The sequence below is a fragment of the Trachypithecus francoisi genome, unplaced genomic scaffold, assembly GCF_009764315.1.
Source record: "Trachypithecus francoisi isolate TF-2019V2 unplaced genomic scaffold, Tfra_2.0 Lachesis_group12, whole genome shotgun sequence".
Lineage (NCBI taxonomy): Eukaryota > Metazoa > Chordata > Mammalia > Primates > Cercopithecidae > Trachypithecus > Trachypithecus francoisi.
Genome location: NW_022681457.1, coordinates 29,058,471 through 29,130,343, shown reverse-complemented (window position 1 = coordinate 29,130,343; position 71,873 = coordinate 29,058,471). Strand labels below are relative to the sequence as shown.

The following is a 71,873-nucleotide window of genomic DNA, read 5'->3' as shown; positions in this document are numbered from 1 at the left end:
GATCACTTGAGCCTAGGAGATTGAGGCTGCAGTGAGCCATGATTGTGTCACTGTACTCCAGACTGGGCAAGAGAGTGAGACCCTTTTCTCAAAGAAAAGAAAAGAAAAGAAAGGAAAAGAGAAGAGAAGAAAAGAGAAGAAAAAAGGAAAAGAAAAGAAAAAAGAAAAGAAAAGATAGATGATGGGCTCTGGCCAAAAGCATTGTTTTGGGAGGGATCATTCTCCACAGTTCTGCTTGGAACCCAGCAACACATGGGCATCCTGAGTCCTAGGAACCAAGGGCACATTGTGAGGAAGTCCCCTTAGCACAGAGGTTGGGGTCTTCACAATGAGCATAATTGGCAGAGGCGGCAGTGAGGCTGCTTGAACAGTGCTGACAGTAGACATATCACTAAGAAGAAAGCCATGGTGCAAGAAAGGAATCTGTACTATACACTGCGTTACAGGCATTGAAAAGCACTCCATGAGGAATCCTGGAAATGACTGCAGCATATCCAGATCACAGCATAAAGCCCTATAATTTGACATGGAGGGGCCTACGATCATATCTTGGTGTATTAATATAAATGTGACCTCACTACAGTAGTTAAAAAGCATAGATTTTGGAGCCAGACTACCTTGGTTTGAGTCACAGTGTGGCCCTGGACCACTTACTGAACCTCTTTGAGCCTTTTGTTTGTGTTTTTTTTTAGAGATGGAGTCCTGCTATGTTGCCTAGGCTGGCCTCAAACTCCTAAGCTCAAGTGATCCTCCCACCTCAGCTTCCCAAGTAGGTGGGATTACAGGCATATGCCAGCAGGCCCAACTGGGCCTTATATTTCCTCATCTGTAAACTGGAGATAATAATATATTTGTTTCAGAAGCTTGTTGATAGTATTCCAGGAATTGGTAGTATATAAAAAGTACTTAGTACAATGCCTGGCACATAATAAGAACCACATAATTGTTGAAAAATATTTTGTACTCTCAAGTTACTAATGCCTGCCATAAACTTCTTACATGGCCTTCCTGGGATGGAACTCACCTCCTCAACTATGGAGACTGTTGCATGCTAGAAAATTCTAGCTATTAAAATTTCTTCCTGGCCAAGCTCACACCAGCACTTTGAGAAGCTGAGGCGGGAGGATCCCTTGAGTCCAGGAGTTCAAGACCAGCCTTGGCAACAAGGCAAAACCATCTCTACAAAAAATTAGCCAGGTGTGGTGGTGAGTGCCTGTAGTCCCAGCTACTCAGGAGGCTGAGGTGAGAGGATCGCTTGAGCCCAGGAGGCAGAGGTTACAGCGAGCTGAGATCAAGCCACCACTCTCTAGCCTAGGTGACAGAATGAGACAGTCTTTAAAAAAAAAAAAAAATTCTGATGTTAAGGCAGCTTTCTTTGCTGCAACTTCTCCATAGTGATCCCGGTTTTTCTGTGAGACATTTCAAAATAAACCTTTCCATGTTAACAGCTCATTGAGACAACTCTCAGGAGCTCCCTGCTTTTTTTTTTTTTTCTCCAAGCTAAGCAGCCTCAGATCCTTCACCATTCCCCCAGAGTGCAGGCTCCAAACCCCTCTCCATCCTGGGTGAACCTCTGAATGCACTTCAGATGATCAATGTTAGGGAGGGATGTGGGCTCCAGGAGAGTGGCCTCAGGGCTGTCTCTAGAAGAGCTCCGTCCCCCAGCCCCTCAAATGCACACATGCTCCTCAGAGGGAAAATGTCAGATTAACCCAACCGCTTCAAATTAATTTTGTTTGGAAGAGCAAGGGAAAGAAGATTTCCAAACAGGGCCAAGGACTTTGTCAAAGCTGTTCCTCTAAGATAGAGATGGACAACTGGCTGGCCTGGATAGAGGCCAGTTGGGAGGTGTAACCCCAGCCAGGGGCCTGAGCTCAGCACTGGCTCCTCCTCTTGGGAGGTAAGAAGGAAAAGCTGGTTTTCTCAGTAGAGATAAGTACGTGGTGTGTGGTCAAGGAAAAAAAAAAAAACTTCAAGGAAAAAAAAAAACAAAAAACTTATATCTGGCCCAGGCTATAACTCGTGGCTCCAGTGGGGACATGGGCCTCCCTCACTCCACTCTCACTGTTGGAGTCACGGTGGCAGTGGACTGGCCCTCCCTTCCAGGGTGTGAGGCTGCCAGATGGAAGCACGCGGATTTCCAGGTTTTACTTGCTCAGGACTTTCTGAATCATTTTCTTTTATGGGTCTGAGTGGCAGAGGAACAGGAGGTAAGAGGCAGTGTGGAAAACATCATTTTTTATCTCAATCAGACTTTGTTTTCTGCAGGATGACAGTTGCAACTCTGCAGTTGCTTACTGTTTGACCATATTTAATGAGGATTACACCCAAGAACTGCTTTGGAAATAGGCCTCCTCATTTGTCTCCTTAAAAATCAATTTCCTCCATGATAAAAGTAAGACCCACTCAACAAAGGGAAAAAACATCAACCCTAGTTCACCACCCAAAAGCAACCTTCATTAACACTTTGGTGGGGTTCTTGTCAGAATTTATGTCAGAACTTTTCATCTCTTTTCCAAATAAGTATAATCATAGTTTACAATACATAATTCCAAATCATGCATACACTTTATGAACATTTCTCCCATTAATATATGCTCTACACAAACATATTTGTAAGTTTTATTACGATATAATTCCCATATCATATAATTCATGCATTTAAAGTATATAATGTAATGGTTTTTAGTATAAACACAGAATTGTGTGACCATCACCACTATCAATTTTAGAATATTTTTGTAACCCTACAAAGAAACCTCATACCCATTAGCAGCCACGCTCCACTCCCGCCCTGCCCTACCCCCAGTCCCAGGTTACCACTAATCTATCTTCCATCTCATAGATCTGCCTACTCTAGACATTTCATATCCATGGAATTACAGTCGTGCCACATAATGATGTCTTAGTCAACAAGAAACCACATATATGATGGTAATCCCATAAGATTCTAAGGGAACTGAACAATTCCAGAGCTGAATGGAGCTGAAAAATTCATCTAGTGCCACTGTAGCAGTCATAATGTCATATTGCAACACATTACTCAGGTGTTTGTGGTAATATTGGTGTAAACAAACCTATTGTGCTGCCAGTTCTATAAAAGTACAGCACACACAATTTGTACAGTGCATAATACCTAGTAATAAGCGACTATGTTACTGGTTTATGTATTTACTATGCTTTTTTTTGCAACAGAATCTCACTCTGTCACTTAGGCTGCAGTAAAATGGCTCAATCTCGGCTTACTGCAACCTCTGCCTCCTGGGCTCCAACCATTCCCCCCACCTCAGCCTCCCAAGTAGCTGGGATTACAGGCATGTGCCATCATGCTGGGCTAAATTTTCTTTTCTAAATTTTTGTAGAGACAGGGTTTCACGATGTTGGCCAGGCTGGTCTCAAACTCTCCTGGCTCAAGTGATCTACCCTCTCAGCCTCCTAAAGTGCTGGGATTACAGGTGTGAGCCATGGCACCTGGCCTATACTATACTTTTTATCATTATTTTAGAGTGTACTCTTTCTATTTATAAAATACATATTTTATACATATATGTAAAATCTGGATACAAGTTCCTTATTAGATAAACAATTTGCCAATATTTTTTTCCCATTCTGTAGACTTTTCATTGTTTTGTGGTGTCCTTTGAAGCACAAAAACTTTTAACTTTGATGAAATACAGTTTGTGTACTTTCTTCTCTTGTTGCTTATGCTTTTGGTGTAATACCTAAAAGACTTTGCCTAACCCAAGGTCACAGACATTTACTCCTGTATTTCCTTTTTTTTTTTTTTTGGAGGGTCTCACTCTGTCGCCCAAGCTGGAATGCAGTAGTGTGATCTCAGCTCACTGCAACCTCTGCCTCCCAGGCTTAGGCAATCCTCTCATCTCAGCCTTCCAAGTAGCTGGGACTACAGGCACGTGGCACTATGCCCAGCTAGCTTTTTGCATTTTTCATAATGACAGGGTTTATGCCATGTTGCCCAGACTGGTCTCAAACTCCTGAGCTCCTGCCTTGGCCTCCCAGACTGCTGGGATTACAGGCATGAGCCACTGCCCCCAGTGACTCCTATATTTCTTTTGAGAGGTTTATAGTTTTAGTTCTTACGTTTAGGTCTATAATCCATTTCAAGTTAATCTTTGTGTATGGTGTGAGAAAGGGGTCCAATGTCATTCTTTCGCATGTGAATATGGATGTGTTTTTTAATGACTAAAAAATATGCCGTTGATTTGAAGTTATTGTAATCTTTCTAATTTGGGGCTGCTATAATAAATTCCATGAAGACTTTACATCTATAATTAAACTTTTTCTGTTTTTTAAGAGACAGCATCTCCCTCTGTCACTCAGGCTGGAGTGCAGTGATGTGATCATAGCTCACTGTAACCTTGAACTCCTGGGCTCAGGCGATCCTCCTGGCTCAGCCTCCCAAGTAGCTATGACTCCAAGCACACGCCACCACATCTACCTAAGTTTTAATTTTTTGCAGAGATGGTATCTCACTATGTTGCCCAGGCTGGTCTCAAACTCCTGGTCTCAAGTGATCCTTCTACCTTGACCTCCTAAAGTGCTGAGATTACAGGCATGAGACACCACACCTGGCCAATTTTTTCAAATAAATCAATAAAACCTAGAAAAACCTATAAATGAGTATATAAGAATCTAGAAATGGAACTATCAAGCCAAAGGGAATAAGCACTTTGAAGGTGCTTAATATGTGACAGCAAATTGCTTTCTTAAAGGGTTTTATTGATCTACAATGCCTGTGGCAATATATATAAAAGCTCTTTTTCTCCTTTTTGCCATAATTGCAAGGGATTTAGTATTGTTTTTAAGACCTTGCTAACTTGATTAGCAAACATTTCCCTCACTAATTTGCTTTCCAGTTTCTTACTCTGTGAATTTTCTGATTGTGTTCTCCCCGCATTTATGTTTTGATTGCCCCTTTGTTTGAACTCCTTACCTGGCCCATCTCAGTTTTGGCTCCCTAGCCTTCATCACCCTGCGGCGTACTGATGGAAAGTTCCTCCACTGTGAAAACTTGCAAAGGCTTAAGGCGGGTTTTTTTTCGAGACATGTTTCAGGTTTTTTTTTTTTAAACAATTGTTCCCACTGTTCACCTTGCAGTATTTCATTTAGGCTCAGCTCAAATAACACCTCTTTGGACCATTCATCCTAAAATAGGAGGCCCTTCTTTCCCCAGTTTATTCTGATTACATGGCTCGGCTTTCCGATCTTCTCACCACTTCTCCATATCTAAACTTCTCCTGCTTCTTTATTGGTTGACTTGTTTATTATCTTTCTTTCCCCCTAGAATTGCAGTTCTATAAGAGTAAGAACATTATCTTTCATGCCCACTTCTATGTCCCCAGTGCCTGGCACATAGGAAGAAAGGCTAATAAATATTTTTGCTGAATGAATGATGAAATGACTAAATGACAAATAGAATCACAGATTTGTGTTCCTGATTTTATGTAATATAAATGATCTTAGAAATATGAGTTTAAGTCAAATTTTATAAAAATTAAACTGTAAGAGAAAAACTACACTGTATTATACCTATTTTATACCTATTACACCAAATTAAAACATATTAAGAGACCAGGCGTGGTGGCTCACGCCTGTAATCTCAGCACTTTGGGAGGCTGAGGCGGGTGGATCATTTGAGGTCAGGAGTTCGAGACCAGCCTGGCCAACATGGTGAAACCCCCATCTCTACTAAAAAAATACAAAAATTAGCCAGGCGTGGTGGTACACACCTGTAATCTCAGTTACTCAGGAGACTGAGGCAGGAGAATTGCTTGAACCCGGGAGGCGGAGGTTGCAGTGAGCTGAGATAGCACCACTGCACTCCAGCCTGGGAAACAGAGCAAGACTCCGTCTCAAAAAAAATAATACGAAGTCAGTTAAACCTAGAGCATCTAAATGCTTTAGGGCTGGACTGCCCAGTGCGGTACCCACTAGCCACCTGTTGCTATTGAGCATTTGAAATGCTGCCAGTCCAAATTGCCAAGTTCTGTAAGTGTAAAATATATACCAGATTTTGAAGACTTCACAGCGAAAGAATGTAAAATATCACAATAATCTTTTTATATTGGAATATTTTGGATATACTGAGTTAACATATTAAAATTAATTTTACCTTTTTTTACGTTTTAAAATGTGTCTACTATAAAATTTTAAATTACATATGTGGCTATGTGACTCATTTTTATTTCTTTTCTCTTTTTCTCATTGATATTTCTTTTCTCTTTTTTTTTTTTCTTTGAGGCAGAGTCTCGCTCTATCGTCCAGGTTGGAGTGCAGAGGCACACTCTTGATTCACTGCAACCTCTGCCTCCTGGGTTCAAGTGATTCTCCTGCTTCAGCCTCCTGTGTAGCTGGGACTACAAACATGAACCACCATGCCCAGCTAATTTTTTCATTTTTAGTAGAGATGGGGTTTCACCATGTTGGCCAACCTGGTCTGGAACTCCTGACCTCAAGTGATCCACCCGCCTCGGCTTCCCAAAGTGCTGGGATTATAGGTGTGAGCCACAGTGCCTAATTGTTCACTTGATATTTCTCATGGGCAGCTCTGCTCTAGGACAACTGACCATTGAAAAGAGATTTTAGGTCAGGAGTGGTGGCTTACACCTGTAATCTCAACACTTTGGGAGGCCAAGGTGGAAGGATGACTTGAGGCCAGGAGTTCATAGACCAGCCTGGGCAACAAAGCAAGATGCTGTCTCTACTGAAGATAAAATAATTACCAGGTGTAACGGTGCACACCTATAGTCCCAGCTCCAAGGGAGGCTGAGGCAGAAGGATTGCTTGAGCCCAGGATTTCAAAGCTACAGTGAGCTATGATCACACCACTGCACTCCAGCCTGGGTAACAGAGTGAGACCCTGTCTCTAACCAAATACATAAATAAATAAGTAAAAGAGGGTCAGGCACCGTGGCTCATGCCTGTAATCCCAACCCTTTGGGAGGGTGAGGTGGGTGGATCACTTGAGGCCAGGAGTTCGAGACCAGCCTGGCCAACATTGCGAAACCCTGCCGCTACTGAAAATACAAACATTAGCCAGGCATGGTGGCAGTCACCTGTAATCTTAGCTACTTGGGAGGCTGAGGCAGGAGAATCACTTGAACCTGGGAGGCGGAGGTTGCAGTAAGCCAAGATTGCACCATTGCACTCCAGCCTGGATGACAGAGTGAGACTCTGTCTCTAAATAAACAAATAATAAATAAATAAAAGAGATTTTTATTGCGACTTTTGTTGGACTAGCAAATCTCTACCTATTAATTTATCTTTTAGGCAGAAGCAGAAACGGAGGATGGAACTTACAGTGGTTTAGGAAATAAGGCAGGCTGGGTTTGATCCCTGCTGTGTCATTAACTGTCAGTGTGACCATGAGCAAATCTTTTAATTTCTCTGGGGCAGAGAGGTCCTCATCTCCTCAATGAGAGGGTTGAACTGATGAGTTCTATAGGCCCTCTTAGCATCAGTTATTCTATCCTAGCCTTTCATCAGATTGTCTTAAAGCAAGGTAGAGCTACAGAGCATAGATGGAGTCCATCTTCCTTCAGAGAATCAGAGACCTTATACCATACCCAGGTGCCTAACTATGAATACACTATTTTGACAGAAAGGGTTTCTGGCAAAATGGAGAAGCAGACTGAACATGTCTTTATAACTCTTCCAGCATCCTTTCTGTCTCCGTCCCTTTGCCCTAGACTTAAAGGCTTTTCCGGCCGGGTTGGGTGGCTCACATCTGTAATCCCAGCATTTTGGGAGGCCAAGGCGGGTGGATCACTTGAGGTCAGGAGTTCAAGACCAGCCTGGCTAACATGGTGAAACCCTGTCCGTACTAAAAAAACAAAAATTAGCTGGGAATGGTGGCAGGTGCCTATAATCCCAGCTACTTTGGAGCCTGAGACTGGGGAATTGCTTGAACCTGGGGGATGCAGTTTGCAGTGAACTGAGGTTATACCATTTCACTCCAGCATGGGCAAAAGAGGGAGGGAGAGGGAGAGAGAGAGGGAGAGAGGGAGAGGGGGAGAGGGAGGGGGGAGAGGGGGAGAGGGAGAGGGGGAGAGGGAGGGGGAGAGGGGGAGAGAGGGAGAGAGGGAGAGGGGGAGAGAGGGAGAGAGGGAGGGGGGGAGAGAGAGCGAGAGAGAGCGAGAGAGAGCGAGAGAGAGAGAGAGACTCTGTGCTTGAAGTTTTCCACCTGTACCTTAGGGATGAAAGTGGTAATTATCTCTCAAGGTTTATGTGAGCTAAAGCCAGACAATACATGTAAATTCTTTATCAGGCATAAATGTTATTGGTAAAGTTAATTAATGAGTCAACAATAAGAGCTTCGAAGATCACAGGACTGATAATTTTCTAAGAGAAAGCAAAAGGCCAAAAATATTATGGTGCACAGAACAAGGTGCCAAGTAGAAGCCTCCTGAGTAGCTGGGATTACAAGTGTGCACCACCACACCTAGCTAATTTTTGTATTTTTAGTAGAGATGGTGTTTCACCATGTTGGTCAGGCTGGTCTCCAAATCCTGACTTTGTGATCCACCCACCTCGGCCTCCCAAAGTGCTGGGATTACAGGCGTGAGCCACTGCGCCCGCTTGGCCTTCATTCCTTTTCATACACACTTAACAGGCATGGAATAATCCTTTCTTCTGTGAGATAGGGTATCTGTTACAAATGCCTGGGCTTGGGATTTATCTGAAGGCCATAATCCAGGCATCTTCTCAGAATGCTGATCTATTCTTTTTATTTGGTCCAAGGTAATAAAAGCCTCAGACATCCAATTTGTAGGTCTGCACCATGATTGGGAATTGGGGGCTGGATATTATCCTTTTTCACTCTTTTCAGTTTGTAGTAAACAAAAAGTGAAATGCAATGCTCAAAATACATAAACCAGAGAACAGAAATGCTAGAAAGCCCTTTAGGGAGCAGCTGGTCCGCCCCCTCGTTTTCCAGATGAGGAACATAAGTCCCTGGGAGGCGAATTTCCACATACATAATAATCGTGTTTGACATTTACTTTTAAATTTAGCCTGGAGATATGCCAAATGAATCAAAAAGCTGAGAATATATGGCCAAAAAATTCCATGTGTTTCCTCAGGAACTGCACTGAATCACAACATCAGTTTTCTTCTCAAGTCTCTAAAATCTGAGTCCCACTAAAAATGATCTCACACTTCAGAAGGGAATAAACGTGTGGGACTCTTAACCTCATGTTATACAAACTGGCCAGATATTGACACTCCTTATGTATCCTGGATCCTTTGATTCAGCCACCAATCTTTGTTGAGCTCCGTCTCTGTTCAGGTGTGTTGACCACACACTGCAGATATGAGGGCTTTCTCCTTCAGCCAGATCTGAATTCGAGTCTAGCCCTAGCCTATGCAACTGCAGTGAAATCCTCTGCACAGGAAGCTTATTAGCGTGGATGGCCAGAGACAAATCTAAACAATTTATTTTCCTTTGTTTTCCCCCATCCCATCATTCTCATATTCTCCACTTCTCCTCTTTTACCCTTCCTTTCTTTGTTCCTAATAGAAAAATAAATACATATTTGATGTAAAATAATCTGGAAAGAACAGTTAAGGACTGACAACATTATGTCTCTAATTGCAAACTTTCACACTTTCATGTGTGGCACTTAAAAGTTCATTAATTGGGAAAACCAGGTTGTTTGGGAATAATTCAGAACTTTGGATTTGATGTCATTAAACAGAACCTCCTCCACACATTCCCAGGCCCCACACTGAGAGAAAGAATCTCGGCCGGGCGTGGTGGCTCACGCCTGTAATCCCAGCACTTTGGGAGGCCGAGGCGGGCGGATCACGAGGTCAGGAGATCGAGACCATCCTGGCTAACACGGTGAAACCCCCTCTCTACTAAAAATACAAAAATTTATCCGGGCGTGGTGGCGGGCGCCTGTACTCGGGAGGCTGAGGCAGGAGAATGGCGTGAACCCAAGAGGCAGCACTTGCAGTGAGCTCAGATTGCGCCACTGCGCTCCAGCCTGGGTGAGAGCGAGATTCCATCTCAAAAAAAAAAAAAAAAGAATCTCAGCATGGATAGTTGAGTCTAGGGTGAGACATTGTAATCGTCATACTGAAAATACACTACATCAGGTTACGTTGAGATTGCGTTCATGGTTGGGGAGATAGAAAGGTTTAAGGCCAAGTCACGGTTAAGCCCCTTGAGGCTTTGGGCCTTGACTGCCAGGGTTAGAATCTCATCTCTATTATTTTAGACAGTTGGGTTACTAAACCCCACATAGCTTCCTCTAATGAAGACAACAATGCCTTCTCTGTAGTAAGACTGGAAGCATCCCATAGGATGGGCCTGCAGATCCGAATGCAGAGCCAGGTACATACTCTTCCTCACTCTGCATGAACCATTTTTGTACAAAGGCCTTTGGTGCAGTCTCATGGCAACGAGAACTGAAGGAAGAGTCAGGAAAGACTGGTTCCCTGCTCTGAATCATCCACATTTTTTGCTGGCAACTTCATGGCAGTTTATTTATGGAACCCTGGCTGGAATCAGGCACAGCCTACCAGCTGCCCCAGGCTTGGGAAGCCAGGGCAGCGGCTGCCTGGGGTGCAAAGACATCTCTGTGGGCTGCCCTGGCTCAGTTATCCCTTCCCTCACCCCTACATGCTGTTCAGATGAAATCTGGTGAAAATGAGTCAGGACACCAAAGAGCAGGAGGAATAGAGGCCCCAGAGGGACAGTCAGCAGTCTGGGGAGAGGGTGGTGTGGAGTCAGGAAAGGGACTCTCACCTCCATGGCTCTAGCAATGCAGCAAGAAAGGAAAACGAAGTCAGTCCGCTGGTTCCTATGACAGGAAAGGGGCCTCTCAAGTCAGAGCCCTCAGGAAATCAGCTTAGAAAATTAGTCAGGGCTTAAATTGTTAAATTATTGGAAAGATAAAGATGCCAGGTAAGGGTCTTCAGGTATCTTGGGAGAGGGGGTAGCCAGTGGCACAGCCTCTTCACAGAGAGATTCAAATAAACATGTTTCTTCTTTTGTTGTCTGTGTTTCAGTGGAAAGGAAAACACACACATACCCTGCACTCCATAATAAGAGGTTTCGTCTGTGCCTCTCTGACTTCCTCAAAAACAACCACAGGGAACAGACAGACTCCTTGGATTACTCTTTTTTTTTTTTTTTTTTTTTTTTTGAGGTGGAGTCTCACTCTGTCTCCCAGGCTAGAGTGCAGTGGCGTGATCTCAGCCCGCTGCAACCTCTGCCTCCACGGTGCAAGCAATTCTCCTGCCTCAGCCTCCCGAGTAGCTGGGATTAAAGGCACCCACCAACATGCCCGGCTAATTTTTGTATTTTTAGTAGAGATAGGGTTTCGCCATGCTGGCCAGGCTGGTCTCGATCTCCTGACCTCAGGCGATCTGCTCGCCTCGGCCTCCCAAAGTGCTGGGATTACAGGCGTGAGCCGCTGCACCCAGCCTCTGATTACTCTTGACATTGGGAATTGACCCTTGGAAATGCATTCTACTTCAAGATCTGAGAAAATAAAACCCAACTCAACCCAACAATGGCTTGTGAAAGACAGTTTGTTTCTTCTGGAGATACTATTTCTCTTCTCTAATCCATTGCCACTCCACAGTTAAGATAACTTTTATAAACACACACACACACCCCCCAGATCATCCCTCCTCTAGTGAAAACTCTTCACAGCTCCCCACTGTCCCTAGATTAAAATCCACACGACAAACTGTGGACAATAAGGTCTGTTTTTTTTTTTTTTTTTTTTTTTTGAGACGGAGTCTCGCTCTGTCGCCCAGGCTGGAGTGCAGTGGCTGGATCTTAGCTCACTGCAAGCTCCGCCTCCCGGGTTTACGCCATTCTCCTGGCTCAGCCTCCCGAGTAACTGGGACTACAGGCGCCCACCACCTCGCCCGGCTAGTCTTTTTGCATTTTTTTTTTAGTAGAGACGGGGTTTCACCGTGTTAGCCAGGATGGTCTCGATCTCCTGACCTTGTGATCCACCCGTCTCGGCCTCCCAAAGTGCTGGGATTACAGGCTTGAGCCACCGCGCCCGGCCAGACAATAAGGTCTTAAGTGATCCAGTCCTTGCTTGCCTCTCAGACCTCATCCCATACCACTCCCTGGCTATTCATTACATTCCAACTACCCTGGCCTTGTTCTTCTTACTGCCAGACTTGTTCCCCCTTACGGCCTTTGTACCAGCTGTTTTCTGGGTTTGAAATGCTCTTCTCCCTGATTTTTGCATGGCTAACTTCTTCTTGCCTTTGGTATCCCACTTAAATGTCACCATCTCAAGGAGCCCTTCCTGAACCACCCAATCTGCAGTGCCCACTCTGTCACTTACCGGCACTTAACACTATCTGGCATCTTTCTTGCATACTTGTTTATTAATGATTGTCACTCCTACAAAACATAAGCTCTATGATCACAGGGCCCTATTTGTCCTGTCCACCTCTGTATCCACAGAGTCTAGTGTATTTCCTATCATACAGCAGAGCTCAAAGTGACAAGAAAAATGAAACTTTGCTGGAGTGCAGTGGTGCGGTCTTGGCTCACTGCAACCTCTCTCTCCTGGGTTCAAGCGATTCTCCTGTCTCAGCCTCCTGAGTAGCTAGGATTACAGGTGTGTGCCACCATGCCTGGCTAATTTTTTATGTTTTTGTAGAGACAGAGTTTCGCCATGTTGGCCTGGCCAGTCTTGAACTTCTGGCCTCAAGTGATCCACCTGCCTTGGCTTCCCAAAGTGCTGGAATTACAGGTGTATGCCACCATTCCCGGCCAAGAAGAATGAAATTTTTATCTTCCTATTCTCCCCAACAACCCAACCATCTTTGATGGCTTCATCTTCCACTTCGGTGACATTTGATAACTTCCATTTTCCTTCCACACAGCACAGCGTAGCCATCCAGGTACAGCATAGTCATATTCCAGTCTTCATCATCATAATCTGGGACTCTCATTCAACCATCTCCAGCTTGGAATTTCTCAGTTCTTCAAAACCTCCTTCTTTTCCAAGCCTCCTTTACCCTACCTCTATGAAAGTAGACAATTCAATTGCTCAATTTTCCCCACATCTCCAAGCCATTAGCTTTCTCTTGACTTGATTCCCTGCACAGATTTTGGCATAATGGCTAAGAACACAGGGTGGTATCCACAGCAGTGATCAGAGTTTGAGGTCTTTTTGTAAGGATGTGCTTGGCACATTGTAAGTGCTCACTAACTGTTAACCAGTCCTACTACTACCACTATTATGATTTAGGTTTCTTCTTGCCTCTGCCTCCTACCCTTTCTTCTCCCTCTCCCCTTTCACTCTCATTTGGTTAGTTTTACTCTCTTTGCTTCACTTATATGAGGTGAAGCTGGGATCTCACCAGCTCTTCTTGGTGATGGTACAGAGTTCTGATGCGTAAAACCAGTTCTGTACAGGTTGGAGAAGAGCTGAGGAGTTTCCAGGCTCCCTGGGAATCGTACACACTAACCTACTATAGTTCCAGGGCTCTGGCTGTCTCGTGTCCACAGGTGGGCCTCTAAAGCTGTTGGTGGGGATAGAGGCTCCCTGAGCAGGGTGGGTTGGGATGATGTGCACCTGTGTTTTCTCTTATCGCCTGCTTAAGAAACCAGTGTTTGTCTGTTTTCATCATCAACTCAGGGCTTACTATAATCCCTTCCATTTTTCAGTCATTCTTATTCAAGGTCTCAAGCATCCGGAGAGGCAGTCCTTGGAAATGATTGTCATTTCTGGCCTGGTTCCCTGTAAGGAAGAAGAGTAAGGCGAACACAAACAGGAAGCTGCCTAGGTCTTTGGCTGTGGTTCTGTGACCAAGGCAAACTGAAATTGTGAGATCCTTTCCTTGCCTTGCCTCAGATGTATCTGAGGTCCCAATTGTGAGAATTTTTAACTTGAAAAAGCCCCATTTTATTTTGAAATGATTAGTACCGATCACATACCAGATTCTCAAATTTTGTTAAGAGATATACAGATGAGTGAATAAAGGAACTCAGAAATGGATATGATTAGAGACCTTGCTACTACAAAGGACTGGCAAGTCTGGAGTAACCAGGGTTACTCCAGGTTACTATAAAACTAACTAGTGATTTCCATAAACACTGTGAGCACACACTATGTGCCAGACACTGTGCCAGATGCTAGGGGTTCAGGGGGAAGCAAGGCAGGCCCAGCCCTGCTCTCATAGAGTTTCCAGTCCAGCAGAGCATTCAGGCAAGGATGGTATAGCATCCTGTATCCTATTGCCAGCAGGCAAAGTGCACAACAGTCTCTCTAGAAGCACTTGTGGGAGGCACCTAACCCAGACCTGGAGCACCGGGCTGGTGGAGGGCTTCTTGGAGGACAACGTGATGCCCCAGTTGAGGCTTGACAGATGAATGAGTCAGCCAGGTGGCAGGAGGGGAAGTGAGGTCAAGGGAAAGTATCTCAGTCAAAGCCAAGAGTGTGTGCAAAGGATAAAAGATGAGAGAGTGGGCGTTGCTCTGCTGGAACTCAGAAGCAGCCTGTTAGGGCTCCACAGCCAGAGGTTCTGGTTTCATTGGTCTTGGAGAGAGCCCAGCCTTGGGTATGTTTTAAAAGCTTCCCAGGTGACTTTAATGGGCAGCCAGGGTGACAGCCACTGGACCAGAACATGGATGAAAGGGATGGGGTGATGAGAAGTGAGGCTGGAGAAGTAAGCTTGGCACATCACGCTGGGCCTGGAAGGCCATGTTAAGGAACTTGAGTTTTCTTCCCTAAGCACTGGGAAGCTATTTAAACATGTGAGCAAGAAATCCGTGGCATGATCAGACTTGCAAACTCCAGAACATCCCTGCTGTGGAACATGAATTGGTGAGGGGAGAGCTGGAGTAGGAGTGAGAAAACCAGTTGGAAGGCTCTTGCAATAATTCAGGTAAAAGATAATCACACCCTGAATTTAGCTAATGGCAGTGGGGAGGGAGAGAAGTAGATAAATTCCAGAGATATTTAGGAAGTACAATTGCTAAGGCTTGATGAAAGATGGACTGTAGGAGGGAGATTTCAAGGGCCATCCCTTGTTTAGACAACTGGGTGGATGAAGTGTCATTCATAAGATAGAGATCAATGGAAAGAAAGTACCAGAAGGAGGGCAGAAGCTGGTTTGTGGATATGTGGATGAGGACATCCACCTGGAACCTGTTGAGTTAGAGGTGACAGTGGGACATCCAAGTAAGACGAGCGCTGGACAGATGGTAGCTTAGACCAGAGATGAGACATCTAAATTCGGGGTAGAGATGTAGAAGTCATCAGAAAAGGTTGCGAATAAATGAGATCACTCAGGTGAGAGAGTGTGGAGTGGGAAGAGGAAAATAGGTTCATAGCATCTCATAAGTTGTTCTCTTCCTCCAGGCAGACAACCCTAAACCCATTAAAGGTAATTATGCTAAGTGGTGAAGTGACTTGTCCTAGCTAGTCCTCTTCAAGTATATGAGCTGGCTTACATTCAGCCAATATGTACCCCTGCTGCTGGCCTACATTCACCCTGTCGCTGTCAGTGCAATTGGATCAAGCTGATTTGCAATGAAAGGCAGCTGGCAGTTGTGTCGTGTACCTATAGAGTTTGGCTGCGGGAAGCAGTTCCAGATTCCGTGGCTCTCTTCAGAGGTTTCTAAATACAGTGGTAGTTATGTGTTAGACATATGAGGCATTTTAAAGAAAGCAGGTCTGAATCATCTGAGAATGAGAACATTCAGCAAGTAGCTCAATGCAAAGGTCCTGGGAAAAATTTACTGTGGAGAGGGAAGGATGGGTAGGCAGCTAGTAATGCTTTTATTCTAGGCTCTGTGCAATGGTGATTCTATTTTTGGTTTTCAGTCTGCATAGATCTAAGTTCCCAGTTATGCCTTCAGATGCCAGAATCAATCTCTGTTGTATTGCAAATAAAGACGACAAAGTGCTTTTACATTATGTTTCATTTACTCCTAACAACAAGCCTATAAAGTAAATAAGGCATATGTTAGCCCCATTTTAAAGACGAGGAAACCAAGACTCAAGCTAATTAGCTTGCCCAAAATTGCAAAAAAATATATAAATGGGCTAAGGATCTAATTCAGTTTCACAATTCAAATCTACTCCAACTTCCCAACTATGGCTTTTACCTCTTTAAAAAGGGGCCTTCTCTTTTTAACCCACTCTAGGGACAGCTTCAGAAGGGGATGGGAGGCTGGGTGCAGTAGCTCAGGCCTGTAATCCCAGTACTTTGGGAGGCCGAGGTTGGTGGATCATGAGGTCAGGAGTTCAAGACCAGCCTGGCCAACATGGTGAAACCCCGTCTCTACTGTAAATACAAAAATTAGCTGGGCATGGTGGCGTGCGCCTGTAATCCCAGCTACTCCAGAGTCTGAGGCAGGAGAATCGCTTAAACCCAGGAGGCGGTTGCAGTGAGCCACTGCACTCCCACCTGGGTGACACAGTGAGACTCCATCTCAAAAAAAAAAAAAAAAAGGAGTGGGGGATAGGAAGAAGAAGATTTGGAGAGAACCTTAGTTTAGCGGACACCTTCTGTTATTACTGTGTTTGTGACTTTTTCTTTTGCACTAAATCTTCCCCCAGCACAAATTACACATGCCCACTACCAAAAACGTTGAAGAAAGTTGTCTGGGCCAGGCATGGTAGCTCACATCTGTAATCTCAGCACTTCGGGAGGCCAAGGTGGGAGAACTGCTTGAGCCCAGGAGTTTGAGATCAGCCTGGGCAACATAGTAAGATCCTGTCTCTACCAAAAAAAAGGAAAGTTGTTCAGAGTGGGTCGATGGGTCAGGGAACCACTTCTAAAAGAATTATAGACCCATAGGACTGAAAAAGACCAATGGGTAATTTACTTTAATCCCTGTCTTGCAGATGGGAGAAAATGAGGGCCTAAAGAGAATGTAATTCATGCATGCTAACATAGCCAGCTGTGGCAAAACAGAGACCAGAACCCTCACCTGCTGATGTACGCCCAGAAGACGAGGTGAAGATGAGCTCAGTCTCGGAGCACTGAGACAAACAAAGTGAAAAATATGTGGGGGAATAAAGAGCTGACCTAAAAGAAATAGTAAACACTCTGCTACACATTCCTCTTGTCTTTGGGACACATCTTCATGGGGCTCTGATTGAGAAAGTTAATTAGTAAAATTATTATGGTTCTTTCTCTTGTCATTTATTTAAGTCACAGGAGGAAGTAGGTGGAAGTGCCTAGAAGGTAGAGTGGGTGGAACTGGGAAATTGCTCTGGAAGATTTAGGTTGGTGACAATGGGATTGTTGATTCCACCAGTTTGTTATTCACTAGTCACTAGAATTATCCATAATAATAGCTTGCATTTGTATAGGATATTCTAACTTATAAAAGGCTTTTATGACACTGTCTCATTTGATCTCACTGACAACCTTGTAAGGTAGACAAGGCAGGTATAATTATCCCACTTCATGAATGAGAAAACTGAGACTTAGAGAAGTTCAACGACTTGCATACTCAGTCATTAAACTCGAGTCTGAACAAAAAACCAGGTGTTCTTACTTAGAAAACTTCAACTTTATGGCTGGATGCGGTGGCTCATGCCTGTAATCCCAGCACTTTGGGAGGCCAAGGTGGGTGGATCACAAGGTCAGGAGATCGAGACCATCCTGGTTAACACGATGAAACTCCATCTCTACTAAAAATATGAAAAAATTAGCCGGGCATGGTGGCGGGCTCCTGTAGTCCCAGCTACTCGGGAGGCTGAGGCAGGAGAATGGGGTGAACCCGGGAGTCGGAGCTTCCAGTGAGCTGAGATTGCACCACTGCACTCCAGCCTGGGCGACAGAGTGAGACTGTGTCTCAAAAAAAATAATAATAAAATAAAATAAAGCTTCAACTTTACCAAGGTCATACGGTTAAGTAGGACTTGAATCCCAATGAGGCCATTTCCAGAGCCTATGCTATTAGTTCTGCTAGTCATTTAACAGACACTGATTGAGCGTGTCTTGTTTTCTTAGTTCCTTGCTCTTTATAAATACAAACCAGGTGCTCTTGCTAAGGCAGGTACTCATTAATGAAGGAATGTTTGGTAAATGCTTCTAGTACCTTCTCCCATGCCTCAGCAACTCATTTGACCACAGAAGCAAACACAAGCTGTGGCCTAATCCCAGAGTCCGCACAAGCAGTAATTGCAGGGAAGATGAGCCAAGAGGAGAGACTGACTCGCAGCCCAAAGACTACCGGCTCAGGTCCTCTGAGCCTGCAGGCTTTGGGCTCATGAGAAGTGGGTGTGGTCCATTTCCAGCCTGGATCCAATAGGAAGTGAGGAGGATAGATAAAAACTTTTTTTCACAGGAGTTTCTGTGTTGTCCTCTCCCTTACCCTGTTAGCATTTTTTCTTAAAACCCAGTAGCAGCTGTTGGCTAGTTGTGAAAATTGTCCAACCTTAGTAGAGCCTGTCGCCAAGCACACAGGGCCTCCTTGGGGCTGGACCCTGAGGCCAGGCAGCTTGCCCAGGCAGTTCCATAAATAGCACCTGTGATATGTGCAAAAAGAGGTGAATCAGGGAGGGCTGCTGCTGCTCCTCAGTGATGGTAAGCCAGTGAGTCTCAACAGCAGGTCTCGGGTAAAGGCAGTTCCTATCACACATGTCTGACACTGAGGATCTAAAAATCAGTTCATATTAGGAATGGTTTAAGACTTTCTCTTTCCCTCATTCCTTCACTCCTCTTTCTCCCAGCCCTCTAGTAACATGCCTTTTCCATCACGTCTATCAGATGATATTGTATAAGAATCCAGACTGAGTTTTTCTGACTATTTATAGAAGACAGTTGTGCTGTGTTAGCCACTACAGGAACTAAAGTTTGGTTGTGGGTTATGTGACATGTGAAAAACTTACAGAAATGTGTTTTCTCTCAAATGTGCCTATCCGATCCTTGTCCTATCATATCAAACAGGCCTCTTGGAATAACACATTGCTCTACTATGTCCTTTTATAATCAAATTTTTTTTTCTGATTCTCAAAGCATGTTTATACTAGTTAAAAGTTTAAAAGACTATAATGTATATACTCTTTTACATTTTGGGTTTTTTTGTTTTGTTTTGTTTTTGAGATGGAGGCTCACTCTGTCACCCAGGCTGGAGTGCAGTGGCGCGATCTCGGCTCACTGAAACCTCCACCTCCCGGGTTCAAGCAATTCTCATGCCTCAGCCTCCCAAGTAGCTGGAATAACAGACGTGTGCCACCACGCCTGGCTACTTTTTGTATTTTTAGTAGAGATTGGGTTTCACCATGTTGGCCAGGCAGGTCTCGAATTCAAGTGATCCACCCGCCTTGGCCTCCCAAAGTGCTGGGATTATAGGCATGAGCCACCATGCTGACCTATCTTTTACATTTTTAGCTATATAATTATAGCTATATAATGTATAGCTAAAACTGTAAAAGTGCTTGCTAATTTTTCACCCAGAGGTAACAACTACTAATAGTTCAATGTGGTTTTTAGCTTAGGGGCTCTTGAACTGATAGGAAAAGTAAAGAGCACTGACAGTGGTTACAGAAAGGAGGTGGCAAATACAAATATGTTTCTAAATAGAACCAATGGGATGTTAGGGGAAGAGGAAGGTGAAGGAAATTTGCCCCAATCTTTTAGCCTGGGTGACGGGGAAGGTGTCTCATGAAATAACCCAGAGGCCACATGCCAAAGGATAGATCTAGGAAAGCTATCTAGTCTGTTAGGCTTGCTGGTCATTTTGTATCAATTATTATCATCCAGGAGTCACAATTACAAATGATTAAAAGCCTACAGTTGGCCTCACAGATGTGCTGTTTAATATTCCAAGCTCAGACCACTTCAGCATCTCAACAGGATTTAGAAGCTGAGAGGCAAGAAGAAAGTTCAAATGTAGAAGTGACTGACTCACCTATTGGAGGAAATGAAAGTTTTCAACCATCGCCTCCAATCAGCTGCTTGGAACGTTTCAGCTCTGGAGTCCACATTTTCTATGAAGTCACCCATCACCATCTCATGGTGTAAACACTCTTTAATAAATTCAAAATCAGCTTCAAGAAAATTCTTAGAGCTCTAACTTAAGCCAAATATACACCTTAAAGCTAAAGTAAGAGGTAGACTGTTTCTAAGTGAGAAATATGACTTTGTCAGCCTACTTGGTTGCCACATCTTCTAATAATGACAGCAGACCATGAGTTAAACTTTTGATCCCATCACTCTAGCCACTATTTAATGTTGCTGACACTCATTTTGTGGTGTGTATAACCAGGAAAATTCCAGTTTTAGGGCCTGACAAACAGGTCCCACTGGTCTTTCCTTTTCTTAATGCACAATCCTGACAGGTAGCACACACTATTAAGTAGACTATAATAATGTTGGTTGCTATGCACCTTGAGTGAGGCTGGTGAGGTTAAGTCAGCCATGGGTCCTGCTGACTTCACAGTGGGAGGGTAATTGCCGCTGACTCGAAGCTCTGGCTCCCCCAGGCTTTGAGTCTCTCTGGTGAGGTCTTTGATGGGGGTGATGATTGCTGTATCTGTACTTTCCTTGCTTTTTAATTATCAAAAAAGAAAAATAAAAGTGCAGAGATATTGTTGCTGCTACATGGTTCTTTATTTCATTTAGTTTGTCATTTTAGGTTTTTAACATTGTCTTAAAGCTTAAATTTTCTCACCATAGCTCCAAGGAGTGGAATGAGGATCAATGAGAAGAAAAGGAAAAAGCAAGTTTTAGCATTTCTAAAGGCACCAGCCAAAGACTGAAACTAATTTCATGAATACTGAGTTCTCTCTTTCTAACAGGAGCCAGGTACAAGCAGTGTGACCTATTGTTAGGATGTGGTCATCTGAATAGAGAGGCCTGGCATAAAGTCATATGTTACTTGGGCAAGGCAAGCTGGCTGACCATCTAGAAAGTTTACCAAAGGCTGGCATCACTTGAACATAGTCACCAGATTTTCTGGAAGGGTTATCCTCTTTGTGGGCTCACACATTAAATTACAAGTACACCAAGAGACAAAAAACACTAAGAGACTAATTTACCAAACTCACGAGAGACACGTGTATAAAAACAAGAGAGCCGTTTACTTACTCCCATTGAGAAATATAACTACACAGGATATTGGATATGTCGGCCAATTGACTGCATTATCAATTGTGAAGGAAAAGAACAAGATTTAAACATATCTACAGAATCTTGGAAATATATTGTCAAGATTTCATTGTACTTTAGGAATAAAATCAGCCTTATGTAAGACTATTGACAGATTTTCTCACTCTCCCATTTAGAAATGTGTTTCCAACTTTTGACTATACCTATGTTTCCAAAAATATATTTGCCTTTATGTGTTTAGTAGAAATGCTTGTTTTGGGGGATTCACAGATTCTCTCTTTTTTTACCTCCTCAGTTACTAAACTTATGCCTTATATTTTGATTCATACTAATGCTCTTCTCACAGGATTTTGAGTCCATTCTTTGTTTGTTAGGTTTTGGTTTTGTCTTTGAGATAGGGTCTTGTTCTGTCGCCCAGGCTGGAGTGCAGTGGTGTGATCATGGCTCACTGCAGCCTTGAGCCCCTGGGCTCAAGCAATTCTCCTGCTTCTTAGCCTCTCGAGTAGCTGGAACTACAGGTGTGCACCACCTCATCTGGCTAATTTTTTATTTTTTGTAGAGAAAAGGTCTCGCTATGTTGCCCACACTGGTCTTGTACTCCTCCAGGCCCACCTCATTCTCCCAAAGTGCTGGGATTACAGGCATGAGCCTACTGCACCTGGTCAAGTTGAGTTCGTTCTGAGAAAAACTTATAGCTCAACCCCATACTAAATATAGGGTATTTAGGTTTTAAGTGGGAAGCCACACTAGATGACCTTTATTGTCCTTCTGAATTGAGGTTTTATGGTTCTATGAATAGAGCAGGGGAAGGAGAGATGCATGGGAAAAGTTGGGAGAGTTGAGGCAGGGGAATAAGAGGAGGTTAGAGGCCAGAACTGATTTAATTAACTAAAGAAGTTATCTTTGCCAAACTGGACAGAGATATGGAATTGCGTACGCTGAATTTTCTCTACTTTCATTGTTTATTGGCAAATGCTACTTTTGGCAGCTATGTATCCAGGGAGGCTCTTCTGTGAGACAAATGAGGCAGTTGCTCAGAACTGTGCCTGTGCAGTGGCCCCCATTGTGTAATGGCCCAGGTACCTTGCATAAGATCACCAAAAACACTTCCCAACTTCATGCAGGAACTGGTTTGGCCTCAATTCCATTTAGCTAAGTAGCTTGCTCTGTCCAGTAATTCATTTATTCAAATAACTTTTACTGAGCACTGAGCCAGATGCTAGAATAGAAAAATAAGGAAGATAGTTTCCACCCACAATCTAAAGAAGAAGAAAGATGTACAAATAATGGTTTTAAAAAAGGAAGTTTAACATAAACAATGCCAGCGGATTCAGAGGACAGAGGTATACCGCTAAGGACTGCTTTAGTTGTATCCTGCAAAGTTTGACATGCTGCACTTTCATTTATTTCAATGAATTTTTAAAAATTTCTCTTAAGACTTCTTTTTTGACCCAGAAATTATTTATATGGATGTGATTTTTCTTTCAAGTGTTTGGAGATGTTTCTGTTATCTTTTTGTTATTCTAATTTTATTTCATTGTGATTAGAGAACACATTCTGTATATTTTCATTTCTTTTAAATTTGTTAAAGTTTTATGGCCCAACGGATCATGAGGTCAGGAGATCGAGACCATCCTGGCTAACACGGTGAAACCCCATCTCTACTAAAAACACAAAACATTAGCTGGGCGTGGTGGCAGGCGCCTGTAGTCCCAGCTACTTGGGAGGCTGAGGCAGGAGAATGGTGTGAACCCGGGAGGCGGAGCTTGCAGTGAGCCGAGATAGCGCCACTGCACTCCAGCCTGGGAGACAGAGCGAGACTCTGTCTCAAAAAAAAAAAAAAGGTTTTATGGCCCAGGATATGGTCTATCTGTATCTATGATCCATGGACAATTGAAAAGTTTGTTTACTCTGTTGTTATGGGGTGGGACAGTCTATAAACATCAGTTAGATCCTGTTGATAGATGATATTGTTGAGTCCTTGTTTTTTGTCTACTTGTTATATTGGTTGTTGAAAGAGGTGTACTGAAGTCTCCAATTATAATTGCTCATTTGTCTATTTCTCTTCTCAGTTTTGTCAGTTTTTGCTTCATGTATCTTATAGCCCTGTTGTTTGGTGCACACACATTTAGGATTGTTATGTCTTCTTGATGTAATCTTCTTGGTGTAGTGTTCCTTTTATCATTATACATTATCCCTCTCTCTCTCTCTGTCTCTCTTTAATAACTTCTTTTGTGCTGCAGTCTACTTTATCTGATATTATTATGGCCCACTCTTTCTTTGGATTAATATTTACATGATAACATTTTTTCTATCTTTTTACTTTCAACCTTTCTCTATCATTATATTTGAAGTAAGCTTTGTTTTTGTTTTGTGCTAACATGCCCAGCTAATTTGTTTTGTTGTTGTTGTTTTTCTTTTTTGGTAGAGATGAGGTCTCACTATGTTGCCCAGGCTTGAAGTAAGTTGTTTATAGACAACACTTAGTTGAATCACGATTTTTAATTCAGTTTTCCAGTCTCTGTTATTTGATTGGTGTATGTAGATCATTTACACTTAACATAACATGTTAGGTCTTAAATTTGTCATTTTTATCTTTGTTTTCTGTTTGTTCTGTCTGTTGTCATTTCTGTTTTCTCTGTTTTCTTTTTTATACCTTCCCATGAGCTACTTGAACATTTTTGATAATTCCATTTTGATTAATCTACAGTGCTTTTGAGTATATCTCTTTGTATAAGCTGTTTAGTGCTTGCTTTTGGTAACAATATCAAATATACATAACATATCTACTGGGATCATCTTTTTACTAGTTTGAATGATATAAGTGATTGAATCATAGGTGAAGTTCTTTCCAAAGTCTTTAGTATTTAAAAATAACAGTTCACTTGAGAAGGTCTTGATGTCCTGGAGGCCCAGATTTCTAATCTTCCTCAGGTCTTCAGAGGTGGCTGTCTATGAAATCCAGGCTGTCAACTCCATAGGAAAAGGAAATGTACTGAAATGTTTACCTAAAAAGCTATCAATTATCCATGCTGGTGAGCAAAGGGAAGACTAAAATTCAAATGGAGCTTCCCAAATTCCAAATGTTAGCTGCATATGTCAATTTGTTAACGTTTTAAGAGGAAGGCTTAAAAATAGCAAAATTGAATTACTCAAAAATTTCACCTGATTATTTTATTCTCTTGCTAACTTTTTTTTTGTTTGTTTTTTGAGACAGAGTCTCGCTCTGTCACTCAGGCTGGAGTGCGGTGGCGTGATCTCGGCTCACTGCAACCTCTGCCTCCCGGGTTTAAGCAATTCTCTGCCTCAGCCTCCCAAGTAGCTGGGATTACAGGCACCTGCCACCACGCCTGGCTAATTTTTGTATTTTTAGTAGAGACGGGGTTTCACCATCTTGGCCTGGCTGGTCTTGAACTCCTGACCTCATGACCCACCTGCCTCGGCCTCCCAAAGTGCTGTGATTACAGGAGTGAGCCACCGTGCTCAGCCCCTAGCTAACATTTTATGTAAAAAAGGAAATGGATCATAAATGACTCACACTGGATCATCAGACTGCATGTACTTTGAGTAAAGCTGTATGAATTGGCTATTTGGACTTTTGGAAGATGTTGAAATTTAAATGTCAGAGAGCTGTAAGGTTGAATCTCAGCTTTGCCATTTGCTATCTATATGGCATTAGATAAATTACTTAACTTTTTGGATACCGTGTTTCCTAATTTACAAAGGTTAATCATTTTTCCTGCATATAAATTATGAAAAAAGCCTAGCCTAGAGAAGGTGATCAGCAAAAATGAGTTCCCTTGCTATGCTCCTGTTGACTTTTCACAAGGAAAAAGCAAATATCTCTGTTTCCCAACTCCATGCAGGAATTGGTTTCAGTGTATGTGTATTTCCAAACTAGACCTCTCTCACCAACCAAGGTTTGTATTTATTTATAGCATCTTGATGCATAGGCATGAGATGGCTATCAGAGAGCAGAAAGGTATGCTAGTTAATATTTTGGGAGCAGTAAAGAAGGCCCTTCTTGGCCAGGTGTGGTGGCTTATGCCTGTAATCCCAGCACTTTGGGAGGCTGAGGTGGGCAGATTACTTAAGCCTAGGAGTTCGAGACCAGCCTAGGCAACATGGTGAAACCCTGTCTCTATCTTTACAAAGAAAAATTTTTAATTAAAAAAATAAAGAAGGCCCTTCTTAAAGAGCTTTTTAAAAAAAACAAAAACAAAAACAAAAACAAAACAGCATTTACTGCTCACTGACTATGCAATAAGCAGGGAGTGGGCAGTTTGACATCTGATATCATGGGTGTCTTTCCTTGCATCCATCTTGTCATTTCTGAGATCCAGAGAGACAAAGAGGCAGGCAGAGAGGGGGATGACCTGAAAATTAAAGTCTGGGATCCAGATTGAAGCTGCTTAGGTAATTGTTTGACCTTGAAGGAGTTACTTAGCTTCTTTACACCTCAGTTTCCTCGTCTAGTAAATGAGACTAGACCTGTCTTTGAGCAAGTTGTAAGGGTGAATTAGGTCATGTCCATAAAATACTTGAGGTCTTTGGAAGAAAAGCATTTACAAACCTATAAACGGCATAATTAATGTCATCATCACCATTATTATTGTTGATGAAGGGGAATAGTTCAATGCACATGCCAACTTCAGAGTTGGGAATATCTGTTACAAAGAATGTGAACCTAAAGACTCTAATATGGATCATCTTTTTCCCACTCCATTTTCTACTGGATTAAAACAACCCACTCCCACAGAAGTATTCTTGTTCATAGAACTGGTGTTTTATAGCTGGCAACAAAATATGTGCCTACAAAGTCTCCTGACCCATTACCCTTCTTTTCCAAAATGATTCAGAGTCCCTTAGGAGTATCTTAGATAGAACCAGAAAGATTTTCACCTACTTAAAGCCTTATCTGTAATGCCATACTTTCTATGTTAATATTGACAACTAGCACTGATAGAGAACCCAGTGTATTCCAGGTACTGTGCTAAGAGTTTACCTGTGTTATCGCATTTAAATCTCATAACAACCTGGAACACTCTCCACTCTCTCACATTCCTTAGTCTCTACTCAAAGAGGAGGCTTTTCAGATCACTCTCTATAAAAAAGTAACCTACTCCATCACTTCCTTTCCTTTTTCCTGGCTTCCCTCCTACCCCCATAGCAATAGTCACCATCTGACATATTTACATTTCTGGCTTATTCTCTGTCTCTTCCATGGAAATGTGAGGTCTATATAGGTAGAATTTTGTTTGGTTAACTGGCTATCCCCATCATATAACACAGTGCCTGGCATAAACTGGGTGCTCAAAAAATACATATATTCGTGAGTGAATTAATGGCCCTGTGAGTTAGGTGTGATTATACCATTTATTGATGATCAAAAGAGGCTTCAAGATGTGCCCATGGTCACATAATAAGTGGCAAAGCTGCGAATGGAACGTTTCTGATTATGGCCTGATCACCAACCACTGATCTTATGCCCCACTGCCTTCAGAGAGGAACACAAAGGTGGTAATTTATTGCTGTGGTATGTGTCTATCAGAAGAGTCATGAAAGCAATAGAAATGAAATATAGGCAAGTGTTGTGTCTAAAGCATCAGATAAAGTGGAGGAAATAATTAGATTCTAGTAAATGGCACTTTTGTCTCCTTCTAACATCTTTCACATCTAGACAAGGTACCTCAGTCAATTTTATTTTCGGGTTTAGCTAAGAAGACCTATAATTTCAAGAGCCTCAGGTGTCTCCTCTCTCTTGTCTAACTTCTGTAACCTCTCCATCAGTTTGCTGGTGCCACAAGTTCCTATAAGGAGAAAGAGGGAAATCACATTTATTATTTAATACACATCTCTACTGCATTAGGCATGCTACATTCTTTATCTGCACTACTCATCGATTTACTAGCAGCAGCTATTTTAAATTTTATAGATGAGAAAACAAAGTCTCAAAGAGATTAAATATCTATTCCAACTTGTCTCAGCCTGACTTCAAACCTCATGCTCTTTACCTGTGTAGATTACAGAAGATGGTAAAAGAGACTACTGAGGCCGGGCGCGGTGGCTCAAGCCTGTAATCCCAGCACTTTGGGAGGCCGAGATAGGCGGATCACGAGGTCAGGAGATCAAGACCATCCTGGCTAACATGGTGAAACCCCGTCTCTACTAAAAAAATACCAAAAATTAGCCGGGCGAGGTGGCGGGCGCCTGTAGTCCCAGCTACTCTGGGAGGCTGAGGCGAGAGAATGGCGTAAACCCGGGAGGCGGAGCTTGCAGTGAGCTGAGATCCGGCCACTGCACTCCAGCCTGGGCGACAGAGCGAGACTCCGTCTCAAAAAAAAAAAAAAAAAAAAAAGAGACTACTGAATTTGCCTATTGGGTAAACCCACTGGGATTTTCCTACTGGGATTCTGTTTGTTTTACTAGGATATTGCTGACAAATGCCAGGTCTTAAATATGATGATAGTCAAGATTGCAGGATTGCAACACCAGAGCAAAATGACAAGATTGCTATCTCCGTACATGGGTGAGCTATGTCACTGCCGTCTTCCACACCTTGTCCTCAGATGCTCTCATACATAGGAAAAGACCAGGGTCCAGGACTGGGCATTCTCTATCCCTGAGGCTTTATTCTCTCCAGGTAGAAAGCCTATGCTTAGAGAAGAAGGTCTTGATTAAAATAAGTTATCCTAGGACTGTAGCACATTTGGGCCGTGAGAAAATGGATCTGACTCTGGAAAACAAAAGGGCAGGAGTATTGAGAGAAGGCAGCCTAAGACAGGAAAGGTGGTTAGGCTCCCGGGGAAGGACAGGAATTAGACCTGACATTTCCTCCTAATTCTCTACCTTTTTCCCCAACTCCTTTCCTAATTCCTCCCACCCACACCCCCTCTACCACTATACATATTCTCTTTCTGTCCACCCTCCACCTATCTCCCACTCTCTCTACGCTACCCCACCATCCTGCATTCTTAAAGGACTCCCTCTAACAGAAACAGGCTTAGAGAGAAATACAAATACCTAATCAACGTAAGAAAAGCTGCCAAACCTCTCTGGAAACCTAGAAAATGGAAATTTAAAACAAAGCTAACAAATCTTGTAAGAGTTTTTAAACAGGGAAGCGATGTGGTCAGAACATTTTTTAAAAATACACCTTTGTTCAACTTGAGATTTTAGTGCAGCATATAATTCCTTGAATACATTTCAAAAAATGAATGATTCCATTTGAGGTTAAAAAAAAATACATCAACAAGTACACTGGTGTTTTGGTATTTAAAAACAATGTGGTATTCTTGTATATGGAAAACTAGTTTTGCAATTACTTGTTATCTTTCTTTTTCCATATCTGAAGAACTTCTCTTACCTTGGGACTTATAGGACAAACAAACAAACAAACAAACAAAATGATCACTAATGAAGAAGTAAAGGACAGCACACACTCTAACAGGAATAATTTACACTTTGTAAATATTAATTGAAATATAACGGTTGAGTATCCCTTGTCTGAAATGCTTGAGACCAGAAGAAGTGTTTTGGATTTCTGATATTTTCAGATTTTGGAATATTTGTGTATACATAATGAGGTATTTTGGACATGGGACCCAAGTCTAAACATGAAATTTATTTATTTGTTTATTTATTTTGAGACCGAGTTTCGTTGTTTCACCCAGGCTGGAGTGCAGTGGCGCGATCTTGGCTTACTGCAACCTCCGCCTCAGGTTTCAAGCAATTCTCCTGCCTCAGTCTCTGCAGTAGCTGGGATTACAGGCACCCGCCAGCAAGGCTGGTCAATTTTTGTATTTTTAGTAGAGACCAGGTTTCAACATGTTGGTCAGGTTGGTCTTGAACTCCTGACCTCATGATCCACTTGCCTCTGCCTCCCAAAGTGCTGGGATTACAGGCATGAGCCACCACGCCTGGCCTGAAATTTATTTATATTTCATATCTACCTTATATATATTGCCTGAAGGTAATTTCATACAATATTTTAAATAATTTTGTACGAGACAAAGTTTGTGTACATTGAACCATCAGAAAGCAAAGGTGTCACTATCTCAGCCACCACATGGCATTATGTCAGCACTCAAAAAGTTTCAGATTTTGGGACCCTTTAGATTTTGGATTTTCTTTTTTTTTTTTTGAGACAGAGTCTGGCTCTGTCGCCCAGGCTGGAGTGCTGTGGCGGGATCTCGGCTCACTGCAAGCTCCGCCTCCCGGGTTTACGCCATTCTCCTGCCTCCGCCTCCCGAGTAGCTGGGACTACAGGCGCCCGCCTCGTCGCCCGGCTATTTTTTTTTTTTTTTTTGTATTCTTTAGTAGAGACGGGGTTTCACCGTATTAGCCAGGATGGTCTCGATCTCCTGACCTCGTGATCCGCCCATCTCGGCCTCCCAAAGTGCTGGGATTACAGGCTTGAGCCACCGCGCCCGGCCTAGATTTTGGATTTTCAAATTAGGAATTCTCAACCTGTGTGTAGATATGCATGAATATATATATATATTTTTAAATTTTTTCTTGAGATGGAGTCTCACTCTGTCACCCAGGCTGGAGTGCAGTGGTGCTATCTTGGCTCACTGCAACCTCCGCCTCCCGGGTTCAATTGATTCTCCAGCCTCAGCCTCCCGAGTACCTGGGATTACAGGCACAAGCCACCACGCCCAGTTAATTTTTGTATTTTTAGCAGAGACTGGGTTTCGCCATGTTGGCCAGGCTAGTATCAAACTCCTGATTTTAGGTGATCCAGCTGCCTCGGCCTCCCAAAGTGCTGGGATTACAGGCATGTGCCACTGCACCTGGCCTCATAAATGTTATTTAATAGAAAGCATACATTTAGAGTGGTACTAGGGTTAACTGCATAACTCAGAAATCTTTGAAAAGTTTCAAAAATTGAAAATTGGTGGGTTTTTGTTTCATTTTGTTTTGTAACTCATTCTGTGGCAAGACCTAACATAACCTGAATTCATTTAGTAGCAAAACCTGAACTGAGCTCATGTGTCATGTGGCTATATATATTCTTTATTTACTACTTATTATGAGTATTCTAAATTTCACTGCAGAAATTTACATTTGATTATGATTACAAGTCTGCTTCATTGGAGTGTTACATACTCTACTTCACATGCACATATTATCTTTCCTAAATCTGAACAATTCTGAATTCTGATAACCTCTGCCTCCAAAGATTTTATTTTATTTTATTTTATTTTATTTATTTATTTATTTTATTTTATTTTATTTTATTTTTGTTGAGATGGAGTCTTGCTCTGTCGCCCAGGCTGGAGTGTAGTGGCCAGATCTCAGCTCACTGCAAGCTCCGCCTCCTGGGTTTACGCCATTCTCCTGCCTCAGCCTTCCGAGTAGCTGGGACTACAGGCACCTGCCACCTCGCCCGGCTTGTTTTTTGTGTTTTTTAGTAGAGACGGGGTTTCACCGTGTTAGCCAGGATGGTCTCGATCTTCTGACCTCGTGATCCGCCCGTCTCGGCCTCCCAAAGTGCTGGGATTACAGGCTTGAGCCACCGCGCCCGGCCTTATTTATTTTTTTTTAGACGGAGTGTCGCTCTGTCGCCCAGGCTGGAGTGTAGTGGCCAGATCTCAGCTCACTGCAAGCTCCGCTTCCCAGGTTTACGCCATTCTCCTGCCTCAGCCTCCCGAGTAGCTGGGACTACAGGCGCCCTCCACCTCGCCGGGCTAGTTTTTTCTATTTTTTAGTAGAGACGGGGTTTCACCGTGTTAGCCAGGATGGTCTCGATCTCCTGACCTCGTGATCCACCCGTCTCGGCCTCCCAAAGTGCTGGGATTACAGGCTTGAGCCACCGCGCCCGGCCCCAAAGATTTTAGATAAGGAATTGAGGATCACCTTTCTCTCATCTCAGGTATTAATAGCTGCATTAAAATGTTAAAGACAGAAACTATCTCAGAGCAGTAAGTCCAACATTGTCCCCTGTTTAAAGGGAGAAAACTAATGTCAATAGAGAAGGAACATACACAAACTGTTACTCATAAGGCTGGGGCCAGCATCCCCATGTCACATATCTGATTCTGGAGAAATTCAGCCAACGAGTAGCACCTGTGGTGTCTTGGCCTAAATCATCTATTTTCCCCGTCATGATTCTGAGCCTGGCTTTCCCTATCTTGTCTTAGAAGCTGAGAGAAGCCCAAGCCATGTATGGATTTTGAAAATATTGGTGGTCGGGTGCGGTGGCTCATGCCTATAATCCCAGCACTTTGGGAGGCCAAGGTAGATGGATCACTTGAGGTCAGGAGTTCGAGACCAGCCTGGGCAATGTGCTGAAACCCCATCTCTACTAAAAATACAAAAATTAGCCAGGCGTGGTGGCGCATGCCTGTACTCCCAGCTACTCGGGAGGCCGAAGCAGGAGAATCACTTGAACCCAGGAGGCAGTGAGCCAAGATCACACTACTGCACTCCAGCCTGGGCGACAGAGTGAGACTCCGACTCAAAAAAAAAAAAAAAAAAAGGAAAAGAAAAAGAAAATGTTAATTGATAACACATTACAGTGGTGGGGTCCAGTAATGAAACACAAGTTTAAAATTGCATAATGAACATGACTTTCTTTCAATTCTGTAAGTATATGCCTAGGACAAATATATAACCTCATTTGCAAATAACATCAAGAAAACCCAAGAAGTACCTGCTTTGACTACCAAGGGATGCATGGAGATGGCTGAGAGTTTGTCTGTGTTTTATAAAGTAGGAGAAGGGAGATTGTACAAGGGAAAATGGAGACTGAGAATCCCTATCACCTCATTTATCAGTGGGTTCTTAGTTAAAATAATTTTAGCAAAGAATACAAATGGAGCATACAAACTGGAATTAGATACCTGAAGTTATCCATGCCGAAGAGCCCTTGGAAAGTCCATAAGTGGGCGGGCATGGTAGTTCATGCCTGTAATCCCAGCCCTTTGGGAAGCCAAGGCAGGCAGATCATTTGAGCCCAGGAGTACAAGACCTGCCTGGCCAACATGGTAAAACCCCGTCTCTACTGAAAATCCAAAAATTAGCTGGGTGTGGTGGTACATGCCTGTAATCCCAGCTACTCGGGAGGCTGAGGCAGGAGAATCACTTGAACCCCAGGAGGAGAAGGTTGCAGTGAGCCAAGATCTTGCCACAGCACTCCAGCCTGGGCGGCAGAGTGAGACTCCAGCTCAGAAAAAAGGCCATAGGTGTTCTCAAGATTATCTGTACTTTTTTTTTAAGACTCACCAAGTGATGTGTTAGTTTTTTTCTACAGAATATTTGCCACCCAAATATATGGACTATAATCCTTTTGTTTACCGTTTACCGTTTCCCAGTGTTACCCTTAAATCTCCTATGGTGCCTACACATTATCTTTGCACATAAGAGGTTCTCTGCAAATATTAGTTGCAGTGGAAGAATCCATTGTATCACTTTAGGTGAGAAAAGACAATTAAAAGGGCCGGATGTGGAAGCTCACGCCTGTAATCCCAACACTTTGGGAAGCCAAGGCAGGTGGATCACCTGAGGTCAGGAGTTTGAGACCAGCCTGGACAACATGGCCAAACCCCATCTCTACTAAAAATACAGAATTAGCCGGGCATGGTGGCACATGCCTGTAATCCCAGCTACTCAGGGGGTTGAGGCAGGAGAATCCCTTGAACCCAGGAGGTGGAGGTTGCAGTGTGCTGAGATCATGCCATTGCACTCCAGCCCAGGCAACAAGAGCAAAATTCCATCTCAAAAACAAAACAAAACAAAACAAAACAAAAACAAAAACAATTAAAGATAGCAACCATTGTGTACCATAAGGAAAAAAAGAAGTGTAACAGGAGGGCTTTGGATGGGAAGCCTAGGCCACAGGGCTTTCCTGACAGTCCTGGGTCAAGCCTCCTGGCTGTCCCTGGATTGTTTGCTTTCCTGTTTTAATGCTGATCTGCCAACTGCACAGAACCCTCACTTTCTGAGGGTACCCCAGGTTTGGTCCTTCAAGCATGGGCTTCCCCTGTATGACATATTTCTGTTGCTGAATTTATATTATTCTTATGTTTTGGGTCTGGACCTAACAATAATAAATCAGACCCACATATATCGGGAGCCAGGATTCTCCCTCCAGTGAAAATCCTTCCAAAGGCTCTAGAAGTCAGTGGCTCTTCTCTGCCCTCAAGATCAGGCTGTTAGGACCTCAGTGCCTAGAGTCTATTGAAAAGCAGGCTATCTCCTGGGCCAAGTGCTGCCCGGAAGACTCTCCTCTTACTCAAAAACCTTTTCCTCTGGTTATTTCCTGCCTTTCACTGTAATTGTCTCCCTGGCAGAGAAACCACCTGCCCTAATTCTCTGGGGGCTGAACATAGCCAACTGACCTCAGGTTTTCCATTTAACTACTTCATGCCTACCCTATATGATTTGTGATAGAGAGAGGTTATGTAACTTGCCCAAGTTCTTACCCCTAGCAAATAGCAAAGATCAAAATCCATATTCTAGTCCATTATGCTAGATAGACCGGGTAGTCTGTTTCTTCTGACTCTTACAAAGCATTGGCAACTGACTGTTGAATCAATTACAAATTACCTAACTTTGCTATCCTGTGACCTATCTCTCTCTCACTTTTTCTCAAGGAATTCATGAAATGCTATGCTAAATGTCATTAATTCTTTATGAAATGTGCAGTGACTCCATTAAAGAAAAAAGTATGTTTAATTTGTGGAGCAAGTATTTCTTGAATACCTACTTTGTCTACCATAATTTATTCCTAATGAATCCATGTGGGATCCTAGTAATAAATTCTTCCTCTTTTAGTAATTCAAAAACTATTCCCTCAACATGCTGTTCCAGAATTTAGCCCAAGATGTACATTGAAGTAACTAAGCTGTAGTTTGTAGATTCCAACATCTTCACCTTTTAGAGAATCAGACTATTTATGCATCCACAGGATGGCCTCCTTGATGCCTCAGAGAGCTAACCAAAGTAGTTTACTCCCTCTTTTTTTTTTCTGTTTTTTTAGATATGGGGTCTCACTATGTTGTCCAGACTGGAATACAGTGGCTATTCACGGAGGTGATTGTGGTGCACTACGGCTTTAAACTCTGGGTTCAAGCCATCCTCCTGCCTCAGCCTCTTAAGTAACGGGGGCTATAAGCACACTCAGTCATGCCCAGCTGTTCACTTTTTTTTTTGAGACAGAGTTTTACTCTGTCACCCAGGCTGGAGTGCTATGGCACAATCTCGGCTCACTGCAACCTCCGCCTCCCAGGTTCAAGCGATTCTCCTGCCTCAGCCTCCCAAGTAGCTGGGACCACAGGCATGCATCACCAAGCCTGGCTAATTTTTTTTGTATTTTTAGTAGAGATGGGGTTTTCACCATGTCAGCCAGGCTGGTCTCGAACTCCTGACCTTAGGTGATCTGCCTGCCTCAGCCTCCCAAAGTGCTGGGGTTACAGGCATGAACCACTGCGCCTGGCACACTCTCACTTTTATTTATTTATTTTTATTTATTTATATATTTATTTTTTGAGCTGGAGTTTCACACTTTCACCCAGGCTGGAGTGAAGTGGTGCAATCTCAGCTCACTGCAACCTCCACCCCCTGGGTTCAAGTGATTCTCCTGCCTCAGCCTCCCGAGTAGCTGGGATTATAGGCACCTGCTACCATGCCTGGATAATTTTTGTATTTTTAGTAGAAACAGGGTTTCGCCATGTTGGCCAGGCTAGTCTTGAACTCCTGACCCCAGGCCTCCCAAAGTGCTGGGGTTACAGGCATGAGCCACCATACCGGGCACGCTCCCACATTTTTAACTGCTATTGCACCAGAAAATCTAATGCAGAGTACAACTTTATTCATACTCTGACTTTTATTTTTAATGGTAATGTCTCATCCGTAGCTGTTTCTGAGGAAGATATATGGCCTGCCTTCTTCTCCTAGGGTCTGCCCAAATGGGAATCTCTCTGATTCCAGGAAGGTCTTACTTTTAGATCTGGGATTTATGTGTTTCATTGTGTAAAATCAACCTCATTGTATGTATCTGAGCAGAGGGTCCTTCATAGACTCACTGCCTTTAGCATTTTTCTGGTTAGGACTACCTGCATCTGTCTTGTAGCAATGTTATGATTATTTATTGCGGCGTAACAAATCACCCCAAAACTTATTGTATTAAAATAACAGTTTATAATTGTCTCTCATGGTTCCATAGGTTGACTGGGAAGTTCTTTTAATTTTTTTTATTTATTTATTTATTTTGAGACAGAGTCTTGCTCTGTCACCTGTGCTGGAGTGCATTGGCACGATCTCGACTCACTGCAACCTCCGCCTCCCAGATTCAAGCGATTCTCCGCCTCAGCCTCCCGAGTAGCTGGGATTACAGACGCCTGCCATCAGGCCCAGCTAATTTTTGTATTTTTAGTAGAGACGGGGTTTCACCAGGTTCCTTTCAAACTCCTGGCCTCAGGTGATTCCCCCTGCCTCGGCCTCCCAAAGTGCTGGGATTATAGGCGTGAGCCACAGTGCAAGGCCCAGAAGTTCTTATTTAGGGTCTTTTGACTTGTTGCAGTCAACGTCTACACAAAGAGCCAGGGTTGCTTTGTGACATGTAACCTGTGCAGTCACATAGGGCCCCTTGCTTAGAAGCGGCCTCATGCTTGGTTTAATGCTGTGCTGCTGCTGTCTTGAATCCTTAATACTTTTAGTTATTTGGTGGTTGTTGTTTGGTTTTGTTTTTAATTTAAATGTTTAAAAATAATTATTACCTGGGACCAGGGACATGGGCATGGCCTGCAGTGGCCTCACCCACTCCCACCCAATCTTATTTTTTGAACATGGAGCCCCATTTTTTTTGTTTTGCACTGGGCCCTGCAAGTTATGGAGCTAGTTCTTGCTGAGGCTGCAGTCATCTGAAGGCTTGGCTGGACTGGACATCCAAGATACCTCACTTACAGGCTGGCACTTGATGCTGGCTGTCGATACAGAGTTACACTAAGGCTGTCACCTGGAGTCCCCACATCTAACTTCTCTGTTTGGCCTGAACTTCTCAAAGCGAGTATCTCAAAAGCAAGTGTCCCAAGAGATCCAAGCATGAACATACTTCCTATTACTCTACTTCAGGAGACCCAGAGCATCCCTTGCAACACATTCTATTGGTCAAGCAAGAGATTAAGAGCAGCATAGACTTCACCTCTTTTATTTATTTATTTATTTTTTGAGGCAGAGTCTTGCTCTGTTGCCCAGGCTGGAGTGCTATGGCATAATCTCAGCTCACTACAACCTCCACTTTGCAGGTTCAAGTGATTCTCCTGCCTCAGCCTCCTGAGCAGCTGAGATTATAGGTGCCTTCCACCACACCTGGCTAATTTTTGTATTTTTAGTAGAGACAGGGTTTCACCATGTTGGCCAGGCTGATCTCGAACTCCTGACCTCAGGTGATCCACCCACCCCGGCCTCCCAAAGTGCTGGGATTACAGGCATGAGTCACTGCACAGGGCCCCTTTTTTTTGTTTAATTGACAAATAAAAACTATATGTTTTAATCGCATACAAACATGTTGTTTTGAAATAGGTATACACAGAGGTAAGGTTAAATTGAGCTAATTAATATATGCATTGCCTCACATACTTATAGACTCCACCTCTGAATGGGGGAGTTGCAAGATCACACTGCAGAAGAGCATGTGGGCTGAGACATATCTGTGTTCATCTTTGGAAAATACATTCTGCTGCAGGGATATTTGGGGCACATCATTGCTTTGATTGGGTGCTCTGCCTCTTTCAGGTTTCCCTGCAAGCCCTACCCTATTGGTAGGCGTTCATTACCATGTGTGAATGAATAAGACAGCTTCAGGGTATCAGCCCTATCTTTTGACTTATTTCTAGTAGAATTAAAGATAGGTCTTCAAATCAAGTATGTGCCTATGAGAAGTGTGCTTAAGGAGGACTCTGATCTCAACATAGTGTCAGGGGGTACTAAAACAAATGACTCTTTGAGCCCTTGTTACAGGTTCATGTTCAGTAAAAATACTGAGCTGTTCTAGATTACACTGCTAAATCTTCAAGATTTCAGCTCTAAGACCTTACAATGGAGATAAAAGAAAAGAAAGTTTGGAATTTGATAATCCTAGAGATAAATCTCAGTTTTACCATTTACTAGGTAAGTAAGCCTCTGAGAGCCTCCATTTCCTTATTTATAAAGTAGGATTAATGATACTCCCATATGGGCCATTGTGATGATTAAGTAGGAATAGTGGGCTGGACGTGGTGTCTCATGCCTGTAATCCTAGCACTTTGGGAGGCTGAGGCAGACGGATCAGTTGAGGTCAAGAGTTTGAGACCAGCCTGGCCAATGTGGTAAAACCCCATCTCTACTAAAAACACAAAAATTAGCCAGGTGTGATGGCACATGCCTGTAATCCCAGTTACTCAGGAGGCAGAGGCAGGAAAATCCCTTGAACCCAGGAGGCGGAGGTTTCAGTGAGCCGAGATCGTGCCATTTCACTCCAGCCTGGGCAACAAGAGCAAAACTCAGTCTCAAAAAAAAAAAAAAAAAAGTGGAATAATGTATCAGGTACTCAAAGATAATAGGTGCTATGATATTAATAAGTATACCACTTGTTATTGATTCTTGATTTCTAGGGCAAAAGAAACCTAAAAGGGACTGTACACGGGAAATACAAGTGAAGAGAAGGAAAGATAACTGTACAAGGGAAGTACAGTTCGTTTTAGGTTTATTTTGCCCTGGAAATTCACGGTCGAGTTACCAAACACATCAAGATTCTCTGGGGAGACTTATGAGCATAGACATAATGAAAATAAACTCAGACCGACATAGTCCAGAAGCCTCTATACTAGGAGCTATAATAGGAGGCATTGGTTTCCACCCATAAATGTTGAGAGTTGGCAAAGCTAGTAGTAGCGGTAACTAACATATGCTGAGCAGGGTATTTAAATGTGTTAGTAACTTTTGACTTGATTCTCACCACAACTCTGTGAGGTGGGTACTGTTTTATTCTTAATTTTAAAGCTGAGGAAACAGTAGTTTGGTGAGAATAAGCAATTTGTACAAAATCGCCAAGGTGGCTTAAGTAGTGGGCCAGGATCCAAACTGAGGTCTCTCTGGCCCCTGGGCCTGTGCCTTCTCCATCCTGAGATATGGCTTTCCAAAATCTGAAGGCCTCTCCATCCTGAGATATGGCCTTCAGATTTTTGAATCCTCTGCATGTAACCTGAAATCCCAGGTTCTTGCTTAGTGACTGATTTGGGTGCTTAAGGCCCTAATATTTTACCATTAACTCTGGCTGTAGGATCTCATTGGGACAAAGTTCCTGAAACCATCCAATTTTCAGGCTGTTGGTGTAAATTTTCCTGGAGAGTTACCTAGTGGTGAGCCAGTCTCTCCAGCCTATGTCTGGGTAGCTTTCAGCAAAGCCTCTGACATTTGGCATTTTTCCTGGCAGGCAGCCAAGTGACTGAGTTTTTTTTCTCTGTTTTACTTTCATCCTTAACTGTTTTCCTCTCAAACAAAAAGGAACTCAAGGATTTTACCAGTGCATTTTAAAAAGTTGTTTGTGAGGGAAAGTTTGTAGCTGGAGGGAAAGGTGGGAAAAAGATGATTGAGAGAAAGGTGGAAACAGGCTCTTGAAATTGTTCACAGAATTTAGAACGCTCTTGAGCTAGAAAGGTTCTGTCTAATTTAGAAAGCTACTTAGATTCCTCAAAAAAGAGGTGTTCTCTAAGTATAAATATATGATCAGACACTCTTCAGGAGCCGTGGAGAATCCCTAAAGTTATTGTTTGTGTTGTCCCCAACATTTCCTTTTAGCAAACATTTACAATGGCCTTGTCTTTCCTAATGTTGAATTCCCAACCTTGTGGAAAAGTAGCAGAAGTGGTTTAAATTTGGATACTTTCTCTTCCTGCTTCTACTCATTTGGAAAAGGTGCTGGCAGCTATTCATAAAACACTGATATGATCATTTGGATCTGGTGCCCCTTCCCAAGGGGAAAAACCTTTTCCTCCTTATTTTTTCAGCACTTAACTGCATGCCCTGCCCTGTTTTAAGTGTTGTACATGTGTTAACTCATTGAATCCTCAGTCCTAAGAGATCCCTAATAACTATATTCCCATTCAACAGTTAAGAAAACTGAGGCTTATAGAAGCTAAGAAATGTGCCCTAGGTCCCATAGCTATGAAGTAGGGTGATGGTTTGATGGTAGAGCCTTTATTCTATAGCAACACATAGAAACAGGTTCATACAGCCCCCAGATCAAAGCTAGGCTCTGCCACCTCCCAGAATGATCAGCCAACTCACATTTTCAACCATTGCCAAGAATATCCATGACATTACTCCTATAAGAAATGAAGTGCATTCCAGTTCCTAATACATCTTGTTTCCTCCTTCCATAAATGGTCTCAGGACTTCTACTTCTGTCAAAGTAGGAAAGGATTCTATTTATTCATTTCTTCATTTGACAAGCACTTACAGACACACAGGCAATAGGGCATAATGTTAGAAGAGCAGACACTGGAACCAGACTGCTTCCTTTGAATTGTGGTTTTGTCAATTACTTGCTCAAGTTCATACAGCTTATTGTTTAACCTTTCTGTGCCTCAGATCCCATGTGTAACATGGATTAATGATGACACTAACCTCACGTAGGTATTATTGTTTTAAATGAGTTAATCCATACGAAACACTTAAAACACTGCCTAGCACATAGTAAATGTTCAATAAGCATGAAGTATCATCAAACAGATATTTAGGAAATAAAAATATACTAAGCATGGGGAAACAAAAGGACTCATAATCCAGTAGGAAGTACTGGATATTCATTCCTTCAACAGATACTTTTATGTGCTAAGCACTAGGCCCTAGGAGTATAACAGCTAAACAAAACACCCCACTACAAATATGTACGAACTCCTAGAAGAGGTAAATAGAGGAACAAACAATGACAACGTAGTGTGATAAATTCTGCAACTCGGATGGAAGTGGGTAATGTCAGAGTATGTGTGGGCCGTGAGGTTTAGGAATCAGGAGACATCTCAGAGGAAGGGAGCCCAAGGTGAGACCTGATGGATGAGAAGAAATTTGCCACATGAATTACTAGAACAGAATGTGAATTATAATGTATGTAAAGGGCATGGAGCATGTGCCTGTACACAGGGCACATGCAGAAGCAGGAAGAGGTAGAGCAAGTAGTCCTGTATGGCTTGGGGGTTAGGGTGCATGGGGCAAGGGTAGGAAGAGAATGAAGAGGCTGGAAAGAAAATGGCACCAGCTTGTCAAAGGCCTGCGATGCTTTGTAGAGGATTTTGGACTTGATCCTTATGTAATGGGAGCCATGGAATGCTTTACCTCTAGCAAAGATGTGATCAGATAATCCAGACCAGAGGAATGCTGGAGTCAGAGCTCCAGTTACAGTAACCCCTGGTGAGAAATAAAGGCCTGCAGTGGTTTGCTGGCCATTGGAATGGAGAAGTTTAAGAGATAAGAGAAAGAAGAATTATTAGAATGTGATGACTGATTAGACCAGAGTGGAAGCACAGTAGTATCTTACACTGCTTTCACAGGTTGTATCCTTCTAGCCATTATGAGTACTTTGTCGGAAGAGTTTGAGAAGTACTGATAGCATAAAGGAAAGCACATGAGTTTTTGGAGCTCCTTGCAATTGAATTCAAATCCAGTCTCTACTATTTGTTGGTTTCAGGATTAGTATGGCTAATAAACCTTCATCATAGTTTGTTAGGATTAGTAATATATTAATAATAGGTGTAGAGTGCCTAGTATAGTGCCTAGCACATAGTAAACAATTAGTACATGATAGTTGTAAGTGTTGTGGGATTAGAAAATAGAAAATGGATCAGGCGTGGTGGCTCACGCCTCTAATCCTAGTATTTTGGGAGGCCAAGGCAGGTGGATCACTTAAGGCCAGGAGTTCAAGAGCCACCTGGCCAACATGGCAAAACCCTGTCTCTACTAAAAATACAAAAATTAACCAGGCATGGTGACGGACGCCTGTGATCCCAGCTACTTGGGAGGCTGAGGCAGGAGAATCGCTTGAACCTGGGAGGCGTAGGTTGCAGTGAGCCAAGATCGTGCCACTGCGCTCCAGCCTGGGGGAAAGAGCGAGATTCCGTCTCAAAAAAAAAGAAAAGAAAATAGAACATGGTTAGAGGTTAATACTAAACAGCAGTGGTTCTTAGTCTTTTGAATGTCTTACACGCTTTTATTAAAAAAAAAACCCTTTGAGATATAATTCACATATCATATAATTTACTCACTTAAACTTTACAATTCAACGCTTTTTAATATATTCACAATGTTGTGCAACCATCACTACAATATAATTTTAGAACATTTTCATCAACCCTAAAAGAAACCATTAGCAATCACTAGCTGTTCTTCCTCATTGTCCCTCCACAGCCCTAGATAACCCCTATCTACTTTCTGTCTCTGTTATTTGCTCTTAGATCCTTTTCATGATGAAAGTAACTTCTACTCTGGAAATATGCACAAATTTTGCATGCAATTTCTAGGAAGTCAGAGATCCCAGATTACAATATACAAAGGAATATCCTTCATAAACTCAAACCCATTCTTTTTTTTTTTTTTTTTTTGGTGAGACGGAGTCTTGCTCTGCCACCCAGGCTGGAGTGCAGTGGCCGGATCTCAGCTCACTGCAAGCTCCGCCTCCTGGGTTTACGCCATTCTCCTGCCTCAGCCTCCCGAGTAGCTGGGACTACAGGCGTCCGCCTCGTCGCCCGGCTAGTTTTTTTGTATTTTTAAGTAGAGACAGGGTTTCACCGTATTAGCCAGGATGGTCTCGATCTCCTGACCTCGTGATCCGCCCGTCTCGGCCTCCCAAAGTGCTGGGATTACAGGCTTGAGCCACCGCGCCCGGCCGCAACTCAAACCCATTCTCTACAAAGCTGGCACTAAAGGGAGAAACTCCTAGTGGTTGTACTGGACAGCAGGATCTTGTGACCCTCACTCCTGTATCTCTGTTCGACCTGGAATCTCTGTGTACACACACAATTTACTCCAAAATTTCTACAGATAATCTTCACTGAGAATACCAGTCCTGGAGACTCCATCTCTGTTAAGCTTACCATTTGTTTCCTCTGGAAGCAGTAAAAACCTAAGAAATTCAAGCCAGCAATCAAGAGCAATATCTCTGGGAATTAGTCAAAGCAACTGAGATAATGGCTACCATTTATTAGGTGCTTAGGATGGCTGAGTATTGTGCTTAGAATTATCTCTTTCAATTTTTCAGTTCTAGGGACACCACCTGCACATGTTTTGTTTCAGCTCTGTGGTAGCTCCTAGTAAATAATGTCATCACCATGAAGAAGGCTTCTGTCAACATTATTTGTTATTCCTTCTAATCCACTTCACAGAAGCCAAAAAACAGTATGGAGAGGAAACTATTTTCTTAGTAAAAAAAGCAATGTTTGAAGTCAGAAGGCTGAGGCAGAAGGATCACTTAAGCCCAGGACTTTGAGACCAACCTGGGCAACGTAGCAAGGCTTTTTCTCTATGAAAAAAGAAACAAACCAATGTTTGAGCTCCCATTGGATCAAACAGAAATGCCTTTGCCCTCTCAGTACCTAAGGTATCAGGTTAGAGCTTCAAGAATGGGTTGATCTGGCCTCTCACAATAACATGAGAATTTTGCTTACAGAATAGTTCATTGGTTGAAATGAAATTTGAAACTTTATTACTGTGTTAGTTGAAGGATTCTTCTTTATTATTTATTTATTTATTGAGATGGCGTTTCACTCTTGTTGCCCAGGCTGGAGTGCAACGGCATGATCTTGGCTAACCACAACCTGTGCCTCCCGGGTTCAAGCAATTCTCCTGCCTCAGCCTCCCGAGTAGCTGGGATTACAGGTGCCCTCCACCACACTCAGCTAATTTTTTTGTATTTAGTAGAGACGGAGTTTTACTGCATTAGTCGGGGTGGTCTCGAACTCCTGACCTCAGGTGATCCACCCACCTCAGCCTCCCAAAGTGCTGGGATTACAAGCATGCGCCACTGTGCCCGGCCAGGATCCTTCCTTAAAAGGAAAACTAGAAGCAACTCGAAAGCACACACAGACTTAACTACTTTTGCATTCACCACAGGTTCTGTTTTATAGCCCACTCCCCTACTTCATGCTCATTTGACTAAGGACATACAGAGATCTTTGAGTTTGGTTTTGTTTTCAGTCTTGGAAACTGTAAGCTACTTCCTATCATGCTCTCTTGCTTACTGTTTCTTCAAATCTTCGCAAGGCTGGTTTCTTGTCATGATTCAGGCCTCACTCACCTCTAATGGTTTCCGACCATACAATCCAAAAAAGTTGTTCCCTCTTCACAGCATATTTTCTAGTACTTATGACTCTGAAAATGATCTTGTTTACTTATATTTATTTACTTCCTTACTCTTTGCTTCTCTCTGCCGGCTTGTAAACTCCATGAAAACACAGGGGTTGCTTGTTTTGTTTACCACAGAATCCTCAGGGCTCAGAACAGTGCTTGACACACTGGTGGATGTTCAATAAATAGATATTGAATTACATGTTTATTATCAAGGTGGATAAATAGTAAGTGTGAAATATATTTTCTACATTCAGAATGTCATTGGATGTATTTAAATTTAAAAACTTGAGCTCTGTTGTAATGTGTAAAATGTTTTAAAAAGAAGCATAAGATGAATAGTTATCTCTTTTATTTCTTTTGAAGTTTTTCTTTTTGGTTTTACTATTAAAAATTACTTTAAGTTAAAAAGAAGGGGAATATACTGAACACAAAACGTTTTTCTTCTTTTTTCTTTTGAGACGAAGTCTCCCTCTGTCGCCCAGGCTGGAGTGCAGTGGCGCGCGCCATCTTGGCTCACTGCAAGCTCCGCTTCCTGGGTTCACGCCATTCTCCTGCCTCAGCCTCCCAAGTAGCTGGGACTACAGGTACCTGCCACCATGCCCGGCTAATTTTTTTGTATTTTTAGTAGAGACGGGGGTCTCACCGCGTTAGCCAGGATGGTCTCGATCTCCTCACTTCGTGATCCGCCTGCTTCGGCCTCCCTAAGTGCTGGGATTACAGACGTGAGCCACCATGCCCAGCCCACAAAATTAATTTTGAATAGATTAAGGCCTAGCTGTAAGGCCTAAAACTATTTTTTATTTTTACTTTAATAATCATTTTTTTCTAAAACTGTTTTTTAAAAAATCTATAAAACTTTTAGAAGAAAACATAGAAGTAAATCTTTGTGACCTTAGATTAGGAAAAAGCTTGTTAGATATGACAATAGAGGACTGGGTGCAGTGGCTCACACCTGTAATCCCAACACTTTGGGAGGCTGAGGTGGACGAATCGCTTGAGCTCAGGAGTTTGGAACCAGCCTGGGCAACATGGTAAAACCCTGTCTACAGAAAACAAAAAAATTAGGCAGATGTGCTGGCGTGCACCTGTAGTCCTAGCTACTAGGGAGGCTGAAGAGGGAGGGTCACTTGATCCCAGAAGTTCAAGGCTACAGTGAGCCTTCACTGCACTCCAGCCTGGGTGACAGAGTGAGACTCTATCTCAAAAACAAACAAACAAACACAAAAAACAAAACAAAAAAAGATAACAGAAGCAGAAATGACCAAAAAAAAAAAGATAAATTGGATTTTATCATAAAGATCACATCAAATTAAAAACTTTCATGCCCCAAAGGATACTATCAATAAAGTAAAAAGTCTTATGATGTTGGCTATGGGGGAAAAACAAAAGAAAAAAAGAATTAAAAAGAGAAAAACAAAAAAAAAGAAAGTGAAATGTCAATTCCCAGAATGGGAAAAAAAATTTGCAAATCATATATCTGATAAGAAACTTGCATCTAGAATATATGCAGAACTCTTAAAATGCGATGATAAAAAAGAGAAGTATACCAGTTTTTAAAAAGGTAAAGGATCTGAACAGATACTTCGCCAAAGAAGATACAAAAATGGCTACTAAACATGTAAAAAGATGCCCAACATCATTAGCCATTAGGGGAACGCAATAAAAAAACCACAAGGAGAACCACTTCACACCCAGTAGAATGGTTATAATAAAAAAGACAGACAATAACAAACATTAGTGAGGATTTGGAGAACTTGGAACTCACATAATTGTTGGTGGGACTGTTAAATTGTGCAGCCTTTTTGGAAAATAGTTTGGCAGTTCCTCAAAATGTTAAACGTAGAATTACCATATGACCCCAACAATTCCATTCCAAGAGAATCGAAAACATATGTCCACCCAACCCTGCAAACAAATATTCATAACAGTATTATCCATGACAGACAAAAGGTGGAAACAACCCAAATTTCCATCAACTGATGAATGGATAAATAAAATTTAGTCTATTTATACAGTAGAATATTATTCAGTTACAAAAAATAATGAAGTCGTGATATATGGTACAATATGCATGAACCTTTAAAACATTGTGATAAATGAGAGAAGCCAGTTATAAAAGACCACACATTGTAAGATTCCATTTATATGGAATGTCCAGAATAGGCAAATCTATGAGACAGAAAGTAAATTAGTGGTTGCCTAGGGCTGGGGGTAGAAGAAATAAAGAATGACTACTAATGGGTACAGTTTTCTTTCAGGGGTGATAAAAATGCTCTAAAATTAGATAGCGGTAATGGCTGCACAACTCTGTGAATATACTAAAAACCATTAACTGGTATCCTTTAGGTGGGTGAATTATATAGCACATGAATTATATCTCAATATGACTATGTTTCTCTTTATGTTTTTGTTTTGTTCTTTTTCGGTAATGCAGAAAAAAAAAGGAAGTTTAAACTCAAGAAGCTCAACCTTCAAAGTGAGTTTGAGGTGGCAAAAGGAGTATAATATTTCTATTTTTAGCTCTGATAGTCTAACTTTAGCACAAGCCTAGACTTGCAATATTATACTTAGCATTCCAGTTTCAGACATAGGGGATTTGTCCTTTTCTTCACAAGAACCACCTTTACTGGTTTTGTTTTAAAAATATATTATATATTGAATACACTAAAAATTAGTCTATTTACATTGATGTGATGCCTATATCCAGTGTCCCCAAACTGTTAGAATAGTTTGATTTTGCTACATGTGGTAGCAATGTAAAGATGAAGGACTTTTTCCTCTTCCTTGTTACCACTGGGTGCCCAGGCTGTAAGATCAGACGGCCAGACTCTTTCAGTCAATGTGAATTTTGGAGGGGCACTTAACCTCAGGTTCCCTATCTATAAAAGGGCGATAGAGGTAATACTACTTTTTACTTCATAATGTTATTCTGAAAATTAAACGAAATAATGCATGTAAGCTATTTAATATTTAATACTTAGCAGTGTCTACTGCGTAATAAATGTTCAAATGGTAGTAAGCAGACCCGAAGCAGTGGCTCACGCCTGTAATTCCAACACTTTGGGAGGCCAAGACGGGTGGATCACTTGAGGTCAGGAGTTCAAGACCAGCCTGGCCAACATGGTGAAACCCTGTCTCCACTAAAAATACAAAAATTTAGCCAGGCGTGGTGGCACATGCCTGTAATCCCAGCTAATCCGGATGCTGAGGCAGGAGAATCACCTGAACATGGGTAGAAAAAAATGTAGTACAGAAATTGTTAATTATTACTATTATTTATAGCAATAATAACAGGGGGTTGAGATTATTAAGAAATGGATAAAAGCAAGTTGGAATGTGGCTGAGAACTGAGTACTGCATTAGCATCCTGAAAGTAAATGAAGGCAGGAAGGAAGGAGATATAATATTGTTTCTCCATTTCGTTAACGTTAGGCAACTACATCGGATATTTAATCATGGTTTTCAGCATTTATTGCTAGAAAACCCTTCAGAGAGGCTTGTTGTAGATAAGACTGTTAAGTTTCATGAGTATTTTTCAGAGAAGAAGATGTGATTCAAATATTGCTACAGAGAGATGACATTTTAGGCCACATGTCTAATCAGTGATACCGTCTGACACTTGTCGCTTTTATAAATCATGCCTTTAATTTGAATACTAGTGTCTGCCGGGAAATTTCTCTTCCCTTGAGGATTATTTGGCTGATGTTTTCCTAGTGAGAGTAGCAAGAACTTTTAGATATATTAATATTAAAAAATTAGTATTTCAACTTTGTAGAATAAAGGAAACAGTGAAAATAACTAGTTATAAAATAACAATTGAGAGATGTAAAAGACCATCTTGAGCTTTATTTGCAAACTTTAAAAATGGACTTTAAAACTTTTCAGAAATATAAAAGATTCTCCCCTTTTCTTCAAATGCTTATTCGTAACATTTTTATGTAATCTTAATAGGTAAATTATCTGAGGAGCATAAATGAACCTCATAAATTCATAGCCGAAAATTTCTCTAAGGGTAGCTTATTTTCAAATATTCTTATTGTAATAATGCTTGGTGGTCACGAAGATCTGTCTGAGCAAACCAGAAATCTGTAATGGAGGAAAAAAATGACTAACAACAGGCCTGCCCCACCCCCCAGATTGTGGCAGGAGTAGTTAACTTACTTAAGCTCTTTGTTCTCATTTTCTTCATCTTAAAACAGAAGTAATAACATTTTTTGGGGGGTATGGAGTAATAACTTTCTTATAGAGCTGATGTAAGGTTTAAAGGAGATCACATACGTAAAGTGCACCAAGCACATACTAAAACATCACATTTTGGCTATGAATATCGTTACTGTGGCCGTGGCCAGAAAGAGGTAAGAAGAGGAGCTTTCACAGATGTCTCAAAGATGCAACAGCCCGTGAAGAGAGAGGATCTGTCAAAATGTGGAGATCTTCTACATTGCACTTGAGCTATTTCGAAAAGGGGAAGAGTATGGTCAAAAACTCCTTGCCTTGGTAGGTGCCACAGAGCCAGAGCCTGTGGAAGGGAGGATGAGATAGCGGGTGTGTTTGAGGTTGGGGTGGGTAGGACTGAGGCAGCAGAGAAGTGGCTCTGAAGAGTAGGGGAGGATCGAGAAACAAGAAAACTAGGAGGTTTGCTGCCACATGTATGTAATATGACTCGTGTCTTCTATTTTCCCTGCTAAGGAATTGATTTAAAATCTGCTTGGAAATTGATGATTACATTCCTCCATGTTACATACCCTGACACACAACCATGTTTAAATCATATTGGAAACTTAAAAATTGGACAGCTTTCTATCAGGGCAGAGTCTGAATTAAAGAGCTGATGTCCGGTCTCCTAGTGGAGGTAGAAGACTGGGCTAATACCTGTCACTAGCACTTACAGAGGTGTGAATTTGGTAAATCATTTCATCCTCTGAAGTGGTTTCAGCATTTGTGAAAAGAGGCAACTATTTGCCTAACACAATGTTGAGTTCAAGGTTATTCATAGCTCCTGCCAAATAAGAGATGCATTTGCTATTTTGTGTTAATGGAAAAGGATTTAAAAATTATGATATATTTAAACACGGTGCTACCAAATGCGCTTAAATATGCATTCAAACTGTATTCTTTTAATGAACTTTAATATTCTCAACTAGTATCAATGCTTTGTCATTATTAAGTATTGACTTCAATATTTCCCACCCCTCACCAGAACTCCTAGCACACACGCACTCGAAATGCTCTAAAATGGTATTTATTGGGCGCATGTGACTAACACCACAGTCACCTAAGCCCTGACTTGCCGGACACGAACGGACAATTAATTGGAATGATTGTAACAGCGTTTCTATAAACAGTGCTTCCTGGCGGCTTGCCCCGCGTCTAGCGCTGCACCGTCAGGAGTTAATCACTCCTACGACACCGGCCGCCACACGGTGAGAAGCCCGGGAAAGACGCGCCACGCTCCCGTGTGATAGTTTCACTTGTCTTTTTGGTTAGTTCTGCTACCCTAGTTCATGTCCCCGCTAGAGGAAACGTATTCCACCTCACATTAGACAGAAGAGCCTCGATTCACCGTGGAGCCTGACGGAAGGGCACTCCAGCAACTGAGCAGCTCGGACTTGGCACAGGCAGGGTCCACCCTACTCGCGGCCGGCGCGGCGCCTCAGTAACACCCCCTCCCCCGGAAGTTTGTGCGTCTCAGATGTAAGGTCTGGGAGTCACCTTGACCCTTCCCGGAGCGGTGGGGAAAGTTAGCTTGAGCTCGAGGGAGCATGAGTGAAACCAAAGAACACTTTCGCGAGTCAGCTACGCCGTCACGTTTTTCTGGTTTCAGGGTAGCTGAAGACCTAGAGAGTTTAAGGGTGACCAGAGCAGGTGGCAGGACTCCGCCCACCACCAAGCTTCCCCTCCTTCAGCTCGCACGCTTCACTCCCTTCTTGGGGTCCCACCTCTCGGGCGCGCGCGAAGAGTTGTCGCGCGGTGCATCCTGGGAATTGTAGTCCCAATGCAAGGAGTCGCCTCAGGAGAAACGACTCTGGCCTACATACCCCACAGTGCCTTGCGGCGCTGGCCGCTCCCGGATGTGTGCCTGGCGCCGGAAGAGAAGACGGCCCTCCTCTCTCCGCCCGGCCATCTTGTGGGAAGAGCTGAAGCAGGCGCTCTTGGCTCGGCGCGGCCCGCTGCAATCCGTGGAGGAACGCGCCGCCGAGCCACCATCATGCCTGGGCACCTACAGGAAGGCTTCGGCTGCGTGGTCACCAACCGATTCGACCAGTTATTTGACGACGAATCGGACCCCTTCGAGGTGCTGAAGGCAGCGGAGAACAAGAAAAAAGAAGCCGGCGGGGGCGGCGTTGGGGGCCCCGGGGCCAAGAGCGCAGCTCAGGCCGCGGCCCAGACCAACTCTAACGCGGCAGGCAAACAGCTGCGCAAGGAGTCCCAGAAAGACCGCAAGAACCCGCTGCCTCCCAGCGTTGGCGTGGTTGACAAGAAAGAGGAGACGCAGCCGCCCGTGGCGCTCAAGAAAGAAGGTAAAGCAGGGGCAGAATGTGGGGGAGACTGGGATGGAGGGAAGGAGCGAGAGGGCTGCCGGCTGCCGCTTGTTTCTGGAGCTCCGAGGGTCCGCGGGAGACTTTGCCGCCTATTTCCTCACGTTTCTTCACGCGACAAAAGCCAGGTCCTGCGAAGGTGCCAGGAGCGTGGTAGCCCCAAGTTCAAGCCACCGCCGGCGAGGCTCTCGGAGCCACCCCCTTCCCGCCTTAGGTTGTGAGCAGAGGAGCGTGGTCGGAGATGAGCTGCTTCTCGAGCGCGCTAGAAGTCCTGGGAGGCTGTTGCCTTCCCGCCGGATTCCTTGGTGGGCGAGCGCATGGACTGAGGTGCGGGGAAGCCGGCCACTCACCGAAGCTTTCCGTAGTTACGGAGGGGCTTAGGGTCCATCGCTGCTTACTGCGCAGAACTGCTCCTTTGAGGTGCTGTTGTTTCAGGCTCCTGTCCTGCCATCTTGTCCCACGACGGCGCGGAGTATCCCCGCCGAAAAGCAGGGGGTCGCTCCAGGCCATCGGACTTGCGGAGTAAGCTGCAGGTTGGGGTGCCGCGTGTGCTTTATTGTTTCTCCTCCACCTCTCAACTGTTAGGACCTTCTCAGAACTTGCTGGGGTGAGTTGAGCTGTTGGGAAATGGAGGAGTTTGGCCACACTCGACTAAGCAGAAGCGGGAATTATGAATGAAGACTGGTGATCGCAGGACGTCCCGAGGAACGTCCTCGAGTCACGATCCTCTCTAGACTCCCCAAACTGAGTCACGTGGTAGGGTCTGGGCCTCGTGGGTAAAGTGAGTGCAGAGGTTGTCACAGCATTAGTCGCAGCAGCGCTCTTTAGAGTCTGCAGCTTTTTTTTCCCCCCACATGTGCGTGAAGCATGGTCAGAGTTTCACTGGCGGTTAATAGTTGCTTCCAGGGCACTGTGAGTTTCACAGGATTGTCTTGATTTTTGCATTCTCATTACCAGTTTGTTACGGATGAAAAAGAGCAAGTAGTTCGAAGATAAGAACATGCATGATCAATAGCAAGCAGGTGTCGGACCTACGGTCTGAATCTCTAAAGCTGTATTTATATGTTGAAAGTTGAAATTACCCCTTCCTGCTACGTGCTTCTCTGAAAGGAGTTCTCATTAGCTTTAGTTGACTTCTGTGACATTCAACTAATTTTAAAAATCAAAACAATTTCCTCGTGGTAGGTTTTGTTTTAGGAGGCTTTTTGTTTTTTGTGTGTGGTTTTTTGTTTTTTGTTTTTTGTTTTTTTTGAGGACTTTTGTGAGGCTTAGAATGAAGAACCTCGGTCCTAGGTGGTAAATGAAAGAAAATAATTCTTGTGGTAAAATTATAGGTTGAGGAGAAACACAGTTGGAGTATTAGAAAGCATGTACATCACTTAGGCCAAGTATGTCTTCAGCCAGTTAAGCTTTATGGCAATCTAACACAACTAAATAAATCATTTAATTCGTGTGTTAAGTAACGCTGACTTGTGTAATTATTTAAACTATGCTTAAGCTTAAGAAAGTACACAAAAAAGTTGAGTGACGAATAATGTGTACCAGGTAGATGTGTTCACTCATTTTGAATGTTCAAAACATGAAGCATGTTTAAATGCCTGAGTTATTTTGATCATGAAGCCCATCTAAGAAATAAGCTCTTACCTGAAAAGTATTTTAAGTTACAAATGTGGGGAATGATTACGTAAAGTTAGAACTAAGACTTAAGTGTACCATTCAGTAAGTCTTTCCATGGGAAAACTATTCCATATTAGCTATCAACATTTTCCTTAGGCCAGTATTTCAGAGGACTCTTACTAAGTTGCATAAAATACAAGCATGTGCATGTAAATACAGGAAAACTGTTGAATGGACAATACCCGTTTTGAGATTCTACTGTCCTATTTACTGGGAATAAATCTGTAAACAAAATCCCTCCAGATAGTAGGAAGGTTAACCTGATTGTGTTCTGTGGTTTTGACAACACATGGTGACATAATGCTTGACATATTTTAGACAGATATTTAATGTTTATGTTTTATGAATTAATTTTGTAGCTTCTCTTGCCCATTTGAAGAACTTGAGAATTGACAGCAGAATGTCATTGAGAGTGTAGACCAGGGATTTTCTAAAACAGAATGGATGCCTTGAAACTAGTGCAGTTAGTGAGCTTGCAGGTTATACATAAGTATATCAAAAGAAGCTTGCATTTTTAAATGTCAGTCTTTTTCATTAGGTGAGTTTAATAAGTTTCTAAGATTCTGTAAGCTTAATATTGATGTTGGGTGGGGACGCCAACTATTGTTCACTTGGGTGTGTGTGGCTTGGATATTATTGCAAGGACTGGCTCCATAACTCCACCCCCGTACACTTTATTACTGATGACATTTATTTAAATACCTTGGTGTAAGGTCTAACATTTGTAGTCTATCTTGTATTTGTAGGAAATGAACTTCAAAATTCTGTTGAAGAGATTGATAGTTACTGTTTGGCTCCAGTTCCAGGCAATTGAACAATTGGGTGTGTCCTGATGGTGTTCTACTTTCTTAGAACCAAAGTGAAGCAGCTTAAAATCTTGTAAAACCAATTCCTCAGCTGCTGTATGACTTTGTCAGAAATTGGGAATTAGAGCATACCAACAATCTTAAAGTCATTAATTTAATCATCCATCTATTGATCCTTAAGGGCACCAATAATTTAAATTGGTTGCGTTTGTGGGGTTTCAAACATTACAGGAAAACCAGTGAAGGGGGAAATTAGTAAATGCTGCAGCTATCACTTAGTGTCACAAGTTTCTTATTTCTTACATATTGCTTAAAAGGGGTCTTATGTGTGTCTATTTGGTTTTTAAAGATTATTTGATAATAAAGATAGTTGTTAGGGCAAATTTTTTAGAGGACTGTCTCCATGCATAATAAGTAACTGTTTCCTAACTTGGAAGAACTTAGAGATGTAGGAGTGTGTACAAACATATATACACTTACATGTTATAAATTTTTAAACTATTTAATAGGGGAAGGTGGCCCTTTTTGTGTGCCTGCAGTTAAGAAGACTAAAAGATGACACTTTCTGGTTAAATGGCTGTTTTAAACTGAGGTGATGTTCTTTAATAATCCTAAATGCCGTATTTTCCTTTCAGATTTGTAATTCCATAGAATTATGAGTCTTAATTGCTTTTTTTTTTTTTTCAGATTAGATGGGATAACATAGTGTGGCCCTCACTTTTGTGAGGGGCCATATCTAGTGAGTGTGTTGATTTGCTTGGTTATGAATGGCTGCTGGTATTTTCTTTGGCATTTTAAAACCCAAAATGTATCACTTGCTTAACATTTTTTAAATTTAAAACTTTTTAATAAGAGACTGATACCTTGGAAAGCGACGGAAATAATGGTTGCTCAAATGATTTCCAAGTAAGTTATAGAAAATGCTTATGAGGGGGAGAATAACTTGGCAAACTAAATAGAAGTTTAAAACAAGTTTATTGTCTTTATTTTATTTATGTATTTGGTCCATGGTATGGATTGGAAGGTTTATTGTCTTTAAATGGCAGTTTCCCTAAGGTACTTTGTTACATTACACATTAGAGTTGCCCAGTGTTTGCTTTTTTCCAACAGGAAATGGTAGTGGATTGGAAGAGAAGCAGCTTTTGACAGTCCAGGCCTAAACTTTTTGTATTGCAAAAATAGTTTGCTTATGCAGATTATCTATCCTTTTAGGAATAAGACGAGTTGGAAGAAGACCTGATCAACAACTTCAGGGTGAAGGGAAAATAATTGATAGAAGACCAGAAAGGCGACCACCTCGTGAACGAAGATTCGAAAAGCCAGTTGAAGAAAAGGGTGAAGGAGGCGAATTTTCAGTTGATCGGTAAGTTTTTTTTGTTTTTGAGCCAGGATCTTGGTGTAACACCTAGGCTTGGAGTGCAGTGATGCAAGCGTAGCTCACTACAGCCTCTGCTTCCTGGGCTCAAGCAGTCCTCTCATCTCAGTCCTCCTGAGTAGCTGGGACTACAAGATCACACCACTACACTCAGCTAATTTTTTTGTAGAGCTGAGGTCTCACTATATATATTGCATGGGTGGGTCTTGAGCTCCTCTGCTTAAGCTATCCTCCTGCAATATTGGGATTACAGTCGTGAACCAAAAAAGTCTTCATATTTTGTTACTTTATAGAGTCACCGCTTAATGTTAAACTGTAAATTGGGAATAATTGCCAGGTAGCAGTCTGGCTAATTGTTTCTATTAGTTTTTGACAGAAACGTCTGTATGTGTGCATTGTTATGCTTTAGACCTTTGGGTGATGGTTCAAACTTAGGCCTCTTGTAATGGAAGCACTTTATTGAATTGATAACCAATTTCTTTTTCTTGCTGTCTCCAGATACAGAGTTAGAAGGCAAATACTGTTATTTATTAAATGTGTTTAATTTTTAAGTGTATTGGTAAATAGTGATGGACTGGATTATATATGCAATGAATAGCAGTGGAAAAGTATATGCATTGTTAGTAATGTTTTAGAGTACTAAAATAGTTTTCTTGTTCTGGGAGGCTTTCTTCTGGTTTCCTTTATGTTTAGAAATAGACTATTTTGAATTTTCTGAAGCATGTGTATTTATTGGTTTTTGAGCTGGTAAACATGTTCTGTATTTTTGTTTTTTTGGATGGATTTCCCTCATTCTGGAAACCATGGAAGTATAATTTATTTGTTTATATTATAGACCGATTATTGACCGACCTATTCGAGGTCGTGGTGGTCTTGGAAGAGGTCGAGGGGGCCGTGGACGTGGAATGGGCCGAGGAGATGGATTTGATTCTCGTGGCAAACGTGAATTTGATAGGCATAGTGGAAGTGATAGATCGTAAGTCTTACTGGTTTTTAGTTTATTTTAATATTTTAATCTAATAAACAAACTTTGAATTTCTAGAACTAAAGAGTATTATGTTAACTCAGTTTTGTTAGTTCTTTTTCACATTACAGTGGCCTGAAGCACGAGGACAAACGTGGAGGTAGCGGATCTCACAACTGGGGAACTGTCAAAGACGAATTAACGTTGGTATTCTGATTTTTAAAAAAATTCTGTACCTAACTAGAGGTTAATCCATACCTCTGTCAAAGTTTACTTGTCTCTGAGATAAGAATGAATGCTCTCCTCTGAGAGCTACTATAAGATAATGTCCTATGGGATGAATTTGGGTTGTAGTGTATTGAATGACTGGTTTTTCTATACTTCAATATATTTGTTACTCATTTTTTTCCCCATATGTATTTGTAGCTTTTCCTGAAACCCCACAATAAGGTTATTTGGGTATTCTGATTATCTTAGTGTCCTTAATAGTTCCTATTCTAGCTTTTGACTTTGTTGTGATTACAAAATTTGTTAAGCTGTAAAGCTTTGTTTTATAATTAACTGCCTTGTTCTGTTACTTTTTAAGTATGAAGTATATGAACTAAATAGTTTATATTATTTCGTTTTCAGGGTCTTCTGGGGAGTGTATTTAATAGGAAGGGAGTTAGAGAAAGTGAGGGCTGATGGTATTTTTGTATGAAGAACTCTTCAGCTACATGTAAATGGACCTAGATGCCTTTCTTTTTCTTTCTTTCCTTAGAGAGTCCCCCAAATACATTCAGAAACAAATATCTTATAATTACAGTGACTTGGATCAATCAAATGTGACTGAGGAAACACCTGAAGGTGAAGAACATCATCCAGTGGCAGACACTGAAAATAAGTAAGTGGTTTTGTGTGTAATAGTAATGACCCAGAATTGAAAGCACTGGATTTTGACCAATGAGATAACCCATAGATTTAATGCTGTTGCTTGATGGCTTCTTGTTTTTGACAAGGGAGACGTATTGTACCCTTATTCCTCAAAGAGTATTTAAAAGAATGCTTTTTCTTCTTCTTTTGATAAGAGACAGGGTCTCACTATATTGCCTAGGCAGGTCTGGAATTCCTGGGCTCAAGCATTCCTCCTGCCTTGGCCTTCCAAAGTGCTGGGATTACAGGCATGAGCCACTGCACCCAGCCCTTAAAAGAGTGCTTTATGTGTATATATTTGACTCTAATGCTTTGAAAAATAGACTATTTTAATGTGGTTATTTCTGTTTGATTAGTCATTTGATTGTCATACAACCGTACAAATTTTACTTTGAGATAGTTAAAAGTAGAAAATGTGGCCATTTTAAGATTAGTTCTGTCTTGAAGTTACTTCCAATGTAAAATTTGGAACAGAGCATGACTGGCCTGTTTTTAAATGTGTGAAGAGAGCAAAGATCAGAGTATGTTATTCACGAACGTTTTTTCCTTTTTTTGAGACAAAGTCTCATTCTGTTGCCCAGGCTGGAATGTAGTGGAGTGATCTTGGCTCACTGCACCCTCCGCCTCCCGGGCTCAAACAATCCTTCTACCTCAGCCACCTGGGTAGCTGGGACTACAGGTGCCTGCCACCAGGCCTAGCTAATTTTTGTATTTTTAGTAGAGCAGAGTTTCACCATTTTGCCCAGGCTGGTCTTCAACTCCTGAGCTCAGGCAAGCCACCCACCTTGGCCTGCCAAAGTGCTGGGATTACAGGCGTGAGCCACCTTGCCCAGCCCTTCACTAACTTTTCTTTTTTTTTTTCTTTAATGCCTGGCTAATATTTTATATTTTTTAGTAGAGAGGGGTTTCACTGTCTTGGCCAACTGGACAGGCTGGTCTTGAACTCCTGACCTAAGGTGATCTGCCCTCCTCGGCCTCCCAAAGTGCTGGGATTACAGGAGTGAGCCACCACATCTGGCCCTTCACTAGCTTTTAAAATTACATGGTTTTTTTTTTTTTTTTCTTTTTTCTTTTGCTTTTTCGAGACAGTCTCGCTCTGTCACCCAGGCTGAAGTGCAGTGGCGTTTTTTCGGCTCACTGCAACCTCCGCCTCCTGGGTTCAAGCGATTCTTCTGCCTCAGTCTTCCGAGTAACTGGGATTACAGGCGTGCATCACCACACCTGGCTAATGTTTTGTATTTCTAGTAGAGACGATTTCACCATGTTGGCCAGGCTGGTCTCAAATTCCTGACCAAAGTGCTGGGATTATGGGTGTGCGCCACGGCACCTGGCCTAAAATTATGTTTATTTTGTCAGTTATTTGTTATAGTATTGTGGTTTAAAGTCTTGGATTACAGGTTATTTAGGACAGTGATTCCTAACCAGAAGCATATTCAAGTTAGTTTGGGGGTGGGAGGGGCAGATGCTTTCTAAACTTGCCCTTTTTTTTTTTTTTTTTTTGAGATGGAGTTTCACTCATTGCCCAGGCTGGAGTGCAATGGCGCAATCTCGGCTCACTGCAACCTCTGCCTCCTGGGTTCAAGTGATTCTCCTGCCTCAGCTCCTGAGTAGCTGGGATTACAGGCATGTGCCACCATGCCCGGCTAATTTTGTATTTTTAGTAGAGATGGGATTTCTCCATATTGGTCAGGCTGATCTCCAACTCCCAACTTCAGGTGATCTGCACACCTCAGCCTCCCAGAGTGCTGGGATTACAGACGTGAGTCACTGCGCCTGGACTTAAATTTTTGCTTTTCTTCAGGAAGAATTGCTCTTATGGTGAAACACTGTTAATGATGGGAGTATCATATTCCATGGATTTGCTGGGATAAGGAAAAATGATATACTATTGGAGGGAGTAGATAAAAGTACCTAGTATTGGGTGATATTTCGAACTTGGTAGTAAAAATTTATGCAAAACTATAATGGAATCATACTTTTGCCTGATAAACAATGAAATTGTGATTGGTGCCTTAAATGAACCCTATGCAACGTTAAGTTTCTCGTAGTGGTCAACATAACTTTTTTGTTTGTTTATTTCTTTGAGACACAGTCCCCTGTCTCCCATGCTAGAGTGCAGTGGCGCAATTTTGGCCATTCTGAGGTTCAGGCGATTCCCCTGCCTCAGTTTCCCGAGTACCTGGGACAATAGGTATGCTCCAGCATGCTCGGCTAATTTTTGTATTTTCAGTAGAGACGGTTACACCATGTTGGCCAGGCTGGTCTTGAACTCCTGGCCTCAAGTGATCCTCCCGCCTTGGCCTCCCAAAATGCTGGGATTACAGGTGTGAGCCACCGCATCCAACCACAACTGTTTAATAGAGCCCATGTTGAATCACTCAGAGTGATCTGCAAATATTGTAACTGTTTACCAAAAGGTACTAATGTGTTGATAGGGTATCGGTAGCAAATCCTTAGCTCAGTACCCAGGAATGAAATTGAAGGTGTTTGGTTTAAAGAAAATAATTATCCATCACATTAGAACTGTCTCTAATCTTACTCCACAGTAGGGAAGAATCTGGGCATAGCATATGGAAGTATAAATTTAAGAAACACAACATTGGCTGACTTTGATTAACTAGCTTATATATAGCTTCCAGAGCTTCTGTTTGGTTTTTATTTAATCCTTACAGTAATTCCTGAAAGGTGGGTGTCATGCCTCCAAGATACGATAAAAGGTATGCTAAGTTATATTCCTGGCTGTGTCATAACATGGGTAACCAGGACTTTTTTTATATTCTTGGATTTCTCATCTGTAAAATGACTGGGTGGACTCAGTACCCAATTCAGTGTGAACTTGCTCTAGAAAGTTGTTTTTTGTTTTTTGCAGCATAGATATAACTGGAGGAAGTTTTAAGATAGGATTTGTCAAACAGTAAAGGGCAGCATCCAGGGAGATATTTGAGCTCTAAAGCTAACTGAATCATCTGCTATCTTTGGAAAGAAGGGCTCCCCAAATAGCAAATGACTTGTTTGATGACAATTGCAAATTGAGATTATACTAAAATAATGGATCCCTAGGCCAGTGCTTTGTTTCTGTAAAAAGAGGAAAGGATCATATTCAATAGTTACGACTGGAGAATTATATTTGGAAATAAATGGTTTAGTATTAAATAATGAAACCAGTGTGTGTTTGTGGATAGTTCTATTAGCAGTGAATCCTTGGCCTCCTTTTCATATACAGGTTGGTTTGAAAATTGGAGTATAAGGATTTTAGGATTTGTAGAAACATGGCTATTGTTTTTATTTGCTGTGTTAGTTGCCGAAGTAAAGCATAGAGGAACAGTGTTTTTATATTCCAAAATCTGAACCCTGGTTGCTGACAGACATCCTTCTGTCAAGAGAATTACCTTCTTGTGTGTTATTAAGAATTACGTTTTTTGGGAATTATGGAAATTAAAAATGTGGTTTAGAAGAAGATAGGCTGAGGATTTTACCTAAGAGGGTAGTTTTTAAACAAGGTACTGTTTGGTTTTTTATTTTTTGAGACGGAGTCTTGCTCATAGCCCAGAATGGAGTGCAGTGGCGTGATATTGGCTCGCTGCAAGCTCCGCCTCCCGGGTTCACCCCATTCTCCTGCCTCAGCCTCTGGAGTAGCTGGGACTATAGGGGCCCGCCACCACGCCTGGCTAATTTTTTGTATTTTTGGTAGAGACGGGGTTTCACTGTGTTAGCCAGGATGGTCTCGATCTCCTGATCTTGTGATTTGCCCGCCTCGGCCTCCCAAAGTGCTGGGATTATAGGCATGAGCCACCGTGCCTGGCCGTTAACTGTTTTTAAGAAATGTATATTTTAGTATTAGTAAAACCTGTTCTAGGTTGTATTACTGATAAATGATCATTTAAGAGTTCATGAGGATGAATTCTATATCCCTTATTTGTCTATAGTCAGCAAACACTGAATTCCTGGTCTCTACCAAGTTGCTTAGTTACACAGGAAACTAGGATACCCTCATCCTTGGATAATCTTTCTCTAAAAGATTACAAGGTTAACTTTCTTAATTAAAATCATAAATTTGAAATACTTTTATGTAAATTATATCAGCTCTCCACCAGGTATAAAACTTGAAAACCTTTTCACAGGGAGAATGAAGTTGAAGAGGTAAAAGAGGAGGGTCCAAAAGAGATGACTTTGGATGAGTGGAAGGCTATTCAAAATAAGGACCGGGCAAAAGTAGAATTTAATATCCGAAAACCAAATGAAGGTGCTGATGGGCAGTGGAAGAAGGGATTTGTTCTTCATAAATCAAAGAGTGAAGAGGTAAAATTAAGTTTTGTCGTGTTTGAAAATGTTCAGATGTGACTTGAATTGTATTTATAATTTTTGTTTTAAAATTTCACATGGGTGATTTGTCTATAAAAAAAGCTTTACATAGGATCATTTGGGGCAGATAATTTGCTTTATAAGGAAAATAAACTGTATTAGCACATATTCTAAGAAAGTCCTTCGATCAATTCATAATTATGTTTTATGTGGTAGAGATGCTTTTTCCTAAAAAGCTGTTAGTGGTGTATTGTGTAATTACTAGTGTTCAGAAATGTGATAGTTCTTTTTAAAGTTGTGGTTGTATTTTTGAAATCTTGCCAAACTGGGGATCATTAAAGGACTTTGGTATTATGGTGTTAGGTTGAAATCTTGACGTTTTCATATGGCTTAACCTAAAATGTAAGTGACTTCATTTGGAATTCAACTTTTGAAACTGGCTGCCTATACCATATGTAATGGCCAGGACACTCAGTAAGTGGTAATATGCATCTTGTCTAAGGAATGATGGCTTTAAAAACCAAAGAATATGTGAGTTTTACTTAAGAAACATGGAAACTAGTGAAAATACAGTTGACTTGTTGAACAACATGAGGGTGCTAGGGGCACTGACCCTGCAGATCAGTGCACATGTAACCTTTGACTGCCAAAACTTAACTACTAATAACCTGTTGACTGAAAGTCTTATTGATAACCAGTTAACGTATTTTGCATGTTGCATATTATATACTGTAATTTTACAGTAAAGTAAGTTAAAATGTTGAGAAAATATATTTACTGTTCATTAAGTGGAACTGGATCATCACAAAGGTCTTTATTTTGGATAGGAAGAAGAGGGGTTGGGCTTGCTTATCTCAAGGCTCACAGAGGCAGAATGTTCAAATCCAAGTTGTTCAAGGGTCAGCTGTATTGGAGAAAGTCACATTGATGGCTTTTGAATTTGGTAGCTTCCGTTTAAGCTTTGGGGTGTGTTCTTAGAGGAATGTTTCAGTGCCGCTCCCTGTTTTGGGCTTGTATGAGTTTTTAAAGCCAAACTATATTATTTCTTCTCCTACATTTTTTTTCTATATCAGCTTTCTTTAACCTTTTGACATTTGTGTTTGATTTATTCATATCATAAATTGGGCTGTGCCAGAAATCCAGACTGCAAGTTTTATCATCCTAAGGTAAAGTTAAATTAAAATATTGTGAGGGCAAACACATTTAATAAGGTATTAGTTGTTTTTATTTTTTTTGAGACACAGTCTGACTCTTTCGCCCAGGCTGGAATGCAGTGGTACCATCTCTGCTCACCACAACCTTCCGCCTCACGAATTCAAACAGTTCTTGTGTCTCAACCTCCCCAGTAGCTGGGATTATGGACATTTGCCACCACGCCTGGGTAATGTTTGTATTTTTAGTAGAGATGAAGTTTCACCATGCTGGCCAGGCTGATTTCTAACTCCTGGCCTCAAGTGATCCACCTGCCTCAGCCTCCCAAAGTGCTGGGATTACAGGCGAGTGCCACCATGCCCAGCCGATACGCTTAATTTTTTAAACTGCAAAATGGCTATAAGACAAACTGGGAAACATTGTAAAATAAAATGGAGGTTAAAAAGATTTAAAGTTTTTTTTAGGTTTAGAGATGATTTTTAACATTTACTTCATATGAATAGTAAATGAGGATATTATCTTTTTTTAAGTCCTGTAGAGAAAAAACTGCATTAGAACACTTGGTTTTTGCCAGGCACGGTGGCTCACACCTGTAATCCCAGCACTTTAGGAGACTGAGATGGGTGGATCACCTGAGGTCGGGATTTCAAGACCAGTCTGACCAACATGGAGAAACCCCATCTCTACTAAAGATACAAAATTAGCCAGGTGTGGTGGCTCATATCTGTAATCCCAGCTACTCAGGAGGCGGAGGCAGGAGAATCACTTGAACACAGGAGGCGGAGGTTGCAGTGAGCTGAGATCACACCACTGCACTCCAGCCTGGGCAACAGAGCAAGACTCTTTCTCAAAAAAAATTTTTTTAAAAGCTGTTTAACTTGTACATATCTTCATTCTCATGACAAATGTGAGGTAGTTAAGAGGAAGGAAGAAACTGTTCACAAATGGAGAACTGTGTGTTACCATGTTATTGACAGAGCTCAGAGTTTCTGTTTTCTACTGCTCATTCTCTGAGCGCTCTAGAAAGAAGGAGGCTGGGCACAGTGGCTTACACCTGTAATCCCAGCACTTTGGGAGGCTGAGGCGAGCAGATTGTTGAGTTGAAAGTTTGCGACCAGCCTGGGCAGCATGGCAACACCCTGTTTCTACAAAAACTATAAAAATTATCTGGATGTGGTTGCATGCACCTGTGGTCTCAGCTACCTAGGAGGCTGAGGCAGGAGAGGATCACTTGAGCCCAGGAGGCAGAGGTTGCAGTGAGCCAAGATCGCATCACTGCATTCCAGTCTAGTTGACAGAGCAAGACTGTCTCGAAAGAAAAGAAAAGATTCCCCCAAACCCCTGCCCCAAATTTATCCCAGTACAATTTCTTAGTATCTGCAGGGGATTTGTTCCAGGACCCAGAGATACTAAAATTTTCGGATGCTCAAGTCCATTATATAAAATGGCATGGTATCTGCATATAGCCTAAACACATTTTCCCAAATACTTTATTTTTTATTGTTTCTATGTTTTAGTTTTTAAAAAAAAGAACAATTTACAGTTTTGCTTGTCATCCTTGTGGGGATCATGCTAATAATCTTTGTATCATTCCACTTTTAGTATATATGCTGCCAAAGTATATATGCTCAAATACTTTATTTTGAGACAAGGTCTTAGTCTGTCGTATAGGCTAGAATGCAGTAGCATGGTCACAGCTTATTGCAGCCTCAACCTCATGTGCTCAATCGATCCTTCTAGCTCAGCCTCCTGAGTAGCTGGAACTACATGCCTGTGCCAGCTTCTGGACTCAAGCAGCCCTCCTGCCTATGCCTTCCAGAGTGTGGGATTACGAGTGTCAGCCACCACCCTTGGCCTTACTTTTTATTGTTAGATGGTTGGTTGGTTTCATTTTTTTCTGAATATTTTTGATAGGTGGTTTGCAATTAATTGAAAGCATTGGTTTGAAAGAGCAAACATTTAAAAATCACACAATTAGTATATATAATTCATCTTAATTTGCTGGTGTTTTTGTGAATTTGTTTTTATGTTTCTAGGCTCCTTTAAAATTCGTATTAGAGCCTTCTATTGCCTTACAGTGTGTTGGTGTGGTACAGAGGATTGACGTTTAATACTAGTATGAGTTGATGTAAGGGATGAAAACATGGGTGAAAACACAAAAATTTATTTGTATTTTAAAGGCTAGTTATTACCAGTTGTAATATTTTAAGTTGAATCTAATGGAATTGTAATAGTACAAGTTCTAATGAAAGAAGAAAATGTTCTTTATCCCTTTAGAAAAGAGGATTTCTTACACGTATTTAGGAAAAGAAAGCTGTACTTTAAAGTCCCATAGGGACAGTTTTCAACTAGAAGATTAAAACCCATCCCAAGCATGGAAGAAGACATCAGGCATGGAGCAGTGTAGAATTGTCTGGCTTTTTGCTTTTTTCTCCCAGACTGGGTCATGTATCTTAGACACAAATAGAAAGGATCTGGATTTCACAAACATGACTTCATTTTTAAGAAGTTTCTAGCTGGGCATGGTGGCTCATGCCTGTAGTCCCAGCACTTTGGAAGGCCAACACCAGCAGATCGCTTGAGCCCAGGAGTTTGAGACCAGCTTGAGCAACACTGCGAAAACCTGTCTATAAAAAAATACAAAAAAATTAGCCAGACAGCCGGGCGCGGTGGCTCACGCCTGTAATCCCAGCACTTTGGGAGGCTGAGGCGGGCGGATCATGAGGTCAGGAGATCGAGACCATCCTGGTGAACATGGTGAAACCCCGTCTCTACTAAAAATACAAAAAAATTAGCCAGGCGTGGTGGTGGGCGCCTGTAGCCCCAGCTACTCGGGAGGCTGAGGCAGGAGAATGGCCTAAACCTGGGAGGCTGAGCTTGCAGTGAGCCGAGATTGCGCCACTGCACTCCAGCCTGGGCGATAGAGCGAGACTCCGTCTCAAAAAAAAAAAAAAAAAAAATTAGCCAGACATCGTGGCATGTGCCTGTAGTCCCAGCTACTTGGGAGGCTGAGGTGGGAGGATCGCTTGAGCCTGGGAGGTGGAGGTTGCAATGAACCCAGATCGCGCCACTGCACTCCAGCCTGGTGACAGTGAGACCTGGTCTCAAAAAAAAAAAAAGGTTCCTGTGACACATTTAAGCTGTGGATTTATTTGTGCATAGCTTTACAAGATTCCCCTCTTACGTAAAGTGTGTAGTGTTTCACTTGAATTTGTAGCTCTCTATATTTGTGTAGAAAAACATAATGGTTTTATATTAACAGAAGATGCTTCTGAAAAGTTTGTATGGAATAAGGTCGTTGCCCTAGTTATAGTTGAAAGAGTGTAGAACAGAGGTTTTCTTTTTGACTTGCATGTTCTTTTTAACTTCAATGATAGTAGTAACCTTATATGTCACCTCTCCAGAGGTCTTCATCAAGGATTCACATTGGAGTCCTGATCTGAAGGACATATTTAAAATGTACTTGTCCAGATTTCACTGCTAAAGATTATGATTCAGTAGGTCTGGGATGGGCTTCAGCCATTTGGGTTGATTGTGATAGCATATATGTCTTTAGTTGAGGACTGCTGATATTACCTGCAATTTTGAGATAGAGAAAAGTGAAGGAAATTATTCCTCCAAGATCATTATAGCTGAGCCCTAGCTTGTTACCTGTGGAGGCATTGAGACGTTTGTTCACAGAAAGTACAGTTTGGATTTTTGGTCTTTTTAGAAGAAAGCTCATTATTTATAAATTTTGCGACGTTACTTTTCTACTAATAACCCAGTCATCTTCACTTACATTTTTAGGCTCATGCTGAAGATTCTGTTATGGACCATCATTTCCGGAAGCCAGCAAATGATATAACGTCTCAGCTGGAGATCAATTTTGGAGACCTTGGCCGCCCAGGACGTGGTGGCAGGGGAGGACGAGGTGGACGTGGGCGTGGTGGGCGCCCAAACCGTGGCAGCAGGACTGACAAGGTAATTTAAGACTTTGTTTTCCGTTTATGTAATTTAAGGACCTCTTAGAAGTCACTGGCTGGGTCCTTTTGGGAACATAAGAAGTAGAAGTAGTAGCAGTGTCTTTAAGAAACCACGTGTTGGCGGGGCGTGGTGGCTCAAGCTTGTAATCCCAGCACTTTGGGAGGCCGAGACGGGCGGACTCCGTCTCAAAAAAAAAAAAAAAACAAAACGAGAAAGAAACCACGTGTTAGGTTATATTTTTGTTTAAAGCACTTAAATGTCTTTTTGTATAGTACTGTAAGTAGTGTTAAGTTACCACCCTTTTCAATTCTTACTAGGTGCCGGTCATGGTGCTGGGCTAGGCATTTTATGTACTTAATGTCATTTAATTCTTGTTACTGTGATGACATTCTCATTTTCCAGACAAGAAACTCTGGTGTAGTGAATCAGGTTAACTCTTGACCTTTGCTAAGGCTTACCTGAAAAGCAATCTGTTCATTTTGTTAATTCCTAACTGCTTTTTAGGTCCCTGCTTAATAACCATTGTGTTCCTTGTATAATTCCTCTTGTGACACTCATGATTGTTGACGCTTTTTTCTTTTACTAGACTCTTCTGAGAGAGCTGGGATTCATTTTTGTCTTACTTTACTTTCCTTTTTTTTTTTTTTGAGATGGAGTCTCGCTCTGTCGCCAGGGCTGGAGTGCAGTGGCCGGATCTCAGCTCACTGCAAGCTCCACCTCCCGGGTTTACGCCATTCTCCTGCCTCAGCCTCCGGAGTAGCTGGGACTACAGGCGCCCACCACCTCGCCCAGCTAGATTTTTGTATTTTTTTAGTAGAGACGGGGTTTTACCGTGTTAGCCAGGATGGTCTCAATCTCCTGACCTCGTGATCCGCCCATGTGGGCCTCCCAAAGTGCTGGGATTACAGGCTTGATCTACTGCGCCCGGCTTGTCTTACTTTACTTTCTATAATCTCTCCGATGCCTTGAACAGTATATGGCACAAAACAAGTTCTTAGAGAAATATTTTGATGAATCCCAAGTAATTGATAGATATGAACTCAGATCTGATGATTGGAAACAACCATAATGTCCTCCTAAATTCTCAACACCTTACAAATTTGGGGACCCACCTGCTTGATTGAGTCTGTTTTTGATTATTATAAGGGTAACTTATCACTGCCAGTGTAATGATACTTTGTTCCTCCCTCTAAGACCAATCCTTTTTTTTTTTTTTTTTTAAGATGACGGTTGTGTTTATGGGCTTTTCCCATATTTTTTTTTTAAGTTCTGTTATTTATACTTAAGGCTATAAAGAGCAGTTTGGACTCCTTTTTTTGGACTTTTTTTTTTTTTTTTTTTTTTTTTTTGAGACGGAGTCTTGCTCTGTCGCCCAGGCTGGAGTGCAGTGGTTGGATCTCAGCTCACTGCAAGCTCTGCCTCCCGGGTTCATGCCATTCTCCTGCCTCAGCCTCCTGAGTAGCTGGGACTACAGGCGCCCGCCACCTCACCTGGCTAGTTTTTTTTTGTATTTTTTAGTAGAGACGAGGTTTCACTGTGTTAGCTAGGATGGTCTCGATCTCCTGACCTCGTGATCCACCCGTCTCGGCCTCCCAAAGTGCTGGGATTACAGGCTTGAGCCACCGCGCCCGGCCCTTTTTTTGGACTTTTAACCTTGTTGATTATTGCTACTTAAGTATGTTTCTTAGCATGCTTTCACATTGATGCCATTCTTATTTAGCAAGTGGAAAAAGTATAAGAATTCTGAACAACAATGCAAATTCACATACATAATTGCTTGTGAATCTATTCGTATGGTTTACTGGAAAAAATAAAACAACTGGGCTGGGCACATTGGCTCATGCCTGTAACCCCAGTACTTTGGGAGGCCTAGGTGAACAGATCACCTGAGGTTGGGAATTTGAGACCAGCCTGGCCAACGTTGTGAAACACTGTCTCATTAGCTGGGTATGGTGGCACAGCCCTGTAACCCAGCTACTTGGAAGGCTGAGGCATAAGAATCCCCTGAACCCAGGAGGCAGAGGTTGCAGTGAACTGAGATCATGCTATGCACTCCAGCTTGGGCAACAGAGTGTAAGACTGTCTCCAAAAAAAAAGAAAAAAACAACCCATACTGTTACTCTGGAATGAAAATAGGTCTTGATAGAAATTTAGGACAGGGCTCATGGCAAATATATGTAGTTTTTTTCTGATCCATAATTTTGTCTTGATACGTTTTACCTAGAGTTTAACAGTAGGTGTGTGTTTTTTTTTTTTTTTTGAGATGGGAGTCTCATTCTGTTGCCTAAGCTGGAGTTCAGTGGCACAGTCTCGGCTCACTGCAACCCTCGCCTCCTAGGTTCAAACTATTCTCCTGCCTCAGCCTCCCGAGTAGCTGGGATCACAGGTGCCTGCCACCACGCCCAGCTAATATTTTGTATTTTTAGTAGACAGCGTTTCACCATGTTGGCCAAGCAGGTCTCAAACTCCTGACCTCAGGTCGTCCGCCCGCCTTGGCCTCCCAAAGCACTGGGATTACAGGTTTGAGCTACCGTGCCTGGCCAACAGTAAAATGTTTTTAGAATTCTATCTTAATGTGGACACTAGCTAACAATGTAATTTTGAAGAATTGAGAACTGTGGTTAATTTTGGTTTTTCTTTTTCAGTCAAGTGCTTCTGCTCCTGATGTGGATGACCCAGAGGCATTCCCAGCTCTGGCTTAACTGGATGCCATAAGACAACCCTGGTTCCTTTGTGAACCCTTCTGTTCAAAGCTTTTGCATGCTTAAGGATTCCAAACGACTAAGAAATTAAAAAAAAAAAAAAACAGACTGTCATTCATACCATTCACACCTAAAGACTGAATTTTATCTGTTTTAAAAATGAACTTCTCTCGCTACACAGAAGTAACAAATATGGTAGTCAGTTTTGTATTTAGAAATGTATTGGTAGCAGGGATGTTTTCATAATTTTCAGAGATTATGCATTCTTCATGAATACTTTTGTATTGCTGCTTGCAAATATGCATTTCCAAACTTGAAATATAGGTGTGAACAGTGTGTACCAGTTTAAAGCTTTCACTTCATTTGTGTTTTTTAATTAAGGATTTAGAAGTTCCCCCAATTACAAACTGGTTTTAAATATTGGACATACTGGTTTTAATACCTGCTTTGCATATTCACACATGGTCAACTGGGACATGTTAAACTTTGATTTGTCAAATTTTATGCTGTGTGGAATACTAACTATATGTATTTTAACTTAGTTTTAATATTTTCATTTTTGGGGAAAAATCTTTTTTCACTTCTCATGATAGCTGTTATATATATATGCTAAATCTTTATATACAGAAATATCAGTACTTGAACAAATTCAAAGCACATTGGTTTATTAACCCTTGCTCCTTGCATGGTTCATTAGGTTCAGATTATAACTGATTTACATTTTCAACTATATTTACTTTTTAAATGTGTGACTTTCCCATTTTAAAATCTAAACTAGACATCTTAATTGGTGAAAGTTGTTTAAGCTACTTATTGTTGGTAGACACATCCTGTCAAGTGAAGTAGTTTTATAGGTATGGGTTTTTTCCCCCCCTCCACCAGGGTGGGTGGAATAAGTTGATTTGGCCAATGTGTAATATTTAAACTGTTCTGTAAAATAAGTGTCTGGCCATTTGGTATGATTTCTGTGTGTGAAAGGTCACAAAATCAAAATGGTGCATCCATGATCAGCAACCATTTAACCCTTCCTTGTTCTAAAACAAAAACCAAAGGGCACTGGTTGGTAGGGTGAGGTGGGGGAGTATTTTCATTTTTGGAATTTGGGAAGCAGACAGCTTTACTTTATAAGGTTGGAACAGCAGCACTATCCATGAAATATAAACCAAAAATCTTTACTATTTCCTAGATTGCTATTATTTGGTCCTAAGTTGAGTATTCCACAGAAAGTGGTAATTATCTTTTCTCTCTTCCTCCATTAGAAAATTACGTTAATAATGGATTCCTATAATGGGAGCATCACTACTTATTAAAACACACATAGAATGATGAATAAAGTTTTCTAGGATTGTCTTTTATTCTGCCACATTTATTGATAAACTGAAGGAATTTTTTAAAAAGTTTTAAGAATCATTTGTCACGTCATTTTTAGAAATGTTCTACCTGTATATGGTAATGTCCAATTTTAAAAGTATTGGACATCTTCAGTCTTAAACATTTATATTTAGCTGATTGGTTCTCACATATACTTCTAAAAGAGAAATTTTATGTTATAAGAGTTACTTGTTTGGATTAGATTTATTCTCAGTTACCTGCCATTGTGACATTTTAGGAAGGAGGTAATTGTTTTTAACGATGGATAAACTCGTGCTGGTGTTTTGGATCTTATGATGCTGAGCATGTTCTGCACTGGTGCTATTGTCTAATATAATTTTATATTTACAAACATGTGCTACCCAGAGATTAATTTAGTCCATATGAACTGTTGACCCCTTTTGAGACGGCAACATACGCACTCATAAATCAGTGTGTTTAGACTTTTCAAGTATCTAACTCATTTCCAAACATGTACCATGTTTATAAACATCTTGATTTCTAGCAACATGCTATAGAAAACACCTGCTATTCAAAACACAACTTCTCAGTGTCATCCATTGCTGTCATGAGAGACGACATAGCAATATCTAGTATGTTGCAAGCTTTCAAGATAGCCTGAACTTAAAAAGTTGGTCCATTAGTTGTATCTGATGGATATAAATTTGCCTCCTAGTTCACTTTGTGTCAAGAGCTAAAACTGTGAACCTAACTTTCTCTTACTGGTGGGTAATAACTGAAAATAAAGATTTATTTTCATGCTCACTTCTTAAAAGTCATAAAAACAATCAAATAGGATCATGTTTATTGTCATGTGTTTCCTGGTTTCTGACCTGTGTGCACACCCCTGTGTGCTTACAATTTTTAAATTGAATTTTATATGGGGTTTTTATTTGCTAAAAACCAGGCTGTTGAATCACATTTGGGAAGGGTACTTATCTTAATGACTAGTGACTTAATTGGGAAAGTTGAATTCTTGTAAGATACAAAATCCAAGGACTTCTTGGATTTAATCTAATTGTCACTTCTTAGCAGATCACTTTTTTGATAATGAAAGTTAAGCATAATGCTACTTTTTATTGACAAACTGGCTATAATAGTCTAGGGGAAAAATTCCTAAACAGATACAGATTCCTAAAGTAATAGTGGCAGCTGATATTTCAGTGAACTTTTATCTTGATGCGTTTAAATGGAAGTAATACCAGAGCTGACATTTTTAAGGCATTTTTACAGCTTGAAATGAAATGATTTATTAGCTATTTTGAGACCTGTGGAGTTATGCAAGAATTTTAAAAAGTGACACCATATACATCTAGTCAGTTCCTTTACTCTTATTTTTTGAATGGAAGTAGGACACATCATTTCCAGGATTGTAAATATATTTGGGGCTTGTTTTTGGTGTGGGTTTAAAAGGAGGATATTAAGTATTCATTCTAATTTTGTTATTTTTCTAGCTGCCAGAGATGGTTGCACTGAAATAGAAAAATAGGAAGTTGCATACAAAGCCTCAGTGTGTATTGGATTTTGAAAATACTAGATTGGGGCAATTCCTTTTGTACCAACCTAACATGTCTTTAGGAAAGTACCATCATATGGAAGGAAACAACAGGTATTAAAAGGTTCAAAGGAATGAGAAATAGGAAGTTGATAGAACCTAATCGATGTTGACTTTAAAGGTAAGATTGTTCAGGTATGTTAGTGGACATCTAGCCCAATGGTATAGCAAATTCCAGAGGTCTCAGGTGCATGTAATTGTACTTTCTAAAGAAGGTAAACTCAGTAGATTATAACCCAGATATTTGGATTACACTGAGATAAATATGTAAAGTTTTAGCAAGTCTGAACATGTACAAGCCAGATCTTTAGGTTGACTAAGAAAAGCCCAGAAAGTTCATTATTTACTGTGCTTTGTATGGCATAACTGGTGACAAGGCAGTAAAATGATACATATTTGAACTGGACCATAGTAATTAAATGATTGATCAATGTCATTTGCAAGATAATTGTCAGTTTGAGATTAATAGTAAGTGGCAGCTTCCCAGAAATTTGGTTTGTTATTTGGCCCAAGCTGTGCCCTGGGATTACCTCTTAATCTTGCTTGACTTTTAAGTTCAAATTTGGGGGTTATGTGAAGTGACTGAAATAAATCAGACTGAGGAAGTCGGTAATTTCAAGAATATAGAGAAAGCATGGTTGTAATCTAAACATGAGAAGCTTAACTTTAGGAAATGGTTAGAATATAAATTGCTAAAACCATCAAGCTTTTGGTCACAGATGAAAATAATGAACATTGGAAATGAATGCCATTTAAATAAAATGCTATATGTAAGCCAGGGTCAGCGAAGTTCAGCCTGTGACCTGTTTTTTTTGTTTGTTTTTTTGTTTTTGTTTTTGTTTTGGTGCATCCCTGGGTTTAAAATGGTTTTTTAGGCTTGTATAGGATTTTTGAAAAGCCCACAAAAAAATGTAGGCAGCCCAGCATAAGATACCACCCTTCACGGAAATGTTTGCTGACCCCAGAACTATCACTCTCAGGTTACAAGAGTTTGTTTTTTTGAGATAGTCTGGCTGTGTCACCCAGGCTGGAGTGCAGTGGCATGATCTCAGGTCACTGCAACCTCCACCTCCTGGGTTCAAGCAGTTCTGCTTCAGCTTCCCAAGTAGCTGGGATAACAGGTGTGCACCACCACACCCAAGAATCAC

The 71,873-nt window shown here is 41.7% G+C and overlaps 1 protein-coding gene, 1 long non-coding RNA gene and 1 pseudogene across 5 annotated transcripts; 2 read left to right on the top strand and 1 right to left on the bottom strand.

Annotated features, from left to right (window-relative positions):
- Nucleotides 1-14,632: 14,632 nt before the first annotated feature.
- LOC117093818 lies at nt 14,633-17,053 on the top strand. Its single transcript, XR_004441254.1, has 2 exons — nt 14,633-14,892; nt 16,860-17,053. It is a non-coding gene; the product is annotated as an uncharacterized LOC117093818 (long non-coding RNA).
- Nucleotides 17,054-49,149: 32,096 nt separating this feature from the next.
- Nucleotides 49,150-71,614, top strand: SERBP1 (SERPINE1 mRNA binding protein 1). Of its 4 annotated transcripts, none has more exons than XM_033225252.1 (8): nt 49,150-49,925; nt 53,639-53,789; nt 54,637-54,777; nt 54,897-54,968; nt 55,571-55,648; nt 59,799-59,976; nt 64,921-65,094; nt 67,743-71,614. In XM_033225252.1, exons 1-8 carry the CDS (start codon nt 49,400-49,402, stop codon nt 67,797-67,799), a joined length of 1,377 nt encoding a protein of 458 aa, XP_033081143.1. In that variant the 5' UTR covers nt 49,150-49,399; the 3' UTR covers nt 67,800-71,614. The 4 variants fall into 4 exon arrangements, with proteins under 4 accessions (XP_033081143.1, XP_033081141.1, XP_033081142.1 ...); XM_033225250.1 differs by having other exon boundaries at nt 55,526-55,648; XM_033225251.1 differs by having other exon boundaries at nt 54,879-54,968.
- LOC117094002 lies at nt 62,653-62,753 on the bottom strand (annotated as a pseudogene).
- Nucleotides 71,615-71,873: the final 259 nt, after the last annotated feature.

Coding starts and splice junctions, on each gene's coding strand:
- SERBP1 (XM_033225249.1), top strand. CDS start 49,400: ATGCAAGGAGTCGCCTCAGGAGAAACGACTCTGGCCTACATACCCCAC. Junction 59,977..64,920: donor ATAAATCAAAGAGTGAAGAG/GTAAAATTAAGT, acceptor TTACATTTTTAG/GCTCATGCTGAAGATTCTGT. Junction 65,095..67,742: donor GTGGCAGCAGGACTGACAAG/GTAATTTAAGAC, acceptor TTTCTTTTTCAG/TCAAGTGCTTCTGCTCCTGA.